The sequence below is a fragment of the Protomyctophum parallelum genome, assembly GCF_964188405.1.
Source record: "Protomyctophum parallelum genome assembly, chromosome: 23".
Classification (NCBI taxonomy): domain Eukaryota; kingdom Metazoa; phylum Chordata; class Actinopteri; order Myctophiformes; family Myctophidae; genus Protomyctophum; species Protomyctophum parallelum.
The window spans coordinates 606555-678643 of record NC_139715.1 but is presented as its reverse complement, the minus strand read 5'-3'; the positions used below and the strand labels follow the sequence as shown (position 1 = coordinate 678643).

The 72089-nt window shown below is 41.2% G+C and overlaps 1 protein-coding gene across 1 annotated transcript; it reads left to right on the top strand.

Annotated features, from left to right (window-relative positions):
- Positions 1 to 32187: 32187 nt before the first annotated feature.
- LOC310854339 (uncharacterized protein) lies at positions 32188 to 64317 on the top strand (the record flags this gene model as incomplete). Its single annotated transcript, XM_083758937.1, has 22 exons — positions 32188 to 32242; positions 32917 to 33067; positions 33498 to 33625; positions 33872 to 33983; positions 34595 to 34712; positions 35306 to 35446; positions 36027 to 36140; positions 36778 to 37410; positions 37733 to 37921; positions 38712 to 38875; positions 39325 to 39456; positions 40025 to 40139; positions 40952 to 41115; positions 41565 to 41696; positions 42515 to 42629; positions 42976 to 43195; positions 43743 to 43873; positions 44181 to 44450; positions 45362 to 45472; positions 45979 to 46290; positions 50116 to 50233; positions 64070 to 64317. The coding sequence occupies 22 exons, from the start codon at positions 32188 to 32190 to the stop codon at positions 64315 to 64317; spliced, it is 3873 nt and encodes a 1290-aa protein (XP_083615063.1).
- Between the last annotated feature and the right edge of the window lie 7772 nt (positions 64318 to 72089).

The following is a 72089-nucleotide window of genomic DNA, read 5'->3' as shown; positions in this document are numbered from 1 at the left end:
TCGCTATATGCCTTATTTTGTGAATAATAGTTCTATAGGTCCATGCTTTCTCTAATCAGACCAGTGTGTGTCCAGTGGAAACCTCGTATGAATCTGATCTCAGGTCAGAATGGGCTAAAGTTCTCTCTGAAAAAGAGAATTTTATAAATGAAATGGATTCAATAGTCTAGTATTGACAAACAGTATATGGGATATGTGTATTTTATTTGTTTTCCTCCTAAAATTAGACATTTAGGGCTTTCATTCAGTGTGTAGTTGATACTTTATTTATGTTTATATCTGCCTGTCATGATAACGTCATGATGATGATGATTCTATGCACATATGTGATCATTGTCTCAGTAAACAAAATCAACAGATCGTTTGATAGCATAACAGTGACTTGAGAGGTTGACATGTCTGGACATGAACCACAGGAGCGACTCAACTCGCAGTGGGGGGGGGGGGTTCCACGACATGTCTGGACATGAACCACAGGAGCGATAAGCGTAGCCAGGCTGGCTGTGATTTCGACAAAATGACAGACAACACGATGGCTTCCGCAGCTTAGGATTGTATTAGTTATCCATTACAAACGGGTCGATTACGTCCCAGACGCCTTATCACTGCAATTGGCTGGCGAAGGCGCTATGGCGATTATGGTGATCAACTGCCGAGAATGAGAGTAGCATTGCAAACTGCAAAACGATCGATCGCAACTCGCAGTGTGGGGGGGGTTCCACGGTGTGATATCTGCTAGCCTAGTATACTGCTTCTTTGTCCAAACATGGCTGACGCGACGGCGAAAAAAAGACAGTTGGTCAGATGTATACTGCTTCTCCTATGGCGGTCCTTCGAGAATACGTCATTCGTTTCGCGTATACCTGTCCGTGAAATGGCGATCGACCGTTGGAGATTATTATTGGTTTATATACGGGTTTATATTTCCGAGAATGAGGCGGCAGACCGGTGAGTTGTCGTTGGAAAGAATTAGAGAGGGCTGTGTCGGCGGTGCAAGGCGATCGCAAGGCGCAGTGGGGCCTGGGGGGGGGAACTCAAACTGCCAAAGCGATCAAGAGACTCCCCCCACAAAGCTTCCTCGGGAGAAACCATGTAGAAACAGGAGGGGAGGGGGAATCGAGTGTATTCACAGACACTAGAGTATGGGTAACTCCATTTTAGATGCCCTGACATCTGCGTTGGTCTATGCCGTTGCCGTGCAGACCCATACGTGTAATGGAGGCATTGGAGGAGGGAGCGTCTTCGCCACAGACAGACCTCTTTTCAGGAGGGAGGGGCTTTTTACTCCCGGATCACATATTGGAGCTTCCTGGAGACGAAAGCTGTTATTTTCTTCGGTGTCCTGGAGCATAGGACGTTGATGTACAGTAAGCAATAAAAAAACGTATAAAACGTATACATACGCTTCGCGCGTACGGCGTTCGATATTAATAAAGCGTATGGATACGTTTCCAGCATTTTTTGTGTTAAGGAACAATTAAGTGGACTCACGCTGCATTATAAAACCCAAATCCAACTTTGTTTAGTGTGGTAATATTGCTCCCGCAGTATTTAATTTGTTTTTATTGCTGCGGATCTCCTGAGATGAATTCTGTCAGGAGAGCCGTAGCCTAGGCTACTTAGTACTCGGTGTGTGTGTGTGTGTGTGTGTGTGTGTACAGCTGCGCTGCATAATAATTAGGAGAGAGAGAGGACGAGAGTTTAGGCGCGGAGCGAGAGAGATAGAATGTAAAACAAAGTCTTTATAGTTTTGGCCAGATTTTAGTGTGCTTGTGTGTGTGGACTGTGGAGGGGTTAGTGTCACGTCACTATGGAGTAGACAGCAGCGCGCTGCGGAAGCAAGTCCAGGTGAAATTCACATCGGAAAATTAATATACGTGAGCCCGCCCGGCCCACGGCCCATTGGTCAGGGACAGAGACGGCCCCGGCCCGTTTTGACGGGCCGGTAAGGGCCCCGTCTTGCAGGTCTCTAGCGCGTGGTTCATTTTATTATTTACACTCCGCTTTGAATGTTGCCAAACTAAAATGAATATGTTCCTTATCAGAACATGCAATGGAGCAGTATGGCTTTTTCTACAGATCCTACTGTACAGCCAGTAAACCATGGTATCCACAAGCTGCACGTTTCATTGCATGTTCGTTCATCATAAGGCTATGGAATAGTTGATATGCGGTCTGGTATGCTGGCTGCAGTGGCTGGCTTGTGTGGTGGACATTTTTGTCAAAATATTTTTTTTTGCCACAGCCATACAAAATGAGTGGACAATGCATTATAATCAGAATCATAAAGATGATGATGATGACCATAGACCTGTATTCAAAATACTCAATTAAAAGTACCACAGTATTGGCATCAAAGTGTACTAATAGTAAGAGTACTCTTATTGCAGAATGTCCCATTTTCCCAAGTTCTAAATGTGTACAAATCTTTTGAAAATAGCCGCTCTACAAGCTCACAATGCATCAACACATTGTGAGCTTGTAGGTCTGCTATTTTCAAATGGCCAAAAATGTGTATATAGGGTGGTTAATGTATGTTTTTTAGTCAAAATTTAAATCTCAAAAGTAACTATAATAAAGTTATCAAATGATTGTAGTGGAGTAAAAGTACACATTTTGGCTCTGAGATGTAGTGGCCGTACAAACATCTCAAAATTGTACTGAAGTACTGTACTTAGTTACTTTCCACCATTGCCAATGAGACATTTTGGGTGATATCCGATATAATTAATTGCTGTTATGGCTGCTAACCAATGTCGATATGATCTCATTCTGTATTGAAAAAATCAGACTTGTCTGAAGTGAGTGGTGCTGTACTGTACTTATACTGTAGGCTACTGTACTGTATAAGCCCTCCTCCCTGGCCTGTCGTCTGTGTGTTAGGCTGTGCAACAGTTACACTTGGTGAACAAACTCTATTTCCGTGCTTGGACAGACGGACCCAGGGACAGACAGACCCACGGACACTCAAAAACTTTTTGTCCATTCTGAAAAATACATGAAACGGGGTTAGGGGTTAGTACCCTTGTGTACATTAATTTTGAAGCAATGTCTTATGTGTTTCATGTTCATATGTTGCTTCATGCTCATGTTGCTTCATGGTTGAGTTCACTGACTAGTAAGTAATTAAATCCTAACTTATTTATTTTCCCCTCACATTTGTAGAGCGGTAACACATCTCCCCAAGACGGATGCCGTCAAGGAGTTGTCCAGCGCCGTCAAGGAGGGCTTTTCAGGGGTGACTGAGAGGCTGGACAGGATGGAGGCATCCATCCTGCAAACGCCTCCTCCTGCCAGCCAAAAGATTCCCCTAGAGTTGTCGGTATGTACTTAATCTACCTATTTATCTTTATCCTCAACATTTTTCAGGCCATGAAGGACCCCTAATATCTGAGAGAAATTAAGCATGGACGCCCCACTACATATTGTGTTGCAGATTAAACTTCCATAAAGTTCAAGCTATTTAGCTCTGCTCTTTTCTTATTTTATTAGACGATCTACAAGCTTGTACAACTCTAGAACCCCTTGTATAAATGTATGGCCGTGACCCTACCCAGAATATTCATATTTTACCTGACAAGCACTTGGAATTGTAGGCGTTACATTTAGTTTGACTCTGTTCCTCAAATGTTTGAAAGTAGCTGACCTACAAGCTAGCCACAACGCCTCAAACTGGGAGTCGTTGTGAGCTTGTAGATCGTCTTTTTTCATGTTTTCTGCTTTCTTATGTGGGTATTGAAAAGGTCTTGAAAGTCATTAAATTGTGACTTATGCAAATACCCTGTATACACTTACTGTATAGGCTACTGTACGTTGGTTTGTTTATTGTTGAGTGAGAAAACGATGTGTGCACATTGAGCTGATCTGCATGGGGGATCCTCAATCATCTATATAACAGTATGTCCAATATTATCCATGTATAATGGCATTAAGCATGTACTGATATCTATGCCCTCTCCATGAAGCATGATTAGACACCACTGTATTAATGTCCCTACAGGCCGCTGTCCGGGACACCTACCGAGAGCTGGGGGCGGACTGGCACGTCCAGCCAACTGACTTGTACGTTTTGTTTTTACCTCTGAAATGCCTCCGTTTTGTGAAATAACAAAACCTATAGCCAATGGCAATTTGTATTTAAATTATATTTCTGTATGAGCGTTATCTTAAAAGTGTCATTATCCACAGCTTCAGGAATGATCACAATGAAAGGATCACCAAGGCGGTCATTCAAGCGATCAGGGATACAGAGCCCGACTGGGGCACCCAGTTGATCAGGAGTAAGTCTAACATCACATTTATTTGGGGACTCATGCTGCATTCACATGGGATCAGGCAGACGGCAAGTTTGGCAAGTCATTTTAGTGGATGGTAGCAGAACGGTAAACGGAACAGGACGGCACGGCAGCCAGAACTGGCCACGGTAACGGCAGACTGAATCAATGTTAAAATATTTTGCTGTCTACCGCTTGCTTGATCCTGTGTGACTGCAGCATCATTAAAGTGGTAATTTTAACAATTTGGTCACCTGGCTTACCATGTGATCCTAGTTTACTGAGGCACTACACTGTCTCTGCATTCTATGTATCTTTACCTTGCTTACTGTAAATCACTCTTGATAAAGTGTCAGCTGCTAAATGCCTAAATTGTAGATTAGTGTTGATTTGACACAGTTAAAGATGGCACACTGACCATCAAATATTGCAAAATGTAATATTGGTGTGTTTTTTGGTTAAATAGGTTAGTTTTCTATTCAAATAGTAATCATGTCTGTATGCGTTTGCTAAATAATAGGGGTCTCCCTGTCTCTTCTTGCTCTCAATAAACAGAAAATGTTCGTCAGAGTAACCCCATTTAGTTTGACAGTTTACATTTTGGCTGCTACTTTCTATCAGCATCCTTTTGAGATGCCTTAATATAATACATTTAGAGATCATAATGCATTTTTGTTGTCATTTGTCATTCACTAGAAGCCTGTAACAGGGCCTTTGAGAATCTGAAGCAACAGAACAAGATCGAGTTGGCCGGGACACAGGAGGAAGTCAAACGGAGGAAGCTAATGACCAGCCGACGGGATCGGGTGAGTTATTGACTTGCTCTGCTGCAGGACACAATTCAATTCAAAGTACAATACAATAAAAACAGTTGAAAATGAGGAAAGAATATACAGATGGAGGGGGTACAGCATTTTGTAAACGGAGCCATGTTGCATTGTTATATACAGTACATAAAGCTTTTTTCTTTAAACAAATAGAAGCAATTCTTTGCAGTCACTTTGGGACAAATGGCAGCATTCTTTTCTCAGGACTATGTAAATAGTATACAGGGAAAAAAAATCTGATTTAAGCTCTGTTTAAAGGTAGCAGCTCTGTTAGCAGCTGGTCCAGCGGTCTACTTGGCAAATTACGTTTCTAAACGTCTCATCCTCCATATTTCCGCGTGCTACTGAAAATAGCCGATCTACAAGCTCACAACTTGTTGCGGAGGTGACACGTTGTGAGCTTGCAGATCATCCATTTGTAGCCTACAACTTGTGCATCCTCGTTCCTGTCACTCTCCGTTAACTCTCCCTGTTAACTCCTTTCTTTCAACGTTTATCTCTGCGCGGCAGGAGGCTACGGTAGCCTGTGGGTCATGAGTGCGAGAGAGATTACGTAAATACCCTAGTTAAAGTGAAAAACGATTTGTTGATTTTCATTTTTTTACATGGAAAATTTCAATTTAAATTGATTAATCGTGCAGCCCTAGTGGCAATTTGAACTATTTGGGCATAATGGAGTACCCCATGCAGTATTTAGATATTTGATCATTTGATCAGAACCACCCCCTCCCTATGCCAACACGTAACTAAAACTATCTTAAAGAACCACTTCATCACTTTTCAACCTATCTTTATGTAATAGGTCCTCAGTAATCATGATAAAATGGCACTTTTTTTCCCTACTCAGTCTGTCTCATAGGAGGGCTGTGGGCAGTTCAGAAACCAGTCCACCAGTGACATCGACGGGGAATCCAAGCTAATAGAAACGGCAGGCTTTCTAGTCATGAAACGTTGCAATGCGAAAATGGAAGCCATCGTTCTCATGATAAGAGAAACAAAAGTGAAATATTGTTTAAAAAACAGACCAGTTTGAAGCGAGTGGTGCAACAGCACCCCCTATTGGTACTCTAAACATAGTAACATGGTCCCAAAGCTGTTCCTTGGAGTGGTTTCACCACTCAAAAAGAAAATCTGCCTAACGCTGTCACTGGTGGATGGGTTTTTGAACTGCCCACAGCCCTCATATGAGCCTTTAAAAAAAGAAAAATCATGATTATTAGTGAGGACCTATTATATCAAGATAGGTTGTGAAGTGGTCCTTTAACCATGTTAGATTAATTGAAAACACCGTCCTTGGTTCTGGTGACTGATTGTTCTGCCCTGGCAAATGCGTCCTAGCAAGGCTTAGACAGACAGATAACAAAATGAAGGTCCAGTCAACCGTTTTCCTCAAAGTATGGCTTTACTGGGAGGTTCTTCATAAAATTGTAAAACTGTAACACATAAACAGAAAATACATATCACTGACATTTTTACCATAATAAAATACAGTAAGTAATTTGGCATGAGTGGGAATAATGTAAATACAAATCCAATACTGTTCTACATTATATTTTCAAGAGTCCAGAAAGGACATCCACCATAGGTTATCATTACCAGCGCAGCAATGATTAAACAAATAGAGTAACTGTGAGATGTGGCAACATAAACAACAATAATTCTCTTCAGTGAAACTCAATAACTAATATTTTACACTCTGAAACAATCCACATGTGCACATGTGTATCACTGTATCACACTCACGAATAAATCTGCTCCAAGGTTGGGACGCAGAAAACAACTCTGGGACCTTGTACACATTGCTTGTATTCACACCATGACTCAGAAGTGAATGGAGGATAAACAGGAAGTAAACGTGTCACCTCTAGTGCAGTGAGGTCTATGAGGGAGGTATTTGTGAGTGACTGACTGCCATCTATTGACAGGATTTGGAACTGCAGTAACAGCGTCAATAATATCAACGCCCTTAATAATCACAATAATCCATTGACAAGCATTATTGTGTACATATTATGTACACAATAATGCGTGTCAATGGATTATTGCACCAAACACTAGAATGATTCAAACATAATACATATTTCGTCCCTTTGTCTGTTTCTCCTTGATATTGTCCTAATACGTATGGAGCTGTGTTTTTTTTTTTTTTTCAATTTCTGTTTGATTTTATTTTATTTCCCCCAAAAAAGGATGTTGTCAATTATTAATCTAAGATGGTTAAAATAAAAAGTGTCTGATAACAGTAATATAGGCTAAAATGTGTAATTTACCTAGCACATTATGTAGACAGCAGTTAGTTTACTTATAGTATCACTGTACATATTATACTCTTGGCTCTTAGAAATAGTCATTGATGATCAAAAGTTAATTTGTATTTATGAGGTTTCTAGTTTACTGTAAATTGCTCTGGATTAAGTGTCCTAAATGTCTCAATTTATTATTATTTTATGCCTGAGTAAATGTTAAAATGACCCCTAGCATAGCATGTTTTTTTGTATTGCTTTAAAAGTCTAACCTGCTCTTTTCCTTACGTTTACCCAGCTCTACAAAAAGAGAAAAGAGGTGGGAGAGACATTCCTCAGCGCGGAGGACCTGATCCACCTTAAAGGAGCCGACGCCAACTTCGTCAGTGACGAATACAGCGACAAGGACAAGACGTCATTCAAAGCCATCAAGCCCAAGTGGCGCTCTACACGTCTGACAGCAATCATGCAGCGGTGTCAGGAAAAGCTTGAGTCCAACAGAAGGCATGGCGTAGAGCCCAAAGAGACGCGCCACCGCATACAATCTGGAGCCTTCACGCTCAGATCCCCCCCTTCTGCAGAGAGCAAAAAGCTCTATATAAAGGAAGCCCAGCAGGAGGGTGAAGAGGAAGAGACTGTAGGAGGAGGGAGTGACAGAGAGAGTGACAGAGAGAGTGACAGAGTGAGTGGCATAGTGAGTGGCATAGTGAGTGACACTGACTGAGTGTGTGTGTGTGTGTGTGTGTGTGTGTGTGAGCCCTATATATCTTGCGCCACCGCTTATCCCTAAACTTATTTGCCATTTTTAACTATTTTAAAATAGTACAAATAGCCCATCTACTGACAAGCTAACAACGTGTAGATGTAGCTAGTTGAACTATTTTTAAATGTTTTAAGATAGTAAAAAATGGCAAATAAGTTTAGGGATAAGGGGTAAGTGGCGCAAGATGGAGCCCACAGTGTCTGAGTGAGGTTTCCCCTCCTGCACTCCATGCCCTCCCTGACTTGTGTGTGTGTGACTGACTGTTGACCTTGTTCAGGAGAGACTTTGTTTTTTGTTTTATTTTGACCAAAAACCTGTGTCCACCACGCCAGTGTGGTATGTATCGATCACACCCTGTCGTTTTTATTGTTTTATTCAGCTACTCGGGGACCCATCCTGTCGTTTTATTGTTTTATTTATGTGAAAAAAGGATGTTTTTCACAGCGACGGAATAAACATAGAGAAACAGCATACAGAAATGACAGTCAGCAGGCATCACTGAACTAAACAATGCACTTACAGTAATCAAAGACGCACACTGGCACTGCAATGCTGCACAATAATGAAGATAGTTTAGGAGACGAGTGAACGTGTAGTTGACTTGCATTCACCGCTCCGACTGTCTGGAATAATGACACAGAATGCATTGCGCACTTAACCCTTGGACTACCAGTCCCAATTTTTTTGTTTGGGTAACAAATTGGCATATTTTTAATTCATCGTTTTAACATACAAGAAAGATCTGGTGGATTGAAGAGATGTTTTCTTTTTTTTCATTCATTGCAAATGTATTCTCTCGAATCGCCACCATTATGCTGATTTTGGCTAAAATAGACGGATCTTCCTAAGTCACTTCCGGTTCAACGATCAACAACATCCTGTAGTATTTTGACCCTAGTCAATAGCTTGGCTGGTCCGGATTGCTAAGCTAATGCTATATTTTTCATAACTAAGTCAAATTAACCTCAAATCAACCCCAAAAGATCGCAAAATATCACATTTTTTACAGCGACGCACATAGAGACGGCGCGTGTGCACGATAGCGCACGATCACGCGGATTTCGGCCGTTTTTTGATAAATTACATCCAACATTAGTGATATTAGCGAAAAAATATGAATTTTTGCTCTTTTGACCCCGCGATAACTGATATTGATTGTCATTCCGTTTTTTCCGTTAACGGGAGGTTTAGATTTTTCGATTAATTCCGTTTTTTCCGTGAATTGTAGGCCAAGGGTTAAGGTGGCAGCCAGGTACATATTGCGCTGAACAGTTCTTAAGATGGTAACTTATATTATCTTTGGAACCTTTGTAACAAGCAGGCTAGTATAGGCTGTAGTAGTAGGCTGCTAGGCTGCATTCTACGGCCTCATTGTGCAGACAAACACTGTATGGTTTGGGTGTCAGATGACAAAATAACATTATCTGTCCACTACCCACTCTTTTAACTTTGACACTCTTTTGAGCATTATATAAATGTCTCCCTTTCACCTAACTATCCCACTGTTCCTGCCACATTAGATTAACTTCCTCCCAAATTATACACTTAACTTCTGCCTTGCTAAAGCTAACATTAATTTCTACCACCCCTTTCTCTAAAGCCTTCTTAGCCAACTTATCTGCTTTCTTTCTCATTCCCGATCACCCCTACATGCGCTGGAACCCATAAAAATTGATCTGACCACCCTTCTGCACCAACTTAGTAATTACCTGGAGAACTTCATATAATAAACCTTGACGGCAACTTGAATAGGATGATCTCAGACATGCTAGGACTGCTGCAGAATCTGTACAAATTACAACCCTAGCCAATCTTGCTGTTTCCCTCTGTCACTGTTTCCCTCTGTCACTGCACCGCAATGCGGCTCCATTTTAAACCTCAGTGGCGTGCACAGATAGACACTACCCTGCCCTTTTGGCAATTTAGCTCTTTAAAAAAAAATAAAAAAAATGTTTTTTTGGGGGGGTTTTCTTAATGTGTAGTGTGTGGACCATGCGGTGACATTGATCAAGTCTTGATAAGAAACGCTTCTACTATATTATTTAGGCCCCCACAATCTAAAGCTATGTTTCTATGTCAGTGGTTCTTCGATTAAAGAAAAATAGCAGACCTACAAGCTCGTGAGCTTGTAGATCTGCTATTTTTCAATAGCTAAAGCACCACAATGGGTTGTGGTGTCCTTTTTTTCACTTGAGCCCCTGCCCCTCTAAATGTCTGTGCACGCCACTGTTAAACCTAAAGCCCCGCCTACTGTATCCGGGTCTGTCGATCCACGTCATTGGAAAGTCCGTCGCTCATTGGTTGGTCCGTCAGAGTGAATCTTATCCGCTGCAGCTGTGTGTGGATTTTACAAGCACACACACACACACACACACAAACACACACACACACACTAGAGTTTAAAATGTTGGCCCGAGCCCGGACCGACCCGACGGGTCGGTCCGGGCTCGGTCCGGGCCGACTCCAATTTGTTATGTATGTGTCGGGCTTTGGGTCGGGACGGGCTAGTCATTTTATATATGATATTATTCATATTATTCTGGGTGCCTGCCATGCAATGGCAGAAACACAGGTTGAAATCCGCAACCAATACTTAATTCTGGGTGCCTGCCATGCAATGGCAGAAACACAGGTTGAAATCCGCAACCAATACTTAATTGTGGGCTCGCCTCAGCGAGCACACAATTGTTACTGCCAGTTTATATTTATATATTTCTTTATTCCAATTTCCGCCACTTTTTTTGGCACCTAACTACTTCCACATACTTTATGCTAGAAATGTAGTTCAAACTTCAAACTGTTCAGCTCTTTGCAGTGATGTGTGCTTGTATTTTTATTTTTACAAACTTTTATACTTTTTATACTTTTTAACTTTTTAACTTTTTTTTACATTCTTTATAGTGAGAGTCGATGGAAAAAAGGTCCCATTTTTCACAGTTAACTTTTTTGAGCTCTTATTACTCCGTCATACTTTCACTTTGAAACTTTATAATGTTCATCTATGTTTGAACTTTAATTGGTGAAAAAGTTGTTTTGAAAAAGTTTATACTTTTTAAAATATTTAACTTTATTTATAGTTTTTTCCTCCCATTGACAATGTATGGGATTTATCTCTAAATCAACCTCACTTTTGCAGCCTCATTACTCTGGCATACTTTGTCGTAGAAACGTGATTTAAACTTTAGAAAGCTCACACGACTCTGGACTTTTTCGTGGTTCAAACCGTATTCAAATACGTTAAACGTTTTTTCCGAAATCGCAGTTCAATCGCAGGCCGTTTCGCCTAATTAGTGCCAAGTTAGAGTGCAGGGCTTCTTTCACTAGAGTGTACAAACAGAAAATCTTTCCTTGAAAATTTACCAAACAAATTGCCGTCCCGGCCAAGATATTCACTTTACACGCATGTCCTTTGGTCATTTTGTAGCCACACATGTCCTCTTTCACACAATGTGACCACCAAAACACAGAGACATACAGAATGTGAACTACGGCCTTTTAAGTGACACAAATACAGTCAATCTGCTCATTGACCTCAATTGTAAAATCCTTACGAGGAAATTATCGCGATGACAATTCTTAACTCGCTCTTATAACCACATTTTCGATCGTACCAACACCACAATCGCACATGGTGTACCTCAATATCTCAGGCCACTCACAGCGAAAAAATTATTTGCATTCGACTTTTACTTTTTGCGATAGAGCAATTTGTTCGGGCATAGTTCAAGACCATTCAAGATCAAGACCTTCAAGTTGCGCGCCACTTGTTTGTCTTTTACACTTCCACAGCTGAGACATATAAGAGCTTAATTACAGGGCTGAAATTAAAGTTACAAGATCTCAATGAGTTGCTCTGCGATACCTTGTGGGCTTGTAGGTCTGCTATTTGTGCAATTGGATGGCCTTTACACAGCTCTCGCAAGAGCACGCACGCACGCATGCACGCACGCACACACACACCCTGTCTTCCTATTGGCTGGCCTTTACACAGCTCTCGCAAGTGCACGCACGCACGCACGCACGCACGCACGCACACACACGTTTATAAAAAAATATTTTCAAAACAATTAAAAAAAAAAAAAAAAATTTAAAAAAAATTAAAAAAATAAAAAAAATAAAAAAAATGGAAAAATGAAAACTTAATTTTTTTTTCTTTTTTACTTAAAAAGAAAAAACTTAATTTTTTTAGGTTTTTTTTTTTCTTTTTTTACATTTAAAGAAAAACTTTAAAAACACTTCTACAACTTCCACATACTTTATTCTGCTTAAACTATAGTTTTTACACATTTTCATACTTTTTTTAACTTTTACTTCAGCTTTAATGCATTTTCTACTTTTCTTTACAATATGCTACAGTCCCGAAATTTTGATTATAGATTTAGAACACCAATGGTAACACCATTACTCCGGTCCCCGAGTTTCAAACTTGACACGGCAATAACTTTATACAAAGCATTTTACGCGAGCCCACGCAGTTTCTACAGGAACTGCTTTCTAGTTGTGGGCTCGCCACAGCGAGCTCACAATAGTTATTGCCAGCCTATATTTATTATTGTGGGCTCGCCACAGCGAGCTCACAATAGTTATTGCCAGCCTATATTTGTGGGCTCGCCACAGCGAGCTCACAATAGTTATTGCCAGCCTATATTTATTATTCTTTATTCCACCCTTTTTTTTGCGACCTTATAACTTCCACATACTTTACACTAGAAATGTAGTTCAAACTTCAAACTGTTCAGCTCTTTGCAGTGATGTGTGCTTGTATTTTTATTTTTACAAAGTTTTATACTTTTTATACTTTTTAACTTTTTAACTTTTTTTTACTTTCTTTATAGTGAGAGTCGATGGAAGAAAGGTCCCATTTTTCACAGTTAACTTTTTTGAGCTCTTATTACTCCGTCATACTTTCACTTTGAAACTTCATTCAAACTTTATAATGTTCATCTATCTTTGAACTTTAATTGGTGAAAAAGTTGTTTTGAAAAAGTTTATACTTTTTAAAATATTTAACTTTATTTATAGTTTTTTCCTCCCATTGACAATGTATGGGATTTATCTCTAAATCAACCTCACTTTTGCAGCCTCATTACTCTGGCATACTTTGTCGTAGAAACGTGATTTAAACTTTAGAAAGCTCACACGACTCTGGACTTTTTCGTGGTTCAAACCGTATTCGAATACGTTAAACGGTTTTTCCGAAATCGCAGTTCAATCGCAGGCCGTTTCGCCTAATTAGTGTCAAGTTAGAGTGCAGGGCTTCTTTCACTAGAGTGTGTGAACAGAAAATCTTTCCTTGAAAATCTACCAAACAAATTGCCGTCCCGGCCAAAATATTCACTTTACACGCATGTCCTTTGGTCATTTTGTAGCCACACATGTCCTCTTTCACACAATGTGACCACCAAAACACAGAGACATACAGAATGTGAACTACGGCCTTTTAAGTGACACAAATACAGTCAATCTGCTCATTGACCTCAATTGTAAAATCCTTACGAGGAAATTATCGCGATGACAATTCTTAACTCGCTCTTATAACCACATTTTCGATCGTACCAACACCACAATCGCACATGGTGTACCTCAATATCTCAGGCCACTCACAGCGAAAAAATTATTTGCATTCGACTTTTACTTTTTGCGATAGAGCAATTTGTTCGGGCATAGTTTCCCCCCATTCAGAACCATTGTAAAATAAGAGATCAAGTTGCGCGCCACTTGTTTGTCTTTTACACTTCCACAGCTGAGACATATAAGGGCTTAATTACAGGGCTGAAATTAAAGTTACAAGATCTCAATGAGTTGCTCTGCGATACCTTGTGGGCTTGTAGGTCTGCTATTTGTGCAATTGGATGGCCTTTACACAGATAGATCAGATAGAGATGAAAAAGTATTTTCAAAAAAGTATTTTCAAAAAAGTATTTTCAAAAAAGTATTTTCAAAAAAGTATTTTCAAAAAAGTATTTTCAAAAAAGTATTTTCAAAAAAGTATTTTCAAAAAAGTATTTTCAAAAAAGTATTTTCAAAAGTATTTTCAAAAAAGTATTTTCAAAAAAGTATTTTAAAAAATGTATTTTCAAAAAAGTATTTTCAAAAAAATTAAAAAAATTAAAAAAATTAAAAAAAATTAAAAAAATTAAAATAAATTAAAAATGTAAAACTTTAACTTTTTTTAATTATTTTTTTACATTTAAAGAAAAATCTTAGACCATTATCAATAATCATTGTGTTTATGCTTTTAAAGATAGGCCTATACGCTATTTGAACCTTCTTTTTACATGTAAAAGTATGCTATTTCTGTTAAGCTCATGAATGCTTTTATATGTATACTCCATTGGATTGACTCTTTTTTTTCTTTTTCTTTTTTACCTTTTCTTAATTCATCAAGAATACATTGTAAAGCATTATTCACACATTACAAATCATTAGTAGACAGTAATACTTTACTTACTTTATTCTGCCACTTTTTGGGCATCGTACTACTTCCACATACTTTATTCCGCTTTATGCAGTTATTAATGCTTATTCTTTTTACCAATTTTTATACATTCTTTTTTAAACTTTTCCTTAAGCTTTAATACATTTTCTACTGTACATTATATACATTGCGTCTTTTGGCGAGCCCACGCAGTTTCTGCAGGGAACTGCTTTCTAGTTGTGGGCTCGCCACAGCGAGCTCACAATAGTTATTGCCAGCCTATATTTATTCTTATTCTTTATTCTTTATTCCACCCTTTTTTTTGCGACCTAACTACTTCCACATACTTTATGCTAGAAATTTAGTTCAAACTTCAAACTGTTCAGCTCTTTGCAGTGATGTGTGCTTGTTTTTTTCTTTTTACAAAGTTTTATACTTTTTATACTTTTTAACTTTTTAACTTTCTTTTTACATTCTTTATAGTGAGAGTCGATGGAAGAAAGGTCCCATTTTTCACAGTTAACTTTTTTGAGCTCTTATTACTCCGTCATACTTTCACTTTGAAACTTCATTCAAACTTTATAATGTTCATCTATCTTTGAACTTTAATTGGTGAAAAAGTTGTTTTGAAAAAGTTTATACTTTTTAAAATATTTAACTTTATTTATAGTTTTTTCCTCCCATTGACAATGTATGGGATTTATCTCTAAATCAACCTCACTTTTGCAGCCTCATTACTCTGGCATACTTTGTCGTAGAAACGTGATTTAAACTTTAGAAAGCTCACACGACTCTGGACTTTTTCGTGGTTCAAACCGTATTCGAATACGTTAAACGTTTTTTCCGAAATCGCAGTTCAATCGCAGGCCGTTTCGCCTAATTAGTGCCAAGTTAGAGTGCAGGGCTTCTTTCACTAGAGTGCGGGAAGTGAAAATCTTTCCTTGAAAATTTACCAAACAAATTGCCGTCCCGGCCAAAATATTCACTTTACACGCATGTCCTTTGGTCATTTTGTAGCCACACATGTCCTCTTTCACACAATGTGACCACCAAAACACAGAGACATACAGAATGTGAACTACGGCCTTTTAAGTGACACAAATACAGTCAATCTGCTCATTGACCTCCATTGTAAAATCCTTACGAGGAAATTATCGCGATGACAATTCTTAACTCGCTCTTATAACCACATTTTCGATCGTACCAACACCACAATCGCACATGGTGTACCTCAATATCTCAGGCCACTCACAGCGAAGAAATTATTTGCATTCGACTTTTACTTTTTGCGATAGAGCAATTTGTTCGGGCATAGTTTCCCCCCATTCAAGACCATTCAAGATCAAGACCTTCAAGTTGCGCGCCACTTGTTTGTCTTTTACACTTCCACAGCTGAGACATATAAGAGCTTAATTACAGGGCTGAAATTAAAGTTACAAGATCTCAATGAGTTGCTCTGCGATACCTTGTGGGCTTGTAGGTCTGCTATTTGTGCAATTGGATGGCCTTTACACAGCTCTCGCAAGAGCACGCACGCACGCATGCACGCACGCACACACACACCCTGTCTTCCTATTGGCTGGCCTTTACACAGCTCTCGCAAGTGCACGCACGCACGCACGCACGCACACACACACACACACACACACACACGTTTATAAAAAAATATTTTCAAAAAATTAAAAAAAAAAAAAAAAAATTAAAAAAAAATTAAAAAAAATTAAAAAAAAATTAAAAAAAATTTAAACAATTTAAAAAATTTAAAGATTAAAAAAATTAAAAAAATTAAAAAAAATGGAAAAATTGAAAAAAAATTGAAAAAAATGAAAAAAATGAAAACTTAAAAATTAGCATGTTAGCATTAGCATGTTAGCATGTTAGCATTAGCATGATAGCATTAGCATGTTAGCATGATAGCATTAGCATGTTAGCATGTTAGCATTAGCATGTTGACATTAGCATGTTAGCATGATAGCATTAGCATGTTAGCATGTTAGCATTAGCATGTTAGCATTAGCATGTTAGCATGTTAGCATTAGCATGTTAGCATTAGCATGTTAACATTAGCATGTTAGCATGTTAGCATGATAGCATTAGCATGTTAGCATGTTAGCATTAGCATGTTAGCATGTTAGCATGATAGCATTAGCATGTTAGCATGATAGCATTAGCATGTTAGCATTAGCATGTTAGCATGTTAGCATTAGCATGTTAGCATGTTAGCATGTTAGCATGTTAGCATGATAGCATTAGCATGTTAGCATGTTAGCATTAGCATGTTAGCATGTTAGCATTAGCATGTTAGCATGATAGCATTAGCATGTTAGCATTAGCATGTTAGCATGTTAGCATTAGCATGTTAGCATTAGCATGTTAGCATTAGCATGTTAGCATTAGCATGATAGCATTAGCATGTTAACATTAGCATGTTAGCATGATAGCATTAGCATGTTAGCATGTTAGCATTAGCATGTTAGCATGTTAGCATTAGCATGTTAGCATTAGCATGATTAAAAAATTAAAAAATTAAAAAAAATTAAAAACATTAAAAAATTAAAACTTTAACTTTTTTTTAAACTTAAAAGGAAAAAAATAATAATAAAGAACTTAATATTTTTTATCTTAATATTTTTTTTAAGAAATATCTTAGACCATTATCAATAATCATTGTGTTTATGCTTTTAAAGATAGGCCTATATGCTATTTGAACCTTCTTTTTACATGTAAAAGTATGCTATTTCTGTTAAGCTCATGAATGCTTTTATATGTATACTCCATTGGATTGACTATTTTTTTTCTTTTTTACCTTTTCTTGATTCATCAAGAATACATTGTAAAGCATTATTCATACATTACAAATCATTAGTAGACAGTAATACTTTACTTACTTTATTCTGCCCCTTTTTGGGCATCATACTACTTCCACATACTTTATTTCCTCTTTATGCAGTTATTTATGCTTAAACTATAGTTTTTACAAATGTTCATACTTTTTTAACTTTTACTTCAGCTTTAATACATTTTCTACTTTTCTTTACAATATGTTACAGTCCAGAAATTTTGATTATGGACTTAGACCACCAATGGTAACACCATTACTCCGGTCCCCGAGTTTCAAACTTGACACGGCAATAACTTTATACAAAGCATTTTACGCGAGCCCACGCAGTTTCTACAGGAACTGCTTTCTAGTTATTCTTTATTCTTTATTCCACCCTTTTTTTTGCGACCTAACTACTTCCACATACTTTATGCTAGAAATTTAGTTCAAACTTCAAACTGTTCAGCTCTTTGCAGTGATGTGTGCTTGTTTTTTTCTTTTTACAAAGTTTTATACTTTTTATACTTTTTAACTTTTTAACTTTCTTTTTACATTCTTTATAGTGAGAGTCGATGGAAGAAAGGTCCCATTTTTCACAGTTAACTTTTTTGAGCTCTTATTACTCCGTCATACTTTCACTTTGAAACTTCATTCAAACTTTATAATGTTCATCTATCTTTGAACTTTCATTGGTGAAAAAGTTGTTTTGAAAAAGTTTATACTTTTTAAAATATTTAACTTTATTTATAGTTTTTTCCTCCCATTGACAATGTATGGGATTTATCTCTAAATCAACCTCACTTTTGCAGCCTCATTACTCTGGCATACTTTGTCGTAGAAACGTGATTTAAACTTTAGAAAGCTCACACGACTCTGGACTTTTTCGTGGTTCAAACCGTATTCGAATACGTTAAACGGTTTTTCCGAAATCGCAGTTCAATCGCAGGCCGTTTCGCCTAATTAGTGCCAAGTTAGAGTGCAGGGCTTCTTTCACTAGAGTGCGTGAACAGAAAATCTTTCCTTGAAAATTTACCAAACAAATTGCCGTCCCGGCCAAAATATTCACTTTACACGCATGTCCTTTGGTCATTTTGTAGCCACACATGTCCTCTTTCACACAATGTGACCACCAAAACACAGAGACATACAGAATGTGAACTACGGCCTTTTAAGTGACACAAATACAGTCAAGCTGCTCATTGACATCCATTGTAGAAATCTTACGAGGAATTTATCGCGATGACAATTCTTAACTCGCTCTTATAACCACATTTTCGATCGTACCAACACCACAATCGCACATGGTGTACCTCAATATCTCAGGCCACTCACAGCGAAAGAATTATTTGCATTCGACTTTTACTTTTTGCGATAGAGCAATTTGTTCGGGCATAGTTTCCCCCCATTCAAGACCATTCAAGACCATTCAAGATCAAGACCTTCAAGTTGCGCGCCACTTGTTTGTCTTTTACACTTCCACAGCTGAGACATATAAGAGCTTAATTACAGGGCTGAAATTAAAGTTACAAGATCTCAATGAGTTGCTCTGCGATACCTTGTGGGCTTGTAGGTCTGCTATTTGTGCAATTGGATGGCCTTTACACAGCTCTCGCAAGAGCACGCACGCACGCATGCACGCACGCACACACACACCCTGTCTTCCTATTGGCTGGCCTTTACACAGCTCTCGCAAGTGCACGCACGCACTCACGCACGCACGCACGCACACACGCACACACACACACACACGTTTATAAAAAAATATTTTCAAAAAAATTAAAAGAAATTAAAAAAAAAAAAAAAAAATTAAAAAAGAAAAAAAAAAAAAATTAAAAAAAATTAAAAAAAATGAAAAAAATGAAAGAATTAAAAAAAATTGAAAAAAATTAAAAAAATGAAAAAAATGGAAAAAAAAATGAAAACAATGAAATAAATGAAAAAAATGAAAAAAATGAAAACTTAAAAATATTTTTTTTTCTTTTTTACTTAAAAAGAAAAAACTTCAATTTTTTAGATTTTTTTTTTACATTTAAAGAAAAACTTTAAAAACACTTCTACAACTTCCACATACTTTATTCTGCTTAAACTATAGTTTTTACACATTTTCATACTTTTTTTAACTTTTACTTCAGCTTTAATGCATTTTCTACTTTTCTTTACAATATGCTACAGTCCCGAAATTTTGATTATAGATTTAGAACACCAATGGTAACACCATTACTCCGGTCCCCGAGTTTCAAACTTGACACGGCAATAACTTTATACAAAGCATTTTACGCGAGCCCACGCAGTTTCTACAGGAACTGCTTTCTAGTTATTAATTTTATTATTCCACAGTAGTCTTTTTTTTGTCGCTTTATACCTCCCACACTGTACGCTGTACGCACTTGAGCCATATGTCAAATTGACCGGAAAAATCGGGAATCGTGTGCTTGTATTTTGTTAAGAGAAATGTTGTATAGTTTAATTGATATGAATTTATTAGTGAATTAAATTTCCCCATTGACATGAATGGGAAAAGGCAAAAAATCACATTCAAGTATTTTTTCCTCGGAGACTGTAATCACTATAGTTACAAAACTTTTAGGGATATTTCTTAATTATCACTCAAATTAATTAAAATTATAATTTTATAGGTCGGCCTCATGGTGGCGCTATAACAGCCCACTTTACCTTTTGGCTTATAACTCTTGAACCGTAGGTCGTAAAATCAAAATTATTTTTTCACTGGATTCCTTGGGTCATGACGCATCTCCCCATATAGGCCACGCCCATTTCCGCCATGATGGATTTTCCGCCATTTTGAATTTTGTCCAAAACAAACTTTTTGCTTTTCCTCCTACATATTTTGTCCAAATCTCACAGAAATCGGCACACATGATCTCTGGACATATCCGATTAAAACACCAGATGCAGAATTTTGGTAGTGCGTATCGTTCGGCCGTAATCGTCTTCCGAAGTTAGTAGGAGGGGCCTATATCACAAAAATGCCATAAATCACGAACGGAATGTCCAATCCATCCCAAATTTCAATCACATGTCCGGGGTGGTTCAATCAACCAAGTTCTAAAAGCAATTCCATTTTCATCCATAGGGGGCGCCGCAAATGCGAGAAATGTAACCGTTTGTCGCAAAAACATGAATTTCGGGGGTTAAATCCCCTCCGAATTACTTACGCATGATCTAAGGCGTGACTTGAAATTGTAATTGGCTGGCAATACTAGTGGGAGGGGCATATGTAAGCCACTGCGGCAACCACACTCTGCAATTTTTTTAAATTGCGAATTTTCTAGTTCTGCCCTGCAATGGGAGGGATTTTGGCTTATAGTTTTAGACTGCGTCGGAGGGGCGCCATCTCAAGCGAACTTGAGCCGACTCAGCCCTGTCCAGAGTTGCGACCCGATAGGTACAGAATAGTAAATCCTCGCCACCCCCTACAATGAACACAGCGTAGCGCTGAGTCTCTACTCCACTGACAGCCCGTCTCCCATTCACAGCCCCTCCCTCCCAGGGCGGACACTCTAACCACAAGGCCATTGAGCTGGTAAATGGCTATTATTATTAGTCATCTAAATCTGAAAAGTAACTAGTAACTAACGTTGTCAAATAAATGTAGTCGAGTAAAAAAGAAAATACTCAAGTAAAGTAAAAGTACCGTGAAATTGTACACATGCACAACACTTTAGTAAATATACTTAGTTACTATCGACCACTGCATAAAATAAAGTATTTTAGTAGTGTTAGTTCAAGTAGATGTCCTGTGAACTGGTGACTGTTGGATGGTTAATTTGCTGGGATCATGTCGATGCCAGATCTTTGCCATGGCCTTTTCCTGGCCTGTTACAGCACTGAAATCCACCTTCTTCAAATACGACAAAACAGAGATGATATGAGACCTACACATGCAAACACACACACACACACACACACACACACACACACACACACACACACACACACACACACACACACACACACACACACACACACACACACACACACACACACACACACACACAGAATGTGTTATCCATGGTCGTATACTGTGTTCTTCCACACAAGCACTTTATCTACAGTTAGCTACATTAACCCTAGCGTTCCTATTTTGGGGCCAGAAAAAGTTTAAACTAATGTCGTTAAACCGGACCCCACTTTGAGAACCACTGATCTAAAGAGAGTGTAAAGAGCGTGTGAGAGGTTAGATATGTGCACCCTGGCTGTATCCTCGTAAAAAATATTTTATACAAATAAAAATAAAAATGTCAAGTCACAGATCACTTCACTGTAATACAGTTGTGCACAACCAGAGTAATAGATCTGTGTGTTCAATTTGGAGTATGAATGCTGTTGCGGTGCAGACTGTAGCTAGGTATGTAATATGAAACCGATCTCTGCTCCATTGAAGCACATGCTAAAATGCTGTGCTGCTGCATGATTGCTCAGTGCCTGTTACATGACACACACACACACACACACACACACGCACAGTCGCACACACCACACGCGCGTGCGTGTGTGCGTGCGTATGCGAGCAATGATTGCAAACTCTCTCTGGAAACACTCTTTGCAGTGACACTAGTATCTCCCTATACATTGCCATATGACAAATAGCAGATGTACAAGCTCACAACACACGTTTTGTAACGGCATTCAATTACAAAAAAACATTAAAAAGTTGAAATATGGCCTGGGCCATGGCTCAGCGCCGCGGTCCAGGCACCTTGGCCGGTAGTCCAAGTCTGGCAGTGTGCCGCGGGTTCGACTCCTGATCCCGACGGACTAAAAAATATGGAGATACAGTACAAAGTTTCTGCTGTGTATTTATCCACCTGTATCCTGGTTGGTTCTCTATGAGGTTCCCATGCAGAGTGATGGTGTGGAGATGCACCAGTTCTCCCAACTTGTCCACCTCAGACAGACTACAGATGTTGTTTCCATGAAGATACAATACACGCAGCTCCCGTAGCTCTCACAATACCTGGGGCACATGCGCACGCGCACGCACACACACACACACACACACACACACACACACACACACACACACACACACACACACACAATATATAGTGTTTCCTCTGTGGATATGTAAATAGGCCATTAAAGCCATATGTATTCAATGAGGAATTACAGTCAGATGTATATGTCTAACAGTACAATATCTACAGTAAGAATATAGTAACAGGTTAGCTAGCTAGCTCTGTTATTTAAATGAAAAGAAAGAAAGAAAGAAAGAAAGATGCCAAATGTAATCAATTGAAAAGGACAGGTTCACTGTGTGACATGCTGTAGTACTAGTATTAATACAAGTAAGACGCGCAAACGCGGTAAAAAACAGACTTACGGTGTCTATGTGTGACATGCTGTTAAAGGACAAGTCCAGCCAGGCGAGCTTCCGTGGTTCCGCCAGGAAGCAGCTGATGTTGTGAAGGAAGTTGCTCAGGTCAGCTATGTCGTTGTTGTTGAGACGCAGAGAGCCACACAGGTATTTGTTCTCCTTATTCTTCCTCAACGGACGCAGTCCAGCTCTGGGCTCCTGTGCATCTGGAACAGGGAAAGAAATGAACCATGTGCATGTGGTGTGTCTGTACTTAGTACTTACTGAAACACTCAGAATCCCAGCATTGTTGTGGGCCGGGGAAAGCTTTCACAAAAGAATAGCAGATGGTTAGCCTCGGCCCCAGCCTTACTCATCTGCAAAGAGAAAAGCCTGGGCACGACCTATACTATTACTATACTAAGGCAGGGCATCGGATCGGTACTCAATATCGACCGATACACAGGTTATGGGAAACCGTATCGGGAAGGAAAAACTGCTTTGCTATGTGTACATCTCTACCAACGGGCAACAAACAGGCACACCCCCCTTGTAGAGATGGAAACCAGGCTGTACCTGCCACCGACGTGATGCTTTGAAATGAGAAATCCACAGGAGCACTGTACATGTTCTACAGACTCCTCCAGACAGATGTGTGAGGACTGAGGAGACTCCAGACAGATGTTTAACCTGAGGACAGGAAACAGGAAATGGCATGAATTGGTTTTCTAGCTCAATGGATCTTAGAGTGTCATCCAGGGACCCTAATGGCCTATTCATATTCCAGTTTTAGGTGATAAGGTGCATTTTAGGTCACTGCGGCGTGCCGTCATGTTGTAGTTTTCGGTGGTCACCTAATCACCTATCTTCACTGTACTTACCGGTACCTTAGTCCAGCACCAGACAGGAACTGGATATGCGCTAGCCCCTACCTTTTACACCTAATCACCTAAAACTGGAGTATGAATAGGCCATTAGCGTCCCTGGATGACACTCTGAGATCCATCACTATCATGTCACTGGCTGCTAAAGCTACAATGAGATGCATAGATGCATAGATATGTTTATTCAGATAGGTTTCAAAACAAAACTGGTCTGAAAACTGGTCCGACAGACCATTGCTCCGAAGGAGCATTGGTGCGCCGGGGGTCGGGAGAGGGTTAGGTTTAGGTGTGCTGCCCTGGGGGGAGGTTAGGGTTAGTGATGACCTTTAGATGACCATTTCGCACTAAACCTATTTTTGTCTAAGTGAAATTTAATGTAGCCTACATGTTTTTGAAATATCCAATTGTGTGTGTGTGTGTGTGTGTGTGTGTGTGTGTGTGTGTGTGTGTGTGTGTGTGTGTGCGTGTGTGTAGTGCATACAAAAACTTGTATATTGCTCGCCACGACCGGATTGTTGACCTAGTGTCTGATGCAGTTCGAAAGTATGTGCCTTCTAGTGCAGCAATGTATAAGGAAGGAGGTGCCATGTGTATGCTTAAGTGAACATGAACTGTCAACCCCGTTATATTTGTTTCCTTGTAAAATGAATTGTAATTTGTGGATTAAAAAAAAAGAAATCGAAATGTGTGTGTGAGATCACGATCACGTGGGCTGGTAGTGTGTGCAAACTACAAAGTTTGGTGCTGATCAGTCCAGCCAGGCGTTTGCGAGTTTATAGACACAGACAGACACTCCGTTCTAGACTATTTGCTATATTTGTCAAAAAAAGAAATGTCGTGCGCTATGCACACTTACACAGAGAGCGGCCCAGAGTCGAACTACTTCAGCAGCAGCAACAACAACTGGTATCCAAGGAAACTAAACTGATGGTGTATTGTAGGAATTGTAGTTTTAGTGATTTTGTAGTTTGTACTCAATTTCGGTTTAGTTTAGGACTACAAAAACAATTTGTATTCTATTGTGTTTGTGTAGGACGTTTTGTATTATTATTATTATTATTTGTGTTATTATTATCATTGGTAGTAGTAGTAATATTGTTTGTATCGGTATTTATTTATTAAACTACCGGTAATATAATATAAACCCATGTAAACAACTGCAACCAAATCCCGCACATGCGCACACGCCTGGTTAACGACTTCCTCGGGCCTTGTCGCTCAGATCTCCAAGCTCACAACCCGTCGCGTCCGATACGCCCCCACCCAATACTCTATGGCCCCCACTCTATGGATACGCCCCGTGAGCTTCTAGATCTGTTACATTCGACGCACTACACCGCCGTACGACGAGACGTCAGCCCCAATGAGGCTTTCAACCAATGACGTTTCACGGCGCTCGGACGTTCTTAATGCTGATTGGTCGGTTCCACAAATATAGGGCAGGTTTGAATTTGCTGGCACTTCTCCTGTTTTGAATCAAAGCTAAGCTTTTAGCTTGTTGGTGTGGACGTCTGGACGCCAGTGGACGGACGAACGCCTAATGAACCACAAGTAGTGCAGTAACTACAGTTTATACTTCATCATCGGTTAGTTTGCGTCAAATTTCAATCACATGTCCGGGGTGGTTCAATCAACCAAGTTCTAAAAGCAATTCCATTTTCATCCATAGGGGGCGCCGCAAATGCGAGAAATGTAACCGTTTGTCGCAAAAACATGAATTTCGGGGGTTAAATCCCCTCCGAATTACTTACGCATGATCTAAGGCGTGACTTGAAATTGTAATTGGCTGGCAATACTAGTGGGAGGGGCATATGTAAGCCACTGCGGCAACCACACTCTGCAATTTTTTTAAATTGCGAATTTTCTAGTTCTGCCCTGCAATGGGAGGGATTTTGGCTTATAGTTTTAGACTGCGTCGGAGGGGCGCCATCTCAAGCGAACTTGAGCCGACTCAGCCCTGTCCAGAGTTGCGACCCGATAGGTACAGAATAGTAAATCCTCGCCACCCCCTACAATGAACACAGCGTAGCGCTGAGTCTCTACTCCACTGACAGCCCGTCTCCCATTCACAGCCCCTCCCTCCCAGGGCGGACACTCTAACCACAAGGCCATTGAGCTGGTAAATGGCTATTATTATTAGTCATCTAAATCTGAAAAGTAACTAGTAACTAACGTTGTCAAATAAATGTAGTCGAGTAAAAAAGAAAATACTCAAGTAAAGTAAAAGTACCGTGAAATTGTACACATGCACAACACTTTAGTAAATATACTTAGTTACTATCGACCACTGCATAAAATAAAGTATTTTAGTAGTGTTAGTTCAAGTAGATGTCCTGTGAACTGGTGACTGTTGGATGGTTAATTTGCTGGGATCATGTCGATGCCAGATCTTTGCCATGGCCTTTTCCTGGCCTGTTACAGCACTGAAATCCACCTTCTTCAAATACGACAAAACAGAGATGATATGAGACCTACACATGCAAACACACACACACACACACACACACACACACACACACACACACACACACACACACACACACACACACACACACACACACACACACACACACACACACACACACACACACAGAATGTGTTATCCATGGTCGTATACTGTGTTCTTCCACACAAGCACTTTATCTACAGTTAGCTACATTAACCCTAGCGTTCCTATTTTGGGGCCAGAAAAAGTTTAAACTAATGTCGTTAAACCGGACCCCACTTTGAGAACCACTGATCTAAAGAGAGTGTAAAGAGCGTGTGAGAGGTTAGATATGTGCACCCTGGCTGTATCCTCGTAAAAAATATTTTATACAAATAAAAATAAAAATGTCAAGTCACAGATCACTTCACTGTAATACAGTTGTGCACAACCAGAGTAATAGATCTGTGTGTTCAATTTGGAGTATGAATGCTGTTGCGGTGCAGACTGTAGCTAGGTATGTAATATGAAACCGATCTCTGCTCCATTGAAGCACATGCTAAAATGCTGTGCTGCTGCATGATTGCTCAGTGCCTGTTACATGACACACACACACACACACACACACACGCACAGTCGCACACACCACACGCGCGTGCGTGTGTGCGTGCGTATGCGAGCAATGATTGCAAACTCTCTCTGGAAACACTCTTTGCAGTGACACTAGTATCTCCCTATACATTGCCATATGACAAATAGCAGATGTACAAGCTCACAACACACGTTTTGTAACGGCATTCAATTACAAAAAAACATTAAAAAGTTGAAATATGGCCTGGGCCATGGCTCAGCGCCGCGGTCCAGGCACCTTGGCCGGTAGTCCAAGTCTGGCAGTGTGCCGCGGGTTCGACTCCTGATCCCGACGGACTAAAAAATATGGAGATACAGTACAAAGTTTCTGCTGTGTATTTATCCACCTGTATCCTGGTTGGTTCTCTATGAGGTTCCCATGCAGAGTGATGGTGTGGAGATGCACCAGTTCTCCCAACTTGTCCACCTCAGACAGACTACAGATGTTGTTTCCATGAAGATACAATACACGCAGCTCCCGTAGCTCTCACAATACCTGGGGCACATGCGCACGCGCACGCACACACACACACACACACACACACACACACACACACACACACACACACACACACACACAATATATAGTGTTTCCTCTGTGGATATGTAAATAGGCCATTAAAGCCATATGTATTCAATGAGGAATTACAGTCAGATGTATATGTCTAACAGTACAATATCTACAGTAAGAATATAGTAACAGGTTAGCTAGCTAGCTCTGTTATTTAAATGAAAAGAAAGAAAGAAAGAAAGAAAGATGCCAAATGTAATCAATTGAAAAGGACAGGTTCACTGTGTGACATGCTGTAGTACTAGTATTAATACAAGTAAGACGCGCAAACGCGGTAAAAAACAGACTTACGGTGTCTATGTGTGACATGCTGTTAAAGGACAAGTCCAGCCAGGCGAGCTTCCGTGGTTCCGCCAGGAAGCAGCTGATGTTGTGAAGGAAGTTGCTCAGGTCAGCTATGTCGTTGTTGTTGAGACGCAGAGAGCCACACAGGTATTTGTTCTCCTTATTCTTCCTCAACGGACGCAGTCCAGCTCTGGGCTCCTGTGCATCTGGAACAGGGAAAGAAATGAACCATGTGCATGTGGTGTGTCTGTACTTAGTACTTACTGAAACACTCAGAATCCCAGCATTGTTGTGGGCCGGGGAAAGCTTTCACAAAAGAATAGCAGATGGTTAGCCTCGGCCCCAGCCTTACTCATCTGCAAAGAGAAAAGCCTGGGCACGACCTATACTATTACTATACTAAGGCAGGGCATCGGATCGGTACTCAATATCGACCGATACACAGGTTATGGGAAACCGTATCGGGAAGGAAAAACTGCTTTGCTATGTGTACATCTCTACCAACGGGCAACAAACAGGCACACCCCCCTTGTAGAGATGGAAACCAGGCTGTACCTGCCACCGACGTGATGCTTTGAAATGAGAAATCCACAGGAGCACTGTACATGTTCTACAGACTCCTCCAGACAGATGTGTGAGGACTGAGGAGACTCCAGACAGATGTTTAACCTGAGGACAGGAAACAGGAAATGGCATGAATTGGTTTTCTAGCTCAATGGATCTTAGAGTGTCATCCAGGGACCCTAATGGCCTATTCATATTCCAGTTTTAGGTGATAAGGTGCATTTTAGGTCACTGCGGCGTGCCGTCATGTTGTAGTTTTCGGTGGTCACCTAATCACCTATCTTCACTGTACTTACCGGTACCTTAGTCCAGCACCAGACAGGAACTGGATATGCGCTAGCCCCTACCTTTTACACCTAATCACCTAAAACTGGAGTATGAATAGGCCATTAGCGTCCCTGGATGACACTCTGAGATCCATCACTATCATGTCACTGGCTGCTAAAGCTACAATGAGATGCATAGATGCATAGATATGTTTATTCAGATAGGTTTCAAAACAAAACTGGTCTGAAAACTGGTCCGACAGACCATTGCTCCGAAGGAGCATTGGTGCGCCGGGGGTCGGGAGAGGGTTAGGTTTAGGTGTGCTGCCCTGGGGGGAGGTTAGGGTTAGTGATGACCTTTAGATGACCATTTCGCACTAAACCTATTTTTGTCTAAGTGAAATTTAATGTAGCCTACATGTTTTTGAAATATCCAATTGTGTGTGTGTGTGTGTGTGTGTGTGTGTGTGTGTGTGTGTGTGTGTGTGTGTGTGTGTGCGTGTGTGTAGTGCATACAAAAACTTGTATATTGCTCGCCACGACCGGATTGTTGACCTAGTGTCTGATGCAGTTCGAAAGTATGTGCCTTCTAGTGCAGCAATGTATAAGGAAGGAGGTGCCATGTGTATGCTTAAGTGAACATGAACTGTCAACCCCGTTATATTTGTTTCCTTGTAAAATGAATTGTAATTTGTGGATTAAAAAAAAAGAAATCGAAATGTGTGTGTGAGATCACGATCACGTGGGCTGGTAGTGTGTGCAAACTACAAAGTTTGGTGCTGATCAGTCCAGCCAGGCGTTTGCGAGTTTATAGACACAGACAGACACTCCGTTCTAGACTATTTGCTATATTTGTCAAAAAAAGAAATGTCGTGCGCTATGCACACTTACACAGAGAGCGGCCCAGAGTCGAACTACTTCAGCAGCAGCAACAACAACTGGTATCCAAGGAAACTAAACTGATGGTGTATTGTAGGAATTGTAGTTTTAGTGATTTTGTAGTTTGTACTCAATTTCGGTTTAGTTTAGGACTACAAAAACAATTTGTATTCTATTGTGTTTGTGTAGGACGTTTTGTATTATTATTATTATTATTTGTGTTATTATTATCATTGGTAGTAGTAGTAATATTGTTTGTATCGGTATTTATTTATTAAACTACCGGTAATATAATATAAACCCATGTAAACAACTGCAACCAAATCCCGCACATGCGCACACGCCTGGTTAACGACTTCCTCGGGCCTTGTCGCTCAGATCTCCAAGCTCACAACCCGTCGCGTCCGATACGCCCCCACCCAATACTCTATGGCCCCCACTCTATGGATACGCCCCGTGAGCTTCTAGATCTGTTACATTCGACGCACTACACCGCCGTACGACGAGACGTCAGCCCCAATGAGGCTTTCAACCAATGACGTTTCACGGCGCTCGGACGTTCTTAATGCTGATTGGTCGGTTCCACAAATATAGGGCAGGTTTGAATTTGCTGGCACTTCTCCTGTTTTGAATCAAAGCTAAGCTTTTAGCTTGTTGGTGTGGACGTCTGGACGCCAGTGGACGGACGAACGCCTAATGAACCACAAGTAGTGCAGTAACTACAGTTTATACTTCATCATCGGTTAGTTTGCGTCTTCTCTGCCGAAAACGCAATGTTTCCGAGCCGAGAACGTCCATTTGCACAGTCAGGTATGTTGTGAATGTCTATTTCTAGAAGTGTAACGTTGTTAGCTATACATGCTAAAGCTGTTTGTTTGTCCAGTGTTTTAGTAGTTATTCTTTTAGTGGAGAACAATCGAAGCAACGTGTTGGCGTTTTTAAAAGTGCTTAAGTGCTCATCTTTTATTAAGATTAGGTTAACCAAAGCAATATTGATTGGTCTTTCTTGATCCAAGGAAAGGTTAATGTTTACCTTGTGTAGCCAGTTGCACGGCCGCACCCAAAAGGACAATAATTATGCAGAGGAAGGATAAGGTGCTAGACAAAAATAAATGACAAATGTATTAAATAAATGACAAAAATAATTGACAAACTATAGTCTCTCGAGACAGACCGAAAAAAAGATGGCGCAGTTTTGTTTGTGCACTGTCTTTTTTTTGGGGGCAAATCTAGAGTACGACTAAACATTTTCGAGACCCTGTTTAGCGTACCTTTTATGTATTTCAAACTTATCGGTTGGGAGTTGTATTGTTGCATTTAGCTCCGTTTGGAACCTCTACGTTGAATGTTGTGCTTTTTACTGAACAATACGGAATTCAGGGGTGCTACCCGCCTCAGCAAAATTCTAACATCCGTGGCCCTGGGGTGAGCACTTTCTATTTGAAATCTGAACGTTTATGTAGAGTAGACGTTGACGAACTTGTAAAAGTAGCAAGGTCAAGGTGCGCAATTCGGTTATTATGCCCGACACTCGTGAAGGACAATTGATTGCACACGCGCGTGCCAACCTGATTCTAGTCTGCTCTCTAGTCTGAACATGGGCATACAATCTACAAACCTGATTCTAGTCTGCAGTTTTCACATAGCCTACTGAACTGTAATGTAAAATTCTTTGAATGCCATATTTAAATATGCTTGTACATGCATTAGTGCTGCACGATTCTTGCTCAAATGTGAATCTCGATTTGCCTCCACAAGAATTGAGATCACGATTCTCATTTTGTCCATAGTTAGTAGTAGTTGCTGAACATTACTACATTAAAAATGTAGCACCTGGAGGCTGGAGCCTTAAACTGACATCAAAGTGCTTGACTTACACCTCTTACAGTCTTTCTCGTAGCAAAAACACAAGACTGACTCGAATGAATTGGACAGCCATCTAGTGCTGAACGATTCTGGCTCAAATGTAGAAATGAGGATTACATGGGTGTCTGTATCTAGATCTCGTTATTTTCTTAGATTGTGCAGCACTAATGTGCATATAATTCATTGTATAATATTAGTTTGACCCATAATATGGCCAAATGTAATGGACTCTGTATAACGAGTTTTAAAGCTAGTTATACAGAGCTTTAAAACTGGGTAGGGAGGCTCAAGAAGGACACCAACCATTGAGCAGCTCAAAGCTTGCTATGACTAATGTACATGCAATACTTCTTTCCTTAAATCTAGCCCTGGAACATGACTGCCATGATGATTATCATGACAGTCATGCAGAAACTTTGCCCTGTTTTTTGCGCTCGCTGCATTTACAAGATTTCCATATATATATAAACATTCAGATTTCAAATATAAAGTACTCACAAAGTGTCCCACGGGTGTTAGTTAGTAGCAGCACCAGCGATTAGAATTGCTGCGTCTCGCGTTGTTTAATAAAAAGCATTTTTGTCCGAGCTCCCCGGCTACTTTTTTCAAACGGGGTTCGTTTGGGAAATCCACAGTTGCACACCGGGAGCGCACTCGCCTATTAGTCTGTATTGGCAGGGCGCTCAGCGTACCTATATCGAACACACAGAGTGCCACCCTCCTCCCGACCGACAGGGGCGCGTAGTTGAAAGCCAATGGCAAAATAACACCTCGGATAAAAATGCTTTTTATTAAACAACGCGGGATGCAGAAATTCTAATCGCTGGAGCTGCAACTAACTAACACCCGTGGGACAAATTGTGAGTATTTTATATTTGAAATCTGAATGTTTATATATACGGAAATCTTGTAAATGCAGCGAGCGCAAAAAACAGGGTGAAGTTTCTTCATGACTCTCGTATGAATACGAGAGTCATGAACCATGGCTACCTTAAATCCTACTTGTTTGGTTCATTTTTCTATTGTTTTGAGTTGTTGCTAGAATGTTTAGAGACAGTAACCAACGAACATGACTCTTGTGTCTTCTTCATATTATGATAATGTAAGTCAAAATCTTGAATCATTCTTTAAACTATCCATTTATGTTTGCAGAGATGGAATCTCTGGAGACTGAGGATTTGGAGCCTCAACCCAGCCAAACAGAGAGGTGTAAGTCACATAACGGGTGTTTTGGAGACGTACAGTTAGGGCAAGGAGATATGACTTCAAATATATATAATATAAATAAATATGATTATTTCAAACTTATGCCTTTATTTATATTGCGTACGTTGATGTCTTGATGGTTGGGGATCTAAACAGTCAGTTGGACTAAGAATTGAGGGTTAAAGGAGAATTCCATACTAAAAGGCTTTCTTACCTTTCGTTGTAGTTGTTACGTCCCCACCAAAGAGGTCCAGGTGTAATTTTGTGCAAAAGCTCCTTATTGGCTATTTCCCTACCATAAGCCCTAAATGAATTGCATTGAATTGAATGGGGATATGGGGTGTTGTGCTAATTTGCTTATTTCCATCGCTCAAAATTATAATTTCTTTGTATATATCCTCTCTTCATAATGTAAATAATATCCCAAGCAGCACACTTTACTACTTCTTTCGATGGAAATAAGCGAATTAGCATAACACCCCATATCCCCATTCAATTCCCATTCAATGCAATTCATTTAGGGCTTATGGTAGGGAAAATAGCCAATAAGGAGTTTTTTCACAAAAAAACCACCTGGACCTCTTTGGTGGGGACGTAACAACTACAAAGAAAGGTAAGAAAGCATTCTAGCATGAATTCTCCTTTAAAGTGGTTAACATGTGTTTCTCCGTCCCCAGTGTTGTGTGGCTCCTCCACCAGCTCCAGTCTGGGCTCCTCCTTGTCCTCTCTCTCCACCATGTCGCCCTTAGATGATTCGCCATGTCAACCCCTCCACTCTCCACGTGTATGCTTTTTGGCCCTAGACTGCATTGCAACGCCACCCGACAGGTGTGTGATTTTTTTTTTCTCCCTTCTAAATAATCGTTAAATAGCTCTATATCCTGATGGTAATCTTTGCTATAGATGTATAGACAAATCAGTGGCACCCGGTAGGCCATCAATACTGAGGTGTCAAGATGCACTTAATGTGACACCTCAGCTATGGCTGTGCCGAGGTCACCCCTTTGGATTTGTTTATAGACTAGACCAGTGTTTCCCAACCTTTTTTATGCCAGGGCACACTTGTGTGTGTGTGTGGTGTTTTTGTTGTAAATCAATGTCCTACTACTCGATCATACTAACTACAGCGTAGTGATTTCACGTTTTTTTTTTAATCATGAAAAGTAACAGTTTTGGACATAAGGTTTCGATTTGACAATTTGTTTAGGCCAGGAGTCCCCAGTACGTACAATATTTCAGTTTTGTCATCTTCATTCAGAAACTCTCCTGTCACGACGCCGAAAGTCCAGCTCAAGATAATGCAGAAACGTGCAGTCAAACACCAGGATTCCATGGACGCCTTGGTGAGAGATCTGGCTATCACACAAGATCAGCTTGCAGAAAAAGGTAAATTTTATTTTTGACCCTTCAAAATAATCCAGGCCAATGATAAGACTTGTACACTTGGAACCATCAAAGACCTACCTACAATATATACTGTGTAACGTATGAACAGCCTTCACCCCCCTTCCCCTTTTTTCCTACTTTTTGTAAACGTGTATGAAATTGTATTTTGGTGGGGGTTTTTTGGGACCTCAATGGACTGTCTAATTAATGTTTTTAACCTAGGTTGTTTCTTTGTCTCCTTTGCAGAGCTTGAAATCAAGCGGCTGCAGCATCAGCTGGACAAGCTCAAAAGGGAGCTTGGCGAACAGGAGAGTGCAGCCAGGGAGCAACTTCAGGCACTGGAGAGCAGGATTGACCAGTAAGGAGAATTAACATCTACAAAATGTTGTCTGCTTAGAGTGTGAAATGCCACAAATTGGAAAACTAATGTTTAAAAAAAAAAAATCTCGTTGTGTCTCGAGCTAAAAAGCTTGCGCACGCCGGTGGGTGGCCAATGGCTCATCAGTTACCTAACATAACCTTGCTCATGTCTCATTGATGCATGCATTTATTTTTAATGAAACTAGATAAAGTGCTCCTCAGAGCACAGGTCTCCACCAGGGCAGGTCAGGTTGTGGCCTCCTGGTGGTGCTAACTAGGCCAATGTGAAAAGTAAATTTGTTTAGCAAAAATCCACCTGTTGGTGGCACTATAACAGGCCAGTGTGAAAAGGGTGGGATATATTCCTCAACCTAGTAGGAAAGTCTGTGAAAGATTTTAAAAATCGCTGTTCATGATATGAGGCTTTTTGTTCAAAACGGGCCAATCCTGCAAACTTTGAAAGCCAATGTTGGCCAATTAGAATGGAATATGAAATATCAGACATATCCGGCTTGAACACATGACTATAGAGTGTGTGTGAGACGGTAATCTAGTTGTTTAAAGTTGTTTGACTACAACCTGCAGAAACACTGTATATTGCTCTCATAGGTTGCAGGTCCACAGAGCGGAGCTGGTACGTGAAGTCCATGAGCTGAAGTCAAACGCCACTGCCATGGAGCGGAAGATTGACCAGCTCACCAGCGAGAATGGTGACCTCTCTATCCAGGTAAATAAGTAGTTGAAGATGAAGCCTAAAAGCTGGAATTTACATGTTGTATTCCATAATGTGTTCCAATGGCCAAGACAAAAAACGCAATTACCGTAAATGAATCTCATTTGTATGACAAATTGTAGAATCGGCCACAGGTCTAATGGGCTAACCCATAATGATTTATTTAGCACCACCAGGAGGCCACAACCTGACCTGCCCTGGTGGAGACCTGTGCTCTGAGGGGCACTTTATCTAGTTTCGTATATTGTTTCATAAAACATTTATGCATCAATGAGACGAGGCGATCAGGCCTATTTCATCAATGTTTTGAGCCATAATGCAAATAAAGATTTGTGTGCATGCGCTTGCACACAGGGATTTTGACCGTTTTACATGGACTCTAATTATTATTTTCTTCTGGATAAATCACGTCTCGTTGTCCTGTGCAACGGTAAGTTAAACCGGGAAAGCATCTGGGTCATTGGTCTGGCCAAATTCATATAATTCCGGGGTGCTTGACATGAACGCTTTGAGCACCATTGATGTATAGAAACGTAGCTTTTTCAGAAAACTGACTGTAACAAATTGATGCTGTTTTCTTTCCCCAGATGAGAGACATGAGCTCAAAGCTCACTACGTCGAAAGCAGTGCTTCACATGCTTACAGAGACTCAGGCCGCTGCCCAGGAGGAGTGGACCGCACAGGCCACTCAGATTCAGAGTGAGCTCTCCCAAGCTCAAATCGCTAAGGTGTGTAATGTATGTGTTCTCCAAGGCTGGGTGCAGTTGTCTGCCTGGTACATAGACCATGATGCTACCAGCAACAACTGCTAATGGTTGCGACCGCAGTGAGAGCGAGTCTTCACGCAGTAGAAACTCTAGAAATATACCCTACCCCTAAACGCGACCATAATTTACTAAATGCATATAATGATGATAAAAATAAAAAAAAAGTTTAAAGTCCTCTTTCAGTTCTGTTAAGAGTATATTATAAATTTGCGACCGGTAAACTGTGAAATGGGGCCATTAATGGGAACCGCATGCCCAGAAGTTCAGTAGTGTCAATTCCAGCACAGATTCCTTGGCCTGGTAGCCGTGGTTATTACGTTGACTAATACTATGATGATTTTTTTTTTTTTTTTTTTCTAATTTAGAAAACTAATGTTTAAGAAGTAGTGAAAATACGATCTGCAAGCTTGCAGATCTGCCATTTTTAGTAGATTGGGTTCCCAGGCCAACATTTTGGGTTCTGAGACTATATTGTTTTATATTGTTTTGTGAGGTAACATGCTTTTGCTTCCCGTTTGTGATGTGTTCTTTGTTTAACCAGGCCAACCTTGAGGAGCAGGTCCAGATCCTCGGCAGCAAGGTGAAGTGTTTGGAGGATGATCTACAGCATGCCATCAAGGAGGAGAGAGGAGAGAACATGGGGCCTGTCATGGAGGTGAGTTAACCCATTAAGACATGAGGCCTATTCTACAAAAAGGCTTCTAAAGCCTAGCATTCTTCTGAAACATTTCAGGTTTTTCATAGTATGGTGTACTATGGTCATACTTATTCAGGCCAAGAACCCCAAAAACGATTGCATGCCAAAATGTTGTTCAAGGGACCCCCAGAAGCAAAGATTCAAGTTCCCAAAGAATAGGAAAGGGACCTGTCCTCTTATGAAGACAGTCCATAAGTATGATGTTTAAGCTTGGACATTTGTAGATCAGTGTCTCGGGTCACACCTACATCTAACATGATTATCTGCCTTGTTTTATGGGCTTGTACTGGGCCCCCTGTTACGCCATGTGGCAGCCAAGTCTATGGACTTTATGGTTTTGTGCGTGCCCCCAAATCCGCCCCTCACTTCACACATGTGTGACCTTTGGCTTGCAGTTTTGAACCTGAATTGGAAAGAACTACAAAAGCTGCCTATTAATCAGCTCAAAACCACTTGGTCCCCTTTAGTGTAAGGCCAGCAGAGCCTCCATGTGCTGCCAGGGGCTTTTAGACTCTTAGTTGTCATACTTTTGAAAGTTGTAGGTTTTAAATATTGTGTCCATTTTATATATAACTATTTTTTTTTCTCTAAGCAGAGGGAGTTGGAGGACCAACTCAAAGCGGCTGAAAAGGACATCCAGGCAAAACTAGACATTTTGGCTGAAACGCAACGGGAGAGTACTCTAGAGAGGGATATGTTCCATGCTCATCAGAAAGAACTTCAGCAACAACTTTCGGCATCTGAAGAGCATGTTCGGTGCATGAAAGAAGAGATCCTATCAAAAGAACACCAGCTGGTTGTCTTGAAAGATGAGACCTCTGCACATTCTGAAGTGCTACAGCAGGAGTTACAAGCCCTTAAAAAACAAGTGGAAAGCACAGAGGAGTCTCTCACAAACGCTGTGAAGGAAGCCCAGGCCAAGGACGACCTTTTGGCTATAAATGAAGAAGAGAATGCTCGAAAGAGGGTCATGCTTGAGGAGCAGATGGCAGCCTCACAAGAAGAGGTGAAGACACTGCGTGACGAAATCAAATCTCAAGAGGGTCAGCTTACCCTGCTGAAGGATGCGAGCTCTTCACATTCTCAACTGTTTGAACAGGAGACCGAAGGCTTAAAAAAACAAATGGAGCACATACAAGAGAACTCCAAGCATCAAGACAAAATCCAGAGGGCTCTAGAAATGCAGCTTGCAGCTAAATCGAAGGCTGCCAAGCACTACAAGGCACAGGTTGGTCTAACTACAGAATATTTTCAGATGCCTATATTGGATCACTTTTCATTGTTTAGTGGCCGGCATTAATGTAGTCAAAACACAATCACTTTTCATTGTTTAGTGGCAAAGCATTCATGTCAAACTGTCACATTTCATTTAGTGGTCAGCATTAATGTAAAACTTTTTATTTATTTTTTACATGCTGCACTCCTAGTTTTACATTAAACTCTTGGACTTCATGCTTCAGTGAAGTGCCTTCAGTCAGCCAGGCTCAGTCTTTAGCCCTATAATATTTGGTCTTAAAAAAGCTATCTTCACCAACTCCCATCATCCCCAGATGGACAAGGCTGTGAGCCACTACAGCAGGAAGAAGGAGCTTCTCCAGCAAAGCAAGGAGCAGGTCTCTGAATTGCATCGCTCCCTGGCGGAAAAGGAGGACGAAGTCAAGCTGCTGCAGACAGACCTGGAGCAGGCTCACAGCAATGAGCAGCGCCTCCAGGCAAGCATTTCCAGTCTGGAAACGCAGGTTGGTGTTTTTTCTCTCTTGGATAAAGCAGTTAGTTTGGGCTATTTAGTGAGATGTGTGACCAATCTGCAAAATGCATGCTTGCCAATAGCTTTCTTCACAAATGTGTTCAAAAAGATGTCTACTATCGTGTCTTTGGGGAGCTGGGGATACTTATGCCACTGCTGCTGAAAGTTGGGGAACCTAGAACCTATATGCAGGCACAATTTTCAAAATGTAATTCTAATTTAAGTAGCATGTAATAGGTCAAACTTTAGCACATCTTGGGCTAAAAACGGCCATCGCAAGTGTCTATGGCCGTTTATAGCTTTAATGTTTTAGTATGTCTGTTTGTTTAACCCTGTAACACCTGGATATATTTCTACTTGCAAAAAAGAGATTTCAACCGTACTACTACTTGGACTACTAGGACTTTGTATAGGAAATTATGTTTATAAAAAAGAACAAATGTTCAGTGGGGTATTTCTATGCAAATATGACCAATCAATGGCATTTCAATGAACATCAATGACGTTTAGGTGAAGAAATGTTTTATTATTGCAACGTTGGGTGTTCAACACGGAATGTGCTCAGCTGATTGCTGAGCATTTAATGTGATGTATGATGAGAAGAGTGCCCCTCACTTCACACGAGTAATTTTTATTTTACAGTGTCAGAAGTTGCTGCTCTTGAGCATAATTATAAACTATATCAAGTCACCTCTTGGCCATGATTAAGTTCCTAGCATTTCCATGGAGTATGGGAAAAAAGGATTATACCCTTTCTCTATTCTTTCCTATGTCCATCTCAGCTTGCCTTCGCCAGCCGTAACCTCAGGGAGAACAGCAGGCTCCATGGGGGTGAAGGGAGAGTGACGCGGTCTGCCAACTTTGCGGTTCCACTTCCAACAACTGTTCAGTCCAGGCAGACTAGCAGTTCTGACAGTGACCTTGATGACTCTCTCAATTCAACAAGGTAATGCCAAATCCAGTTGAAATGACATGGACATATTATGTTTAGTTTTTTTAGGTTGTGTTCAGACTTTCCCCTCTTTATGTATATGATGCATACTTCGCCTTCACTCATCCCCCAATAACCTTTTGTCATGGATTAAAAGTACTTGGTCTTATTTCAGTCATTTGGATTCCATAGAAGCCAGCATGAAGCATCTTGCACAGGGAAAATAGCTGATCTACAAGTCGTCAATGTGTCTGCGACACACTGAGTGTGCAGCTGGGCTATTTTCGATTATTTTTAAGATTGGAACATTTTAAAGCAAAGGTTAAAGGTGTTTTACAGAAAACGACACCAGTATTGTATGGTATCACACATTAGGGTGTGGCCAACTGGCCATACAAACCTTTTCAGTCGTGAGCTTTTATTTTTGCTTTAATCCATGCATTCTGTGCTCCTTTCCCGTGCAGGATGCCATCGGGACCAGAGGAGTCCAGCACCCCTCTGGTTCGCAGGAGTGAACGTTTGGCGGCCAAACTCCGGGGAGCAGCGTCACTGGAAACTCTCTACTTCACCCCCATGAATACCAGAAAATCCAATAGGTGGGGTTTATACATAACCATGGCTGTGATGCCTTCTCTCCTGACTTGTCTACTAATGGCATGAGCACTTGCATACGATAACGGTAAAAGTGGAGATGAGAATAAATGGAAACTGGAACACTAACATTTAAAGGAGAATTAATCTGATGTTTTATCCAATAACAAGTGGTACAGGTGAAAAATGACAACATCCAGAGCGATCCGCAGCTCTGACTGTGCGCTGGGTCGCTGGCTAAATCACTTATTTTGATCACTGGGGGGGGGGGGGGGGGGGGACTTATATCCGATTAAGGTAAGATTAAGAAAATGGTTAAAGATGAATTCTCCTTTAAGCTAATAGATGGGTACTTTCGCCTAATGGGATGAAATTGGCAACCCACCTGAGAATGTATTTTCTATTAAAGGGACAGACAGAAGTCCACCGTTGCTGAACTATAACCAATTACTTATGCGAATTTAAAAAACATCACTTAGGCCACCTAAATGTGCAATTCTTTCATTCTAATGAGATCCTGGTTTATACGTTGTTAAGTTTAAGCCTTTTGTCTCTTTAATGGTGGAACTGCAGAAGCAGCAAGCTGGAGAGCAGCCTGACTTCTCTAGCTGACCTGGGCCTGGACTCGGCCAGGAGGAACCCATCCTCGTCGGTGAAACGGCGCCGGACCACCATCACCATGAGCAAGGTTGACTTAATACTCTACACCATTTCTAAAGCCTTTCGCATGTGGACACACAAGTTTTCTGTCCGACAATCCTTCCCCTCTTGTATCTCCATATTTCATCTTTTTGACCTTTTTTTTTTTTAACCCAAACCTTTTGGACATAAGGTTTCCACCCAACAGCATCAATTCACAACAAGATTGTCTTGAGTTTCTTTTTTTTCTTTTTCTTCTAAAAGACGGCACATTTTCATAAATAAATGGTGCAAAAATAAATGTTATCAAAATGGATAGATTTTTATAGTGCTTTGCCCTTTAAACTTTATCTCACAATTGTTCACTGAGTGATCGTTAACTTGTGCACTTGTCTGTCTGTTTGTTTAACCCTGTAACACCTGGATATATTTCTACTTGCAAAAAAGAGATTTCAACCGTACTACTACTTGGACTACTAGGACTTTGTATAGGAAATTATGTTTATAAAAAAGAACAAATGTTCAGTGGGGTATTTCTATGCAAATATGACCAATCAATGGCATTTCAATGAACATCAATGACGTTTAGGTGAAGAAATGTTTTATTATTGCAACGTTGGGTGTTCAACACGGAATGTGCTCAGCTGATTGCTGAGCATTTAATGTGATGTATGATGAGAAGAATGCCCCTCACTTCACACGAGTAATTTTTATTTTACAGTGTCAGAGGTTGCTGCTCTTGAGCATAATTATAAACTATATCAAGTCACCTCTTGGCCATGATTAAGTTCCTAGCATTTCCATGGAGTATGGGAAAAAAGGATTATACCCTTTCTCTATTCTTTCCTATGTCCATCTCAGCTTGCCTTCGCCAGCCGTAACCTCAGGGAGAACAGCAGGCTCCATGGGGGTGAAGGGAGAGTGACGCGGTCTGCCAACTTTGCGGTTCCACTTCCAACAACTGTTCAGTCCAGGCAGACTAGCAGTTCTGACAGTGACCTTGATGACTCTCTCAATTCAACAAGGTAATGCCAAATCCAGTTGAAATGACATGGACATATTATGTTTAGTTTTTTTAGGTTGTGTTCAGACTTTCCCCTCTTTATGTATATGATGCATACTTCGCCTTCACTCATCCCCCAATAACCTTTTGTCATGGATTAAAAGTACTTGGTCTTATTTCAGTCATTTGGATTCCATAGAAGCCAGCATGAAGCATCTTGCACAGGGAAAATAGCTGATCTACAAGTCGTCAATGTGTCTGCGACACACTGAGTGTGCAGCTGGGCTATTTTCGATTATTTTTAAGATTGGAACATTTTAAAGCAAAGGTTAAAGGTGTTTTACAGAAAACGACACCAGTATTGTATGGTATCACACATTAGGGTGTGGCCAACTGGCCATACAAACCTTTTCAGTCGTGAGCTTTTATTTTTGCTTTAATCCATGCATTCTGTGCTCCTTTCCCGTGCAGGATGCCATCGGGACCAGAGGAGTCCAGCACCCCTCTGGTTCGCAGGAGTGAACGTTTGGCGGCCAAACTCCGGGGAGCAGCGTCACTGGAAACTCTCTACTTCACCCCCATGAATACCAGAAAATCCAATAGGTGGGGTTTATACATAACCATGGCTGTGATGCCTTCTCTCCTGACTTGTCTACTAATGGCATGAGCACTTGCATACGATAACGGTAAAAGTGGAGATGAGAATAAATGGAAACTGGAACACTAACATTTAAAGGAGAATTAATCTGATGTTTTATCCAATAACAAGTGGTACAGGTGAAAAATGACAACATCCAGAGCGATCCGCAGCTCTGACTGTGCGCTGGGTCGCTGGCTAAATCACTTATTTTGATCACTGGGGGGGGGGGGGGGGGGACTTATATCCGATTAAGGTAAGATTAAGAAAATGGTTAAAGATGAATTCTCCTTTAAGCTAATAGATGGGTACTTTCGCCTAATGGGATGAAATTGGCAACCCACCTGAGAATGTATTTTCTATTAAAGGGACAGACAGAAGTCCACCGTTGCTGAACTATAACCAATTACTTATGCGAATTTAAAAAACATCACTTAGGCCACCTAAATGTGCAATTCTTTCATTCTAATGAGATCCTGGTTTATACGTTGTTAAGTTTAAGCCTTTTGTCTCTTTAACCCATTCTGAACGGGCACCCATTTTGGTGTCAGCATCATGTTATGCTTTAGCTATTGAAAAATAGCAGATCTACAAGCTCATATCGCGCCACCGAGTGGCGCGATACGAGCTTGTAGGTCTGCTATTTTTGAAAAATCGAAGAGCGACTGACATTTTTAGAATCTGATCTCAGGTCAGAATGGGTTAATCAGACCCAGTGTGTGTCCGGTGGAAACCTCGTATGAATCTGATCTCAGGTCAGAATGGGTTAATGGTGGAACTGCAGAAGCAGCAAGCTGGAGAGCAGCCTGACTTCTCTAGCTGACCTGGGCCTGGACTCGGCCAGGAGGAACCCATCCTCGTCGGTGAAACGGCGCCGGACCACCATCACCATGAGCAAGGTTGACTTAATACTCTACACCATTTCTAAAGCCTTTCGCATGTGGACACACAAGTTTTCTGTCCGACAATCCTTCCCCTCTTGTATCTCCATATTTCATCTTTATGACCTTTTTTTTTTTTAACCCAAACCTTTTGGACATAAGGTTTCCACCCAACAGCATCAATTCACAACAAGATTGTCTTGAGTTTCTTTTTTTTCTTTTTCTTCTAAAAGACGGCACATTTTCATAAATAAATGGTGCAAAAATAAATGTTATCAAAATGGATAGATTTTTATAGTGCTTTGCCCTTTAAACTTTATCTCACAATTGTTCACTGAGTGATCGTTAACTTGTGCACTTGTAGAAGCGCCCTGGGTTTGCCGGTGAGGAGACTTTCCACAGCCTGGCCCCGGCCCACTCCCATCCCAACCTCACCTCCTCATCTGATGATCATGGTGCCTCACGGTCACGGCCCGTGGCAACGGAGCCATTTGCCACACCTGCCAGACCCTCCAGCGGTGATGAAGACCACCTGCTCAGCCTGCCCGGTTACCGCCGGAGAAGCGCTGCCGTCCCACCCCGGGGTGAGTAACCACTAAGTTCTCAAATGAGAACATTAACCAGATTTAGCATTTTGTCACAATCGGTCAAAAACATTACGGAATGTGTACGTCGAAACTGTCCACCTGGTTGTATTTGTATTGCAAATTAGTACAAAGACAAATTTTGCATTTCAAAGTCTAATCTCATCTACAAGCGTCACATTGCGACACACTGAGCTTGTAGATTGGCTGTTCTAATTGGAAGATTAATTGTATTTGAATTGATTGTATATTACATGATAGAATAATGCATGTTCAGAAGAATCTTCCATAAAACCCTAGGATGTTTCATAAATGCGAAGGTTAAAAGCCTCAATTTGAAATGTCTTCAGCGAGAACGAATAGTTTTAAGAACGTCATAAGTTACGTATACATATTGTGCTATAATGTTTAGGAACTGATCTAGTGGAGATCATTTCATGCTGTTTCACAAATGGCAGATTCCTTTTTCCATGTCATGAGGTTTGATTTAGCATCATTCTATGAGCTCTGATGTCAATTAACTTCTCATGTACTATTCCTCCTCCAGGTTCTCTGTACGACGGGGTGGAGAACGAGCCTGATGGTGCGTCGGAGGACTGGATGAGGATCGCCGAGCTGCAGGCGAGGAACAAGAGGCAGCTGCCTCACCTGAAATGCAGCTACCCTCTGGAGCCCCGGGTGAGTGAAGAACTGGGTCTCTAACCTTTTCATGTCAAGGACACCCAAGTCGGTACTTGCCCGTGGAGCCACGTCCGTAAATATTTCGTTAAATTTGTCAAACATCACGCAAACGAAATATTTTTGTCTGTATTTGATCAAATAATGTATTGTGTTCTGGCTTGAAAAAAATACTATTGCCATTTATTTTTATATTAAAATCTTTGTCAAATTATTGTGGGGCCCACTTGCTATACTCGACCACTCCCTGTCCCACTAGTAAGTGAAATCACTGAATATACCTTTAAACCTTTTTCTTCCCCTCCAGCCTAGCCTCTGTCCAGATTTCACAGTCTCGGAAGAGGAGCTTCGGACGGGAGACCCAATGGAGACGATGAGGCGGGCAACCCTCATGCCAGGTCAGCTGCAGGACTCCCTGGCCTCTCACCGCCTCTCCTACATGGGACCTCCTGGTGCCGGGCGTCATTCTCTGATGCCCGGGCATCTTCCAAGGAACACTGCGGCCGCTTCATCACGCCAGGAGAGCCAAAGAGGCTCCAAGAGGCCTGCAGCCAACGAGTCCCAGCTTTCTCCTGAGGTAACATTACCTTCACATTCATTATTAATGTCCCGTGAATTACAGAAAGGTGAAACTTTCATATATTCTAGAATAGATTCCTTGCACATAAAGTCCAATATGGTAGGGGTAAAGACTTAAAGCTTAGTATTTAGAAGGCCTTTTTAGAATCTTCCTGGACCACCCATTTTCAAATCTGTCATTGTATAATTTGTATTCTCAAAAGAAAGGGCTGTGCACCACTCAGAAACCTGACAGTTTTGGTCATATTCAAATAATATATATAAAACTTATTCTACTAGATTGTAGAACAGTGGCTTCTAGTTCAGCACGCTGACTTTCCAGTAACAGAATGTCTGTTATTTCTGAACAACTGTCTATAGCCCACCAAAGAGGACCAATCATGATGATTGGGTTGAAATGGGCTGAAGTGCTCCTAAGACCGGGAAATCATGCATCATTTTTGAGGGGCGCTAGCCGCTCTTATATACAGGTTTAATGTTTGGTTTTAGTTCAATGTTTTAATATTGTCATATTGTCCCTCATTACGTCATATTGTCTTTGTTGTTAATGGCATTTAATGTTTGTGTTGGCACCGTTTTTACATCACCATTACATCACCATATCAACATGAGTTAGACTTTAATATATTAGCGCCCCTCACTTTCACATTTCATTTCTTTATCTTTGCGTTGGCTATTAAATAAATGGGAGACGTACAAGCTTGCACCAGCTTGTCTTCTATTGTCTATCTATTTTTGTGTGTGCAAAGTGTGAAAACTGATTTAGTTTGTAGACTCCGTCTTAATTAAAGGCAAAAGAAATATGGTTTAAATAAATAAAGATGTATATGTGTGATTGAAAACACAATATATGAATGTATATTTTCTTGTCTTTACTGCGTCTCATTCTTACTATTGTCACTCAAACAGTCAAAACGGATGGCCACCAGCTGCTTCCCACGACCGCTCACCCCTAAATCTAGACAGATCGGCGGTGGAGCGTCATCCTCCCGCTCTGAACTGCGTGTGCCACTCAGCCCTGTAAGTCTCACAAATCCATGCATATCTTTGCTGTCTTTAATACAATTTTGTATGTACAATACATTTGCATAAAATGGGGGAGAACCAATGCAGTTTAGTCACAAGCTAATACTTTTCATTGGCTAAATATTTATAAAACTCACAGATGGACTTAACCACTGTTGTGTCCCCATTTGCATTGTCATTGTACTCAACTGGGGACTAAAACCTTTATTGGGGATTGTTTTCTCTTCAACGGTCAAAAATTCAGTGCATAAACCTCATCTCCATATTTAATTTATTTTGTATTTTTTTGTAAAAACACCCTACTTCGTCATACTACAGTATCTCGGTGTCAAACAAGACATTGTTTCTGTTAAATGACTGGAGAACTGTGCCTTCAACCCACAAATGGTCCCTCCCCAATGTTTGGGGAAACACTGACTTGTATGCTTGCTCTTTAGTAAAGTTCACTGTATTTCTTTTAAAGGTTCACCGCAGTAAAGTTCACTGTATTTCTTTTAAAGGTTCACCGCAGGGAGACTATGCGTTTCTACATAGCAAACACACCAAAGAAGAACAACTACCTGCAGAAAGGTCTCAACAGGCTGCGCAGCTCCACACGCAAATCCCCCGGCAAAGGTTCGCGGAAGTCACCTGCCGCTGGCGCGACTCGCACCAAATCGCCACGGAGTGTGGCGGCGGCGTCCCGTGCTCAGACCACAAAGGCTGGCAGGGTCACCTCCTCACCCCCTGTGCCTGGGGCACCCGGAGGACGGCAGAGGTCACCTCGAGCTACCGCCAGCAGCACAGCAGGCCTGACGGCCAGCGCACGCAAGGTGAGCGCACATCTACTCTACATGACTCGCCCCTTTTCTTCAGTTCATTTTTAGGCCCTGCAGTGTTTTCGTCTACTAAAAGAAAATTAAATAAACTAAATGGAAACTAAGCTATGACTAAACTAAGACTAAATATATTGACAATTTTTGTAAACTAATAAAAACTAGACTAAAATGTTAGGGAGGACTAGTGGAGAAGAGATCCAGTAGAACTAAAAAGTAATTTCATGTCCGGTTGCACTGCAAGCATGCAACCAAGTTTCATATGAATAAGGCCAAATTAGACCCCCGTTTGTTATACTTTTTTATCTCTGGGGCCCCAGTCTACAAATCTAAAACCCTGACTGAGTCAAGTGTACAAATGGAACGAAATGTGTCCATTTGCTTCCATTCGTATACAGAGTTACAGACTCACCAATATTTCGCTTGCTTTTCCTAATCCCTGGTATTGAACACTTTGTAGGGCCCTGACACTGACCTGTCTGCTGCAATGGACAAGAGAGAGTGACAGCAGGTCTAGCGCAAAGCTCTTATTTTTGGTCTATGGGTCTTGGTGTGGTGGAAGTTTCTTTTTTCTCTTCACTTAAAATGTTTGAATATACACTACGGTATTTCTACATTGTGCTATTGGTAGTTTACTTGAGTAAAATTACAAAGGTATTGGCATCTAAATATATATATATGGCTCAGTAATCTAGATATAGAGTAAAAAACATGCTATATTTTCCTCAGATTTTGAGAAAGTATTACTACAAGACAAACGCCTAGATTCCTCTTTGTTCACTTATAGAAGTAATTTTATTTCCCACAGTCTGTTTGCTTGCGTTTCCTTGTTGTAAAGCACGTCATTTTGCATTGCCACGGTCTTGGGTTTAGATTTATAAATGAACACAATGGTCAGTGTTTGATGTGGTTCAAACAAACTATATTCTGGGGGAACATTGGCCAAAAATGGATAAACTACACACACACACGCACGTTAATGTTTTAGCTTAACTTGTGTCTGTATGCTCATTAATGTGTATTAATTTTGATTTCCTTCACAGATGATGAGGCCCAACTGTGTATACTGTATTCATATGTTTGATTTCTCACCCCTGACTACAAGTTATACCGTACACCTCTGTGTAATTTTAGTTGTGTGTATGGGGGCACATTTTAATTTTTTTCTAATAAAGATTTAAAGTTTTAAAACCTTGCGTCTGTTTTGTATGATGCAGGAGATGCACGGAATAATTGAACAAACCAACCCGTAACACATTTAGACTAGAGACCAATTATAAAAACATCTTGTAAATCCTGATCCAAAATCAATTGGTAACATTTTGGGATAGTGACAGAATCTAAATCTCCATAGATTCAAGGCTTCATGTGGTGAAGTGATATAGGAAAAAGGGAGGGATGCACCAATATGGACATTCTTGGCCGATACCAATTTTTTTAATATCAATTTAACCCATTTAGACCTGAGGTCGATTCTACAAATGTCTTCTGAAAAACCTCTTTCTATATCGGTGGTGCTCAAACTTGTTCACTAGTGTCAAGGAGCCCCAGAATAATCTGTATTTGGCTCCCGACCCCATCTCAAAATATAATGTTCCAGGGACCACCCAGAATGCTTAAAGGGACACTTCACCCTTTTTGCAAAAAAATATATGTTAATGACGTTTAGAAGCTTTAGATCACTTTCCTGGGGGTATTTATGTGTGTAATATGTGGTTTTAGTTATTTTAGATTGTAGCAGTGAGCCTGTTGTCTCTGATGTCATGGACACTGGTCTCACTACCTTCCTGGACTACAATTCCCATAATTCTTTGGTGCACTGCTCCTCCTTGTGGATAGGGGGAGAGCTGTCTTACTGAGACAACATGTAGTCCAGGAAGGAAGTGAGCCCAGTGTCCATGACATCAGAGACAACAGGCTCACTGCTACAATCTAAAATATCTAAAACCACATATTACACACAAAGATCTCCAGGAAAGTGTTCTAAAGCTTCTAAACATCATTAACATATATTTTTTTGCAAAAAGGGTGAAGTGTCCCTTTAAAACACCAAAAGGGGTTCCCAGCTATCAGGTTAACTGATGGCCAATACTGATAACAATATTTTAGTTTTTTGGTATTATTTTTTTTATTATTACTTTTGTGCAGGGGAAACTAATACATAACTGTTCAGACTCCACAACTTGGTAAATTACAGATGACAACACAGCCAGCACGAAATGTATGCTTATCAATAACGGATAATTATCCTCTACTGCAATCAGTGCAATGTCAGTTATTTGCTGCTACCGATATTGAGGTGAAAACGGCAAATATCGGCCGATACTGATATGTGTCCCATATATCGGTGCATATGTAGCAAAGGGTATTTTTGGTGAAGTATGCCTTTAACCCTGTATTATACATCATTGTACAGTGGTGTACAAAAGTGAGAATGGAATGTCTTGTAAGTCGGCTATTTAACATTTACAAAATCTTATTAAATACAATCAACTTTCTTATCCTTTATTTGCATCCCAACAGGACTTTTAGCTGACTTAATTGTCACGTGATTGGCATTGTAAAACATACCAGTATGACAAATTACTTAAGATGTATATATCTCAAAGTATTCATAATACTGACATGTTTAACGTCTTAATGGTGCGTCTATAAGCCTGCAATGCGTTGCATGGAGGGTTAATGCAAAATATCAAATGATTGTGATCAGGTGATCATGTAATTGGGACATGCATCTGCTACTCTTCTGTTCTCCACAACACTAGATGAACATAAGTTTTCAACAGGTGTTCCGGGACCCTAAAGGGTCCTCAGTTATTACTATACGGGGCCAAATCTTTGACATTAAACATACTTGAACCCTAGCATCCATATTCTGTGCAATGAAAAAGATCTAAAATTAGATTTTGGCAAGTGAGCTTGTAGATCAGCATTTTTTGGGGTATTTATTATTTTAGTCAGGGTGATATTTCCAAAAATATGAACCCCGAAGGCAAATCGTGTTAATTTATGGCATACAAGCTTTCTAGGGGTATTAAGGTCTGCTGAATCCAAATCTGCTGTATGCCAAGCTCAAAAATGGCCGCTAAGCCCTCAAAATGGACAATTTAAAGATGGCGGCCACCACTATGCTGAAACATAATAAAACGCCTATATTTTTTACTAAACAAGGTAGAAAATAGACTGAAATGTCCTTTTTTATGTTTTCATATATGGGGATTACAATGAAATATTCAGATTTAAGATAAATTGTGAAGGAACAACTTTTATATAGTTTGTATGGTGAAACTTGGCCTGTTTGGCAACGTTTTTTTTTTTTTTTGAGGGGTGGGCGTGTTTGACTTGTACTTGCATGCAGCGTGACACATGGACTTAGTCCCAGTCATCCTCAGTGTTCTGGCAGGTGTTGCCAATTTTTTTGCAATTGCACGCTTCAATGCACTGCATGCGTCCTTTCCTGCAGCCACAGCGTTGGCTGAGACACCCCTTTGTGCAACTGCATGACGTGATCTCGCTGCATGCTTTTGGCATAGGTGGCAGGGAAAGCAGCCGTGGCACCAACTGACCATTCAGAAGCATCCATCCCATTTCGGTCACTGGAGGAAGATCAGGATGTGGCAAGTGAGCTTGGTTCCAGACTAGAGCCTGATAGTGGGAACGCATGATGTGAAACTTCGCTGCATCTGAGGTTGGCGGCAGAGTCTCTTGTGCACGACCCATACAAAACAACTTGACTCTTGCTTCATTACAAGTGTCAACTTCAGGAACACTGTACATCTTACAGATGAATTTCTCTGTTGACTTCGCTATGTCTACTGTCAGAGGACCTTTTCCAAGCCCAATGAGATCCGTTTGATGTTGCTGGAACACCTTCCAGGCTGTTTTCTTACCGTGGCCACTGAACTGAGACACGCTGTCACAGCCAGTGACAGCATGGAAGGCAAGTAGTGTGTCAACTTGATCAGCAGAAGACAACTTGCAAATTTCATGCACTGGAAGATACTTGGGAGCCTTTGATGTCCCAGCTTTCATGTAGAGACGCTTACATTGCATTCTGTCATAGTGTGCCACAAGTAAAAGAAGCACATCTGTATCACGTGCTGACACAACTAGTGTGTCCATTTGAGCATGGATGCAGTGCAAAATCAGTCGTGTGTCAGCTTCCTCATGGTCAGCACTTAAAGAAGATACTTCAAGATCTGGATCAGATGACTTGACAGTGGTCGCTTCGGCAAACCCTCCTGATACAACAATTACCGGATTATTCGGACTGTGATTAATCAGATGGTTTGAAAGGAAGAGAGCAAGGTCTGCTTTATTTTCCTCAAGTGCCATGAAGCTAGACCAGTCTGGTGGAAGAGGAACTGACTCATTCTCGATTTTACGACGTATTGGTCTGTGGCGCTGCTTGCGTTTTATCCTTGTGCCTGCTTTTATCGTTTCCTTTTGATACCTGTCAAAGACTATATCAATCCTCTGGCAGTTTTCACCCATTTTAAACACAGATGTAGCAAACATGTTGGCATATTCACCAAATGTTCTAATTGCAGGTGGCTTTCCTAGTGCCATCACGAGTGCTTGGCCATCAATGAGCAGGCAGCTGGAATGATCAAGTGTAACGTTTGCCGGGGTTTGGACTTGTTCTGTGAGTATGTTCACTAACACAGATTTGTTGGTGGAATGTAGACTACCATTAGTTGTGGCCAAAGACAGTGGGACGGTCATGAGTTCATGTGTAAGGATGTGTTCAAGATTTACCTCACGCCCTGCTCTGTAAGCTGTAATGAGCCTTTGTAGAATGTTCCTATCCACTTTGATAGTGTTTTGCTTGCCCTTGGAAAGTTGCACAACTTCATATAAAGAGGCAAATGTCTTGGCCTTATTCTTTCGAATAGGTGATTTCAGAGTCAGGTGCTGGTCACTATCTGGAGGCTCACACAGACGTTTTTCGACAAACACTTTCATTTGTGCTTGTCCAAGTTCTTCTGCATTAAGCAGAGATTCCTGAATCTCAGATGTGACTACATCCTTGTTGATCATGTTTTTCAATGTGTTGCCACCATCTTGAAACACACCATGCTGTTTCAATAACACAACTATTCTGCCTTCATCAGAGTCGTCTTTCTCCATTCTTTTTTTTGTGCACTCATTGTGTGTGTACTCATCATCTTCATTGTCTGTCATTCCTAGCAATGCTTTTGTCTGAGAAACTATGTCTGTCCTCAGATTATAGGACAATGTCCATCTACTCAGTGCAGATGCTATTCTGGTAATACCTACTATGCCTCCACTCTTCTTTCCTGTAGCATTTAGCCATTCTGTACTTTGGTCAGCTGATACCTGATTGAAGTGTCGATCAGTACGTTTTACCACAAAGTTTCCTTCCTGGAACTCAAGGAGGACCTCTGGTGGAAGAACTGACATCTCAGCCAGGTATACAGTACCCCATCTGGCATAATTAACATGATCATACCTGAAGAAGAATGGCACCATACGTTTGAATGCATATAGGTGGAGATCCCATAATCCATCACGTTGTGCTCTTGTAAAGCAAAGTAGGATGCTAACCATAGTCATATAGTTCCACCAGAACTCAGCATTTGGATCATCAACTACAAGCGCTGCAACAAACTCTTTCAAGGGCTGCTGAAATCTGTTGCTATTCAGTTTGTCGATCATCTGTGCAATGTGGTCAGCATCTATGGATGTACAGACATCTGACAGTTCGGCTCTCAGTGTAACATCATTCTCATCCAGATAAGTATAGAGCCGTGGGAGTAATACTTGCCAAAGAGCCTGTAGAGTAATTTTGTGCGCCCTCATGGCACGTGCATACCCCTTTCCTGCCATGGCATGTTGTGCAGCATTAGCTCCCAATAGATCACTGCCTACCCATAGCTCACTCAGGCCAGAATCAGCCATGTGTCGCCCTATTATTCCAAGAAAGTTCATGGCAATATGAAGGCCCCCAAGGCAAGGTATAAGCACATCCTTGTATTCCTCTACTGACCACTTCAGCTCCATCAATTTTGGATACAGTGCCTCGTCCACAGTCAGAACAACATGCTGCTGTTCCATTGCTTTGGCAATATGGACCACTCGCTTTACGACTGTGTTCAGTGTATCTAGTTCAGATGCAGGAGCCTGTATGATAGGTAGGTACCCGACTATAGTTTTCTCAGGGTCAACTGTGCTTGCCTCTTGGTTGTAAAATGTCCAGGATGGCATTGGTGTGTGAGATGTCCTAGACACGATGAAGGCCATGTCAGCAGCATGTGCTTTCTGCGCTGCAGGACATTCTTCAGGTGATTGTGTGAAGCAGTCAGCTGCCATCACACCACTAAATGGGCGCTCTATGATTCCTCTTGTGGATGCAGGTATGATGTCATTCATTGCCTTGGGGATATCTAAGCTTTCTGTCTTAGAATAAAGGTCAATTCCATTGAGAAGATCACCTTCAGGTGGACCGCGTTGCCAGGCAGCCACTTGAGTTGCATGGAATGTGCCCTTTCCGTCTAGGGTACACTCATTAATGTCTATGTTGTCAGTTGAGAAATGGACAAATCGACCCTTAACTAAATTTTGCGGAATGACAGCACCATCATCCTCCATGGTCTCCAATGTCCTTTTAGCCAGTTCAGTGTCAAGCTGGATTACCTCACGATAACTCATGACGTGACCTGCCTGGTGAAACATGTTCACCAACTCTTTTGATCTTGTAGTTTGGTGTAGGGTACTGGCCATTCCTATATGCTTTGGAGTGAGGAATTTGTCTCCACTGGCTGTGTACATGAGGTCCTGAGCAATGCTAATAATTCTCAACTTCCGTCTTGCTTCATTCTTATCATTGTCCAGTTCATCACCATCAAGTAGACGCTGACCACCTAGCAATAAGTTAAGGAACATGTAGAGGCTGTTAGGTATACAGTCTATTGCTCTCTCATCACTGATATCAATCCCTTTTGGTTTGGGATGTGACAGCATGTCACCACGGATATTCAATGCAACATGAACCATGTTCAGGAACATATCCTGTTCCTCATGTTGGAATGAAGGAATGACTCTATTGCAATTGGTGGTGTCATCTTTCATCATTGCCGACACTGGAATATGCCGGAAGTTTGATGGAACCAATACAGTACGAGGTTCATTTTGAGGGTGATCCTGCAGGACAACAAAATCATATATGCCCTCAAGTTGATTGGCTAATTTATCCTTGAATGTATTCCGCCGACTCAGAAAAGAAGGTGTTATAGCTAGCTGAGTATCTCGAGCTATTTCACAGTATCTGTCCCACACATCTACAAGATCCAATATATCAGCTTGCTTTGCTGTCTGTTCAAGCTCTTGGCAAAGCCACACTAATGGCATCTCTGTGCTCTGGAGTGACATACTGGCCATGCGATGAGCCCTACGTTCAAATAAGACAAAGCAACTCCGGTGATAACTTCCATCTGCAGCAGTAAGATCATTTACACAAGATAGTCGAACTCTTAGGAATTGATCATACTTTGCTGATTCTAATATTCTCTTGCTGACTTTCATTTCTTGTATGAGATGAAGGGCCTCTTTTTTATCTTGTTGACAAAAGATACACCGCTTCCAATCAACTGGAGTTGTTTTGCTCCGTAGACTTACATTTTTCTGATTGGCATTTGATGTGGATGCAGACGAACTTTGGTCTTGTCCTATTTTTTGTTCAGCCTTCCTTAAGCATTCAATTTTAGTTTTACTCATGTAATTAGATTGACAGTTCTTATGCCATAACAATGATTGAGACGAGTTCTCAATAAGTATTTCAGTAAGTCGATTGGTTGCATCTCGGTAATTGTCAATATGTAATTTAGAACTGAGTAGTCTAACTCTATCAACTGACTGGAGGCCATCTTTACTAACTGTCATGAGCTTTTGCTTATTGTCTTTCTGACATATGACACACAATTGTGGCTCCAATGACACTTCTTGAGTATTGTCCATTCCCTCAGCCATGTTTTCTGTCAACAGCCACAATTGAGACTTGGTTGTGTGTGTACAATTTGTGTTCAATGTGTTTCAAGTTCTTTAATGGCAAATAAAATAGTTTGAGGAGTAGGCAGAGACAGAAACGTGGGCAGGCAAAAGTTCAAATAACAAAGGTCAATCAGCGAGGCAGAGGTACTGTAAGGGGTTAGGCAAAAATCTTAGTTTAAACGAGCAAGAGTCAGAATCAGTTCTTAAAGAAGGATCAGCAAAATTGTCTTGAGAGCTTGAGTGAGTCACAGAAACAATCTGGCAAACACTCTGAGCAGGGAGAGGGCTCTGGCTTAAATAAGGCTGGCCTGATAACTGGTGATGGTCTCCAGGTGTGTTCACTCTGGCAGAAGCTCCACCCACACCCAGAACTAGGTCACACTGTGACAATACATTTTGTGTGTGTTTTTTCTTTTCTGTGAGGTTCAGCTCCTTCTGAGAGAAGAAACAAGGTGTTTGTGGCTGATATTTGAGTTAGGCCATCAGTTTATGCCACAGGCATTCAATATGCTATTTAAGCAGTTTATTTTGGAGTTGGTTACCTTTATAACCTCCCGATGTGCTGGTTGGTGCCTTGCATGGTTTCTGCTGCCATCGGTGTATGAATGTGTGTGTGAATGTAATGCACAATCTCTGAAAGCGCCTTGGATAAAAGCGATATATAAATGCACCATTTACCATTTAATAAATGACAATTTTCACAATAAATATACGTTTTAAGCAGTTTCCTCACACTTGATTTCAATTCTGATTATTTAATTGGATTCCCCATATATGAAAACACAAAGAATGTCACTTCAGTCTATTTTCTACCTTTGTTTAGTAAACATATAGGCGTTTTATTATGTTTCAGCATAGTGGTGGCCGCCATCTTTAAATTGTCCATTTTGAGGGCTTAGCGGCCATTTTTGAGCTTGGCATACAGCAGATTTGGATTCAGCAGACCTTAATACCCCTAGAAAGCTTGTATGCCATAAATTAACACGATTTGCCTTCAGGACTTTAAATAAGCACATATTCTGAAATGCTGCCTTGACTATTTTAGTCAAAGTGTAAACATGGCTTTTTTATGTATATGCAAAATAAACCAACTGCTTTATTGTATTTAACCATTTAAGCTCTAATCAAAAACTTAAAGGAAAAAGGCAGATCTACAAGCTCATGTTTCGGGCATTGCGACGTTTTGTGAGCTTGTAGGATCTATTGTTTAGCCATTTTTTAAATCATTGAATATTTGCCTAAATTAGTGATGACGGGTTGAAAGTGATTCAAATTGCGAAACATTGGCTGAATAATTGTTGACACTGATTTAGTGGAAAAAGTAAAATAATAGCTGACAAATCTGGCAGCCAAATAGTCTAAGTGCACATGGAGAGAGAGAACTGTTATTTGTCTCCATTGCAAACTGCTGCCATACAACTCACATAGCAGCTCTCCAGTTTGACTGAAATCTCTTGTAGTGGTTCACTTCTTTAAAAGCACATCGGTTGAAAACCCTTCTGAGAACTTGATCGTCTCTTTAAGTTACTGTGACGTGTGAAGCATTACTCACACTGGTCATAGCTTTTTTGAATGAATCCTATCTCATGAGCTTTGAGGTTCTGCGTCAGTGCTGAACCATTTCTCACACAGGTCACAGTGGTAAGGTTTTTCTCCTATATGAATCTCTGGTGCTGTTTGAGATTATTTCTCTGGCTGAACTTTTCCGTGGCCCACACTGCTAGCAGTAAACGGGTTTAGAATTCTCTGGTGTTGTTTGAGACTATTCTATTGCTGAACTTTCCCCCACACTGGTCGCAGAGGTAGGGCTTCTCCTCTATGAATCCTCTGGTGCGGTGCCTCTACTCACAAATGTTGTTTCACTGGTAGTTATGAAATAAATACATCTGAGAATGAGTTAAATGAATGAATTAAATAAAGAACATTCAAATGTATCCAATGTCATTGGTTATTATTTAGACAAGCTCTTTCATTGGTACGCTTACAGTAGGGTCTATACATTTATGATATATTTTGTCAAGGTCATGGAAAACAAATTAGAATTTTTAATTAAAAACTAGTTCGAGAGAGAGAACACACACACTTGCTTTGGCTGATGGGTTATGAACATTTCATCAATGTTCATAACATCAGTTAAATACACGTTTATGCCATATATTTTCAATAGAACTGACAGCCATCATCACATCAGTCGTGTGTGTGTGTGTGTGTGTGTGTGTGTGTGTGTGTGTGTGTGTGTGTGTGTGTGTGTGTGTGTGTGAGGGTGTGTGTGTGTGTGTGTTTTGCTGGCTGGAGGAATATAATTAGTTGCCACAACGACTGGCTATCCATAGTGGGGTTATAGCGACACGTAGCGTTCAAAGGGAGTCATTGCAGGCGCCGAGCCGTCCGAAACCGAAACAACATTGTGATTGTGACACACTCAGGAGGAACCTCTAAGGGAGGAACTAGGAAGCGGCACACTGAGAGCACACTGAGTGCAGGGAGGACACGGTGAGTAAAACCAACTGTTGGGGCGTTTGTTTCTGTTTTAACCGCCTTTGAGTACAATATTTATGTAAAAAGGTTTGCATTTGGTCAATGTTTCATGACAACGCGTGGCATATTGGTCGTAAACCTATGCAAAACAACTTGTAGGCTATGCATGAGTGAGTGAGTGAGTGAGTGCATACTATCTTTTGTAACCCCAGTGGTGTGTACTTACTTTGTATTTAAACCTGAGTCATCGCCAGATCATTGTACAACCTTTCATGGTAGTAGCTTGTCTCTAAACCAGTGTTTACGTCCTAGTAGTGAAGTTATAGTTTAGTAGTATTCCAAGTCTTAGTTGCTAGTTTTCCTAGTATTTTTGCTCCTGTGTTTCCTGCAACTCAAGCTCTTCTCCTCTCCTCCATGACCCAGCTCACCTGTTCTACTGCCTGCTCGTCTGCCTGCCACCTGCCTGGACTGCTCTCCTCATCCTCCATGTTTGTTTTCCATGCTACCTTCCACTATCTCCAATTCACCATATTGTGAATAAATAACTTAAATTTACTCCTGTGTTTGGCTCTGCATTTGGGTTCAACTTTCGGCATACCATGACAGTCCTCCTTTTTATCCGTTGTTATTATTGTCTTAATGTACAGTAGATGCAAATGCAATCAACAGAAAGGCTATTGCACAGTACACTATTAGCATGCTTGCCTATACCCAACAAAAACATCTTTGAGTAAAGTTCACTGTCCCCCACTTAAATATAAACCTATGGTCACTCAGTGTTGGGTAGCCTATATTACTTTATATTTGGAATATATTTCTTATTACTTATTACCTTAACTTTAAAGTAATATATTGTATTACATATTACTGTCTGAGCAGGAGTAATATATTAATATTACTATTACATATTACTTTAAAAAGAAATGCTCAAATTGAACAATTAAATATTCAGTATAATTATATATTGCGTAGACCAGTGGTGTACAATAAGGCGAGGCCAAACGGCCGACTAGCCAAATCCATTTGAAAACACTACTGAGAAAGAGAGGAAACACCAGACCTGAGAACTATTAGTGGGCAGCGGATTGGCCGTTGCGCGTATAGAGCTGCGACCCTCAATCACCCATTGGAATGCGAATGCGTGCCTTTCAGCCTTTGTAGCGTACTCATCTGGCAGGCGGGACAACACATCTTGCCTGCCCAAAATGTAATTCCTGAAAACGCTACTGGCGTAGACCTACCCCATCCTACTCAGCTATGGACAGTTAACACAGGAGCTAAATGTATTCCTTGAATTCATGGAAGCCCATAAATAATTTGATGACAAATTATAGAAAATAAGTAATTATTTAACTTCTGCAGTTGTCACATAATGTCACAAGACAGTGCCACAGGCAACGAGACAGACAGACAGAAAGTAATAAAGAAAGTAATGCAGTAATACAGAAAGATTTTTTCATAATATATTACATTTTTTTGTTAAGTAATGTATTATATTACAAGTTACCGCATTTCGGTAATATATTACGTAATATATTAAGTTACGTAGTGTGTATTACCCAACACGCTCTACCATCAAGCAACCATCTCTCTATCTCTCTCTCTCTCTCAGTGTTCAGCTGTTTTAGAGGGGAGACCTGAGCTACAACAAGGTATACATAGAGCGTTGCGGTCCCGCCCCCTTTCTTCCCATAGACATTTTTAAAAGTATTTATTTAAAGATCTGTAAGGATCGAACAAAGCCAACTCGGATCGTGACAAATCATGACAACAAACACAAATTTTGGGGCCGAACAAATGATTAGAAAGAAGAAAACAAGGGCAAAACACTTTCGTTGTTGTTTTTCTTCTTTGTAATTATTTGTTCAGCCCAAAATGTGTTTGTTGTCACGATCCGAGTTGGCTTTGTTTTTTAAATAAATACTTTTTGAAATGTCTATGGGAAAAATGCATGGGGAATTATTTCCTGAGCCTGTCGTTGTCATGAAAGGGGGCAGAACATTTGGCAGATATCTTGAAATATTGGATAAAAAAAAAAAAAAAATCTAAATAACTGGAAAGGTGGGCTTGGATGATATTTCGCCAAGGAGTGGTTTTGGTAACCTGACTCTGCCAGATGGGGGCGGTATTGGGTAACCATGTTCCCCAACACAGCAACCATCTGGGATCTCTCAGGGGATTGAGCTAACACCGAACCGCTCCGTGGTTCGAACCAATCAGCGTGAGCTAAGGGCGGGATATGTGCGAAACCGGATGTGAAGCTATATAGACAGGTCATTATGATTGGTTGTGTTTGCACGCCCACACGGTGATAGACAGACGGTCCCATCCAATCATCTACCAAGTATCTTGAAAAAAAGGAACAGCCCCGTCATCGAATTTGCTTCCGAGATCCCAGATCCCAATAAGCTGTAGGCCTACGTGAAACAAATTTGTGTAGCAAGCTTCTTGGATCTGGCAGCGTCAGGTTATGGTTTTGGTGCAAATTGCAAACAAATGCTTGCAATGGATTCAGAATCATGGAAAAAACCCTAGTTATAGTTTCAGCCCTCACATAAAGACGAATTGAAATGTGGATCCCGCCCCAGACCTGCATGAGGTTAAGGGTACCCCAACTTTCAGCAGCTGTCAGATTCCCCTAGGCCTATAGGAAATTCAATTTCAGTCTTTGTGAGATGTGTCTTATGTGTTACTAGACATGCACCTTACAAACACCAAGACATTTCTTGGTAAGGAATTTATTCCAGGTTTGGCAAATCTTCAGTTAATATACACGTTTTCCCCCCTCATATCATATGAGGGGGAAAAACGTGCATATTAACTGAGTCATATGGGTGATTTGACTGGTGATGAATGGCTGCGCTGATTGACTAACAGCTGGTGTGAGTGTTGACTGAGTGGTGGCTGAGTGTGAGTGGTTAACTGCTACAGATGTACTCAGCTGGTGATTGGCTCCTGTGGCCAATGCTCAAGTATAAAGCTGACTGTCCCCATGCAGTTTCGACTAGGCTGCTATCTAGAGAAGGTGTTTTGATATGTTTATTTAACTGCATATAACAACTATATATGTTTCACATTTTTAACAAACCAAGCCTATGTACGATGTATGTATCAATATGTAGCCTACAATGTATAATTAATCATACATGTACTGTAACATGGGGCATACATACTATATCCATTGGAAGAAACGGTTCACGCATTCGAAAGCCAATATCACTAGAACCACGGACGGGTATCAAATATCTAAATACTGAATCTAGCATCTTAAAAACTGTTGCTCACAAAAGCTTGAGTTCAGAATTTTAGACTTAAAGCTGTAGGAAATGCTTGCCATTAATATAGTGGTTGCAAAGGTATTAAAAGTCTTTCCATGCCTGCTAGGTGGTAGCATAAGCACAGCTAAGCCTTGCCACCATTCACTCCCCATTTTAACGATCCGCCATTTAATTTCCAGGTTATCAGTGAGGAGGGGGCTTTTGATATGAGCAGTGATCAGCACCATTAGCATGTTTAATCACCACTTAACTCATTGACCAATCACAGTCCAGGTGTGTCCCTATATAAGCAGCAACTCAACTCCACAGCCCTCACTCAGTTCCCAGCCTTCACTCAGGCCACATGCAGCACCCGCTCCACCTGGCAGATCTCACTGAGTCTACCCTACAATATCACTCACGTGACTCACCTCTTCAGCCATGTGTACTTGACCATATTATCGTTTGTATACAGCATGTTGATATTATAGCATATCAATATATATATATATATATATATATATATATATGCATGCACACGCTGTGTATACTATATGTACAATACTCGGCCATGGAATGCTTCAGCTTTGACGTGTGTGTGATTACAACGGACTCTTTGCACATGACTGCAACAGGAAGCAGCCCTGCCCTCTGTTTTCTAATCGGGTGTGTGTGCACCGTCGCGTGGGATTACGGGGGAATGAACTATCTGCTCCGGATGAAAATTGAGGTAAATCAATTTTCCATTTTCTTTTAGGAATTCACTTCTATCTGGTGTCAAGTTAATGACAGCGCGAGCCACTGGGACAGGATCATTCACCAAAGGCGTTTAAAAACTGAACGTGGAACCGCTCCCCTCTTCCCGCTCATTAGCTCAAACCAAATTACTTCTGAGGAGTGCTTTACAGATATAATGCTCTGCTTGTAAAAGGAATGAATGAGCTGCGGAAAGGATTTTTTTTTTTTTTTCATACCTCAAAGCATACAAAATGACTGTCAACATCTTTGTCGTCTCCCACAAGATGTTAGGACTGAGACATCTGCAGAGACCATGAACTCGGTAAAAACAAACGCACAACCAGCCTGCATGGGCCTAGGAGTGACAACCCTGCCCGCACCTGCATCTCTCGTTCTTTCTGAGAGGCTGACATCATTTTGACGATTACCGATTATTTCCATCAAATTCCAGTGCCCAATCCACTCTCGAGTTCTTTCCTAATGAATTTGAACACTTATTTTAGGTTCACAAAAAAGTACAAACACAATTAACATAAACAACCCTATGCTGTGTTGCGTTTCATGTGCAGTATATTGAGTGCAGTGTTGATTGCTGTAGGGTGTAGGCGATTGTTTGGTGAGATTTCTCCAGTTACCATTATGTTTTACCAGTGACTAAGATTAATTAGATTAACTAGAGAAACAGTTGGATGGCACTTACACCGCCTTCTAATGAGAGCGCAAAATCTGTCTTGGAAGAGCCACCCATCGACTAATCTAATATACGGCAACCTTCCCCGTGTTTCTTCACTAGTCCGATCCAGAAGAACACAGTTTGCCTGCTACAGACTGCTACAGACCTGACAATGAGGTTATATCTTCCCTTCTTCTCTGGAGTCCTGCCTCAAAGCTGACCAGAGGTAGAAAACTGTCGTTCATCACTAGGGCCACAGGCATCAGTAAGCAGGAACTGGGGATGGCAATGAAGGACCGGGAAGTCCTTCCGTCCGTCTGGCATGTTATTGTGAAATCCACGATCTCGACCGTGGTCGAAAAATGATGATGAACATGACCTTATGACATGGTTTGAGAAGGTGTACTGACCTTAGAGTATTAATACTAGAGTCATCACCGGATTTCTCCTCTCATCCACTTGCATTGAGTTGCTCAGCCAGCGCATGAGGTGTTCTTCCATAGAGTAATAAAAGGATAGAGACTGAACTGGAGCGATATCCCCATCCCCCCGCTATTCATTTCAGTTTGTGATTATATGGGCGCCTAGAAATGTGATGTGATTCAATTATGCTGGACAACATTTATTTAATAGTTAGATTATTCCTGTGGTATGGGAAATGTCGGTAAAAGCTAATTGATGGTTAATTGGAATCTGTACTAGGCAAAGCGTTAACAGCCGAGAGACAGAGCTGCCAGGGCCCTTAGTTAAGGGATAGCCTTTGGTGCAGTCACTGTATGGTGTGTTGTCTTTAGTTGGGCTTTAAGTTTCCATTGTTTTTGTAAATCTATTTTCCACAGTCTTATTTATTGGAAAGGCCTTCATTTTTTTATAGAAATAAAGAATCAGAAAACCAATAATCCTGAACTTGTTTTTGGAGCCTATAGGCCACTCGGCCAACTCTACAGTGGGTGTAAAAAAAAAAGCTCTTTGACTAAACAACAAGAGAACGGTTTCATTTAAAACTCCGCCGGGGTGAGGAGGAGGAGGCCCGGGAGCGGATGGTCGGGGTGTGGGAGGTAAATCAGATATTCATGAAGGCTTTGTTGGTATAGCTCAATGGCTGCAGGGCACAACCTGCACTGCTGAGGTTGAACACCACGTGTGTGTCTTGCAGAGTGGCTGTAATAAAGCGGGAGACGTCTCTTTAGACTAGAGGAACCCCACATGAACAAAAAGTTTCAGGGGATGATATAGGGAATATAGGGGGGGGGGGTTGTGTGTGTCTCTTTCTACTTGTATTACTACAGCCTACTTGTGAGGGTCAAATGTCGATCCCCCACAAGTGTAATTGTTGCCCTAGCCTCGATGACCTTGCAGGCACGTGCAAAGGCTAAAATATGTTATTGTCTCCGCCAGGCAGAAGGCATGGGGAGAGAGTATGTTTTGCACTCCCGTCCGTGTGTGTGTGGGTCTGTCCTTCCGTGGCAGTGTGTTTGTGTGTGTCTGTCCGTGTGTTTGCGTGTGTGTGTCCGTCCGTCGGTCTGTGTACAGCTAATCTCCGGCACCGTTAACCTGGTCGATGCCAAATTTTGCGCACACTCCCTGGATGCCAACGATGAACCTCTGCCCCAAATTTTCCAGAACGGCCTGTTATAGTGCCACCAGGCAAACTTTTGAAAAACACATTTGTTGATATTAAAACAAATTCCAAAATCTGTCCAAAGATTCCCGCAAATCTTTACACACTATCTCTATGTGTTTAAGCCGGATCTGTCCGATATTTCATATTTCATCCTAATTGGCTAACATTGGCTTTCAAAGTTTGCAGGATTGGCCCATATTGAACAAAAAGCCTCAAATCATGTGCAATGTTTCTACTACGCTGAGGAATATATCCTACCCTTTTCACATTGGCCTGTTATAGCGCCACCAACAGGTGGATTTTTTTTATAACAACACTTTTGTTTCACCCAGTGTCAATTATCTAATGTAATCCTGGGCGCTACACTTCCTCTGCCAACCTGGGGAAGGGGGGGGGACTGACCTCATGCTTCCTTCTATGCATGAGGAGTCCAAGCTGCTTCTTTTCACCTGACAGGGGAGAGTTTCACTGGCCGGTACAGTGTACTTTTTAGTTATAAAAAAAAAGTCTTAAAGGGTTAGTTCAGCTACGAAATTATACCTTTTTTGTTTTTCTTCTTTTTTTTATATTGTTTACTGAAAATATGTTGTCCCAGGAACCCCTCAGAAGCAAAGATTTGAGTTAAAATCGTTCGCTGTGAAAGAATATATATTCAAAGATTTGTGCCACATTTTCACGATAAAAAAAAAATAGCCGACCTACAAGCCGCTATTTTTCAATAGCTAAAGTATAACATGATGCTGTGTGTGTGTGTGTGACCACGGAATGTGATGATTTGATTGGCTCATTTGGCTGAGCATGGAATGTGATGATGTATGATGATAAGCGCCCCTCACTTCAAACGAGTGTGATTAATATAATTTCAAACTCTGTGTGGTGCCTTGAATCTGGGGGCATCAGATCTCATATACTTTTATCAGTGGAAAGTTGCAAGATGGCGGCGATCAGAAGGCTCCACAAGAAACATATTCAAATGGCAAGGGCTCATTGTTCCAGATAAAAGACCTCATGACAAAGGCGCCTTCGGCATTGAAATGATCTTCCCCAAGGAGTACCCTTTCAAGCCTCCTAAGTTAAAGACAAAGAGCTATGTATACCACCACCCCGACATTGATGAGAAAGGACAGGTTTGTCTGCCTGTGATCAGCGCAGAGAAGTGGAAGCCAGAGACCAGAGCTGATCAAGTCACTCAGTCCCTCATCGGCCTGTATGTAAACAACCCAGATAGCCAGACCACCCTCTGAGGGCAGAACTGACTAGACTAATTCACAAAGGACCATAATAAATGTGTTAAGAATGCGGAGGAGTTTACGAAGAAACACGGCCTAAAGCGGCCAACATGAAGATCACATTATAGCCTATACTCATTCCCAGCCCTCCTCACTCCGGCCAATCACTTTTCTATCCTCACTTTTTAAGCCCTCAGCCAATCAAATCATCGCTATTGGGTACACACAATCACACGAAGCATGGAGGAGAAAAAGATAATGAAAAAAAAAAAAAAAAAAACGTATTATAAGCAAAATGGTGGATTTAATGTGGCATATGTACCCATGATATACCCCCATATCCACCTTTGGTTCATATAGGTTAATTAATTCAGTGATGAACTGTGTTTGGGGAAACAGTGAGTTACAGTGTGGAATGTGTTGAAGTCCTTGCGACATACAGTAGGCTACGATAGCGTCATGTCCAAGGGGTGTACTACATCATGCCGCCTCACGGCACGCTACAGAAAAAAGCAGAGAGGCTCTTAAACTATGGGCCACATAAGGCTACAGTGGTTCCCAAACCTTTAGTTCAATAAGAAGCCCCAGGACCCAAACTAGTGAAAATAGCAGTAGGCCAAGGTAGTCACTCCACCCCAAATGTTTCAAATCGGCCTCATGGTGGCGCTATACCGCCCCTGCTTTGTCTCAGAGATAGAAATGCCATTAAATGGGGGTCCGTAGACTAATGCATGTCAAACTGAGGGTCCTCAGTCCATTACAATGGTTGAGAATCACTGCTAGAGCCGTGAAAATCTTCTCTTATGGGGATCCTTGGTGTATATTTTCTAATGGGGGTCCGCAGTGTCAATTTGCGGGTCATTGACATCCAAAAGTTTGGGAACCACTGCCCTGAAACATCCAAACCATCCCCAGTTATAATGCTGATATTGAGGAGCCTATTTGAATACTGCACTTCATGATCATCATAACCTTTATTTAAGCTCAGAGTACAATTGAGGGGCAGGCCCTCATTTTAAATGTATAGCCGAAATACAAAACACAAAATCAACAATTAACAATATACATTAAAATGCAGCAATATCAAATATATGCATTGGAAAACAAAGTATTCAAAACTAAAAACTATAATGGATAGATGAGAATTAATTCAAACAGCTACATTGTTGAACAAAAGTGCTAGAAATAATTCCAATGAATTGACCTATTATAGGGACACTTGGTCACTACACTGCTGCAAAACTGTTGACAAGAAGCTCTTGGGCAGATTGGGCCCGTTGTGCTATCTGCTGGACCGCCATAGTTGTTGCTATTTGTGCAAAAAGGATGGATTGCATATTCTTGCCGTGGAAGAGAGCTGTGAAATAATGAAAGGGATGTTTTATCCTAATAAAAACGTCAAACATTCACTTCACAGATGCAGCCTCTTGAAAGACATATCCACAGATCTCTCTGATTAAGACACGGCTGTGCCTGAGATATTTTCACAGAACTAAAGAGCATAGACAGAGTTTTCGGGGTGAGTCAGGAATTACTGTGAACCGATCCGTCTCTGTTCTTCTCTACCGTCAGTCTTTCCATTGTTCCTGGTTTTGGGCCATTGTTTGTGTTGCACTGCAAGATGAAAACTTTTTGTGGAACTTTAACAACTTATTTTCTGTCTTCCGATATAAATCCCCTCACCTCTGCAATTTCCAGCCTCTGCCTCAGCCAATTGATTGCCATGGCAACCCCACACCTGCAAATTGATTACTTAACCACTCAGTTTGCCCTCTTCACACACAGGCAGACAGACAAATACAGAGATCTCCATGTGGGACACAGACGGATAGCTAAAACGGGTGCTATGAAAAGGTGACAGCGGGAATTATTAGGTTCCCAAGTTGCATCACTCTCAAGTAGGCCGGTGGCCGACGGGCACGTACAGGTCTAGTTCAAGTAGACTCTACTTCTTGTAGGCCTATATTTAATATTGATGTATTTAAATGTACATTGTTGATTTTGTGTTCTGTATCTCGGCATTTGAAACGAGGATTGTACTCTTTAGTTTAAATAAAGGTTATGATGATGATTAGAGATCGTGTTTTATTCTGCTGCCGATACCGACTTTTCCCGATCCGATACAGTATTTATATTTTTATAGAACACTTAGGCTATGCCATATCACAATACAATATGCAAAATCACAGACAATATCCAGTCTAATTCCATGATACGGATATATATCCGATCCGATTCCGATCATTTGCGTCTCGATGTGACACATTGTGAGCTTGTAGATCTGCTTTTTTGAGGGGCGCTATATTCCCTCTATATGCCCAGCTTTGTGTGTCCTATGAGACACAGATTGAGTAGAAAACATTAGTGAGGACCAATTATATGAAAGGTAGGATGAAAAGTGTTGAAGTGGTCCATTAAGACAGAATCTACACTATAGCAGTATAGCTGTTTATAGGAGTGGCTATAGCGCCCCTCAAAAGTGAGTACAGAACAGTGAGGACGCCACATCATTGTGATTGGCAGGTATGATGATAAGAGTGCCCCTCACTTCACATGAGAAATGTGAGTGCTTATTCCACCACTGGCTGACGATAAAAGACAGTGGCGTGCACAGACATTTAGAGGGGCTCAAGTGAAAAATGGGCACCTTGTGCAGCGCGTGGAACCAGCCGGTTGCCTTAATAGTGTGAGATTTATAGATTTTGGGGCCTAAATAATATATTGGAAGCTTTTTATCAAGAATTGATCAATGTCACCATGGTCCACATGCAGTGTACACTTTTTTGTAAAGGGTACATTTGTCCAGAAAAGGGCAGGGGCACCCCCTAGTGTCTATCTGTGCACACCACTGATAAAAGACCCCCCCCCCATGGTCACCGCTGACCGTGAGTCCTAACTTGTTAGTTGTCTGAGCAAACAGCATCAACAGCGGACATGTTATTGCATCTTGGTTCGAGACGGCAGTGTTTCCTCCCTCCAAGCGATGAGAGGGGTGCAGGCCAAACATGAATAACACTTTTTTGTTAAAACTGAGCCAGTGATGTGTGCCTTTTGTCCGTTTGTTCAACACCCCCTTAAAAACCGAAGCAATTATACCACAGTAGTATATAGCAGGGCGCAGAGGTTTCATTTTTTTTTTGCAAACCAAACTCCTCCGGGGAGATCTTTAAACTGGTTAATCCGGTCAGAGACAATTTGAGATAAACACATTTATTTAATTTCAATATGAGAAGGAGAGACGCCACGCTGTCTTTGCATCTCTGAGGCTCCGTTTCAGAACATGTTCAATTCAATTCAATTTTACTTCATTAATCCCCACGGAGGCAATTGATTTAAGGACAAGGACATGAGTGAGAATACACAGAGAGAGAATGTGTGCGTGCGTGCGTGCGAGCGTGCGTGCGTGCGTGCGTGTGTGTGTGTGTGAGAGAGTGAGATAGACACAGAGAGTGAGAGGTAGCGGGACATGGGAAAGTGTACAAGTATAGGAGCTAGTGACTATCTCACTGTCACCAGAGGCAGGATTATATTGTTCTCCTTTCTGTGTTATGTCCTTATCAATCAGTGGATACGACCTCCGGCGAAGCAGAGGTTTTATACTTATCTGTCGCGGTGCACCTGAGTGGGTGATGATGCAGCAGAGACTGTAAGCCTACAGTATGAGCAAGCTTCTGTCCCCCTCACCAAGGCTCATTCATAGTCTGGATAAAAAAAAGACAGTAAAAAAAAAAACAGAGAGAAGTGCTGGGGCAGTGGCGGTGGTTTGCTCTTCATCGCAACGTCATGTTGTAGTTCGGTGGTCACCTCACCACCGAAAATCCAGACTATGAATGAGCCTTTATTGTCATTGGTCCGACCAAGCTTCTGTCCCCCTCACCACGGTGACATGTCATTGGTCCGACCAAGCTTCTGTCCCCCTCACCACGGTGACATGTCATTGGTCCGACCTCCCGTTAGTCAGACCATTACTAACACTATCCCAAACACTAACCTAACTCTAACTCACAGGAAAAGCCACGGGTGATTTTTTTAACCCGCAGCAAGGATTAGTTTTAACCCGCTCTGTATGTCGGGAGCCACGGGTGATTTTAACGGGACGAAGGGCAGTCGGTGTCCCCCCTCACACAACGTCTGCACTGGTTTGTCGTGACAAAAGCTCTGATTCTCACATGTGTAAAGTTTAGTTGTTAAATACAACAAAAAGTTGTAATGTCAATTATTCGTCGATTTGCCATGTATTGTAGTCCCTTGTCACGGTCATAACTCCTGCAGTTTGTGGGAGAGCAAAGACCATTTGGTTCCATGCGTATATACTCTCAGCGTTTACACAGAGGATTTTACAGAGTAGATTGGGGTCCCAGAGATTAAATTAATGGTATCTATTAGGGGGTCTGTGGTCCATCATGGGAACAGAGTGGCATTCCGACGCAGCGCCATTCCGACTACGTGGCTTCCACGTGCAGTTAGGGTTAGAGACAGAGTTAGTAGGCTAATGAGAGTGTTGGAATGACGGTGCGTCGGAATAGCTGGCTTCGGAATGCCTGCCAATCCCCATTTCTCCTGCACGGCTCCTGCACCAGCATTTCACCTCTTCTAATGCATACTGTATATCAAGCTGGTGGTCCTTGAAATGAAAAAGGTTTAGAAGATCGCTGATGTTTCGTGTGTGGAGGAACAAGCTATTGTTTCTGGTTCCACGTCCCACTCAACAGGTGCTCCTTCTTCACTGTCTGCCTGCCTGCCTGTATGTTTTGTATACGGGGACTGCAAATGTGAACTAGCATCTTTGCTAAATCGGCTGTATTTACGTTGACATAAAGTCTGCTGCGTTACTGCTTGCTAGCGAGACTGGCCTAATTAGCCGACTGATCCAGCGATCCCGGGTTGAGGGTTCCCCTCCTGCTACACTCTGACCAAACTGTAGGAGTTGCTCTAGTGACAGAGATAATGAATAATAATGAATTGCATTTTTATAGTGCTTTTCCAAGTGCTCAAAGCGCTTTGCAATGGTTCATTCATTCATACATTGGGAGGTGAAGCGGCAAACTGTCGACCCAGGGATCATTGGACGACCTGCTCTACCTCCTGAGCCACAGCTGCCCGTCACCTTCCCCACCTGGCTTCCTTCCAGCCAAGCCATCCATCCTTAGGACCCCAAATCACACCTTAGAAAGCATGAGTGTCTATTTCAAACAAAGTGTTTTTGACTGGGGGGTCATATTTTGAGGACGTATAGGGCCTTAGTCCTTACTCCTCCCAGCCAACACTCCCCACTGACCGGTAGTTATCCCCCCTTTTGATTTACATCAAAAGGGCATGTGAGCTCAAACCCACAATTCAACATTTTGGTTTTAAGATGTTGATATTCATTTTGTACTCATCCTTAGGACTCCAAATCACACCTTGGAAAGCATGTCTATTTGTTTCAAACAAAGTGTTTTTTGACTGGGGGGTCATATTTTGACCCCCCAGTATTAGGATTAGGATGTTGATATTCATTCATCAGCCAACACTCCCCACTGACAGGTAGTTACCCCCCACCCCTTCCCCAGATACGGACTGAAAATTACAAAATCATCTGCCTACCAACCCTACCTACACCCTGTACCACATGTATTTAAAGACAATGATAAGTCATTCATATAAACATTAAAAATAAAAGGAAATAAAATTCCCCCCTGGCGGACACCATTGGTCACATGAAAAGGAGCAGACATTGACTTCCCCCATGTTACACTCATGGTCTGGTGAGCATACCAGAACACCAGGATTCTGACTAAGAACATGAAGACCCCTCTTTGTATCAGTTTAGAAAAAAGCTTTTCATGATTAATGCGATGTCGGTATGCAACATTATTAGTATCATGGTGGGGGAGTATTTTCTTATTTGATTTCAGTAGATACCAGCAAGAATAGTTGGGAAATATGTGCAAGAAAGCCGTTGCCATGAAAACCTAAGGTTTTCACTTTCCACTTTTACAGTTATAGTAACATATTTCCTTTTTATTTTAGAAATATACCCTTCATTCTCTTTAAAACCCTGTATGCTGCCCAGCTTTCCCCCTGTCCTCTGTATGGGCTCTAACGTATCACATTTCACAGTACATAGGATTATTATAATTAACAAGACGTATAGCGTGGACTGGTGTAATGTATGTATGTATTGTGCAAGGTTAATTAATGACCAAAGAGCTGATAACTTTATTAATCAGAGCTAATCTCTCTGCAGTGTTAATTTATCTATATACTGCAGCCTGTAGGTGTACACGTGAAGTGTTAAAGATCTGTGATCAAAGCAGTCTCCATATATGGGCATGTTACGTTAGTCGCCTACCATCCACCTATACAGTACATTTTAATTTAGAAGTGCAGTAACTATGGGAGATTTAAAAGTGTTTCAACTGGTCACACGGCACTTCGTCTGACATGGTGAAATGGCTGGGTACTGTACATAATCTCCTAACCTGTCACTGTTGTATTCACTTCTATTCTGTAGGCCAATGGGCTGTGACCTGCTTGTCTTTTCTCTTTTATCCCATTTCGGGTGGGAACCACTTTTGGTATTAGCATTATGTTATGCTTTAGAGACATCGATGATGTTGCTACAGACAAAGAAAGCAATCAATCACATTGTCTATTCACTCTTTTGGTACATGACAGACAGACCATGGTCCTGAATTCACAGTATAGAGCAGTGGTTCCCAAAGTGGGGTACCTGAGGGAGTTCCAGGGGGTCCCCAGCTAAATGATAGTTTGGAACCAAATGGACACCTTATGGGTCTGTAACTCTGAGAGTGTACAAATGGAACCAAATGGACCAGTTAGGGTCCATTCTTCTTCCGGTCTTCTCTCATGGGGGTCCCTGGCATATGTTTTCAAATGGGGGTCCGCGGGCTAATTAGTGTCAATTTGGGGGTCCTTGACATGAAAAAGTTTGGGAACCACTGGTATAGAGAGCATGTCTTACAGTGCTGTCTTGGTGAGGATGGACGTCAGGAGAGCCTGTTCGTCTGTGCGTGCCGAGGGCACGTTGGCAGGACTCCAGTCAGTCCCGTTGGGGGGTTTACTGTCGGGGTTGGGATCGATCAAACGCTTATGCTCATCGTCTTGATCCTGCACAAACCACAAAACATTATTTATATGACAGTGAAAGAAAATGAGGTTTTTAGATGCATGGGTGTACTATGTGTATATGGATGGATCTCTGAAGTATGGTGGTCTCTGATATATACACAGTAGGTTCACGTTGTGCCTGTGTACAGGCCAGGGACATATCTGTCCTTGGGAGTTGTGTCCAAAGCATGAAGTCTCTCCTTGCCAGTTGCCATAGGGTATCGCTTGTCCTCGTTATTATTTTCTTTACTTTCATTAGAGTAGAGCCGTCTCTTTACAGTAGCTTTATAACGGTTATACAGCCTGAATCCTTTTGTCATTTGTATATCCCAAATGTCTGTATAATAATGAAACATTCTGTGAAAATATGTAATATTGAAATAATCAAACATATTGGGACAAGGTGTTCAATGTGTCATTGCTAAGACTGGTTGATTGGGCCACGAGTAGGGGTGGGTCCCGAACCTCGGGACCAAGCATGTACCGAACCCAAAGTGCTTGGGTACCAGGTACTCATTACAATTTCGGTTCTCTCCATCGGTTCCCACAGACACGCTGTCACACGCCATTTAATTATTTTCTACCCTTTTAATAGACGCACAGGGAACAGATCTACAAGCCTACACCGCGTTGCATCAGCGACGCATTGTGGGCTTGCAATGCAGATTGGCGGA